Genomic DNA, 72,089 nt, shown 5'->3' with positions numbered 1-72,089 from the left:
TTTCCATATCCAGCCAGCCCTTGGTTTGTGTTTTCTTCATTGCCTCCATTTCAGTTTTCAAGTCTTGAACTGTTTCCATTATCTGTTTGATTGTTTTTTCTTGGTTTCCTAGGGTATCTTTTACGGGTTTACTCAATTCTTCATACTTTTGTTATTCTTCTCATCCATTTTTAAGGGAGTTTTTCATATCCTGTTTAAGAGGCTCTATCACTTTCATAAAGTCAGAGGACTTTCTATGTCATCAAAATCCTTTGATGGTTAAAGGTAACAACATATTTCACGGCTTCATTTTTATTACAAATGCTAACTATGCTCTTCATGGTATACTACTATCTTCGGGTTTCTATTGCTGTGACAAAACATCATGACCAAAAAGCAAGTTTGGGAGGAAAGGGTTTATTTGGCTTACACATTACTGTCCATCACTGAAGGAAGTCAAGGCAGGAACTCAAACAGGACAGGATCCTAGAGACAGGAGCTGATGCAGAGGCCATGGAGGAGAGCTGCTTACTGGCTTGCTTCCCATGACTCGTTAAACCCACCTTCTTTTAGAATCCAGGACCAACAGTTCAGGAATGGCAACACCCACCATGAATTTGGCCCTCTTACACTGATCACTAAATGAGAAAATGCTTTGCAGCTGGACCCTGTCATTGAGACATTTCCTCAACTGAGGCTCCTTCCTCTGAAGACTCTAGCTTGTATCAAGTTGACACAGAAATGCAGCCGGTACAACTAGTAAGTATAGCTTAAAAAAAGAAAAACTTAAAATAAAATATTTATCTGTAACTCAAACACACACACACCACACACACACACACACACGAGCACCCACGCATGCACAGACCATTTCTGCCTCTGTATATTTGAAGCTTGTTGCTCCTGTAGAACCCCACACTCTGTACTGATGGCAGCCCCCAGCATTCATTCTGTGGGGTTGGCCTTTGCCCAGCTGTGACCTGGGTTTGTTTTCAAGTTTTTCTCCCCCTTTGGAAGGGTGTTCTGAAATTATTCATCTGTTTCTAGGCAAACTGATTCTTAGACTGGAGAAAAAGCCCGACCAGGTTCAGGAACTTGAAATTTAGTTACCCAAGGGTTATATCAGTCCAAACTCCAGATAGCAAAGAGGGGCATCGTCTATGACCTATGACCCGATTCCTTTTGCAAAAGAACAGCATGGCAAAAGGACAGCAACTAATGTTTGGCATAGACCTTACATGGATCTCAAACAACCTACCTGTAAGGGATTCATTAGACAAACAAAATAAGTAGAGGGTCGCAGGGATGGTTCAGTAGAAAGAAGCCTGGAATCCTGAATTCAATCCCCAGGACTCACATGGTGAATGAGAAAACTGACTCCTACACGTTTTCCTCTGACCTCCATGACTGCCTCCTCTAAAGTTTAAAAGCAAGTGGAATGCTGGATATTTTATGATACAAGAAAATCATTATCATTACATATGATAGCAATATCGTTGTGTTAAAAAATCTTTACTTGCTACCAGTTAGTTTCAAGTCGCTTACAGATGACCTAATGCAACGTTTGAAATTTGCTTAATATACCTAGGATAAAAATTGGACAGGAGCAGAACAAATTTCACAGAATGTTTGAAGAAATGTGTTACGACATGTCAGTTCATCATATCTCTTTGCTAATCTTTATACATTTAAACTGTCAATGTTTTTAAAGGCCTCTTTTATATATAAAAAAAGGACTAATTTAGAAGCACCAAAGGAGGCCCAAACAAAATGAAGACATTTTAGTGTAAGGATAATTTAAAAGTAATAAAACAAATTACTTTTTTGTAATCCAGCTCAAATTCCATGATGCTCCAGGGTTCTGAAGTTAGCAAAGCTTGCTGAAAATCTTCCCAGGCTATAGATCTGGACTGTCAGAGAGTCGCAGGGGCCCTAGCTCTTCCTGTTGAGGTCAGAGGTTAGCATTTCCGGGCTGCTGGTTGGAGGCACATGTGCAGCCTGCGTGAGCTGCCTCCTCACTCATGGATCCGTTTTGGACATGGTCTGAACAGTGGAAACATTCTTCACATATTTAAGTAGATGATGCTGCCCGTGATGGACACTGGGAACAGCTAGCTGCTGGGGGAAGTCACTACGGCCCCAGGAATAGCTGCCTCCCAAAGCTCACGTGGCTTTGGCTTGTTCCTTTACTGTATTGCTAGAGGGTCTCCCCTGCCCCTCCTCCTGGCCGCCTGCCTGCACAGGATTTCTCTCCACTTAGAGGGCTCCTGGTGTTTCCTGCTAGCTGATGATTCATTTTTCTCCCTTGAATCTTCTCCATGGCTGGATCCTTGTTTCCCATATCCTTCCCATACCCTCAGAGAACAAAAGGTTGGTGTTTTGGCTGGAGTCTGAGCTGGAACATTTTACCCCACAAAGGATGAGACCTGAGGGCCCCTTCAGTTTGCTTAGATTTCCCTAAGCATTCCTAGATAAATACTAACCATAGGATACATTTGCTTTCTGCCCGACTGAAGTGATGTTTTATGTGATTCATTTGTTGCCTGAGATTTTTGGTTATAGTCATGAAATCTGGTCTCTGCCCTTGATACAAGTCCTTGTGTTTATTAAGATGTAACCTAAGAGGCCCATACATTTTCAGAACTCTAAAAATGCTTTCTCATGTCTGTAAACCCAGTAAGATAAATTTTGGCTTTTACATCATGTTTGAGAAGCAGTAACAACAGACATCAGTCAAAAGGAGTATTAAGTTCTAAGTCAAGAATTCCATCTTAGCCCTGTCATAAAACAACAACCAGATAATAAGGACCTTTGGCTGCGTCTGACTTTGCAAAACAGAATCCCATCATTTTGGGGAATTAGAAGGGTGAGGAGAACACTTACCCCACTGATGAACTGCTGGAGCAGGTGAAGGAGCAGGGTGGGGAGCCACACCCAGGATGGCCATGACTCTGGGCATCAGCAGGGTATCTGAGATCTCAGGGCTCATTACTGATAAAATAGCAGAAGCTACACCAGTGACTCATTGCACTGTTTGGATACTATGTGACACACCACAGCTCCCAATGCCACTACTGTAGATGACATATGATTGAGGGGCAGGGAAGATGCAGGAGCCAAGCGGTACATGTATGGCGGAACTGGAAGCTTGACCACTCTGACTGGTTGGAGTGAGAGAAGTCAGGGATTGATAGAGGGCAGGTTGTTGCCTAGAGGAGTTGGCGAGAAGGTTTTTTTTTTTTTTTGTGTGTGTGTGTGTTTTTCCTTTTCTTTTGTAGAGAAGGCTATAAGGGTGGAGAGTAGATACAGAAGGACTGGGAAATGAGTGGAATTATGGTGCATGATGATTCCCAAAGAATCAATAGTAGTAGTAGCAGTAGCAGTAGTAATTATACTAATAAAAGGGCGACTTAAACCATCCAGAGTTTTGCTTGCTGAAAATGAAGCATTCAGAATCACAGAGCATGAGGAGGCAAGGGTATTTGTTACCCAGTAGCAACTGTTTTTTCACAGTTGTTAAAGCAGAGATAGCGAACCCATGTTCCAAAATCTGGTACTAACCACATCAGCCTGGGGGTGTCTTTCTTACTGTTCCTAACCTAGTGTTCTCACTTCACTCCTGACTGCTGCCTTTGCCACAGCCCCTTCCGTAGCATGGCTTTGACCCACGTTCAGGTCTTACCCAGCTCAGAATTATTTTACGGCTCTCAGCGACACATGGGTAGAACACACTGTACTCAGATGCTTTGCACAGTCCACGCAGGAAGGAACCCACCTGTGTCTTCCCCATGTGGCTTTCATTGTCTGGATGACTTAACAAACAAGGTCCTCCTGCCATTTAGAGACAGGTCTAAGCTCCTTGGTTTGCAGCTGGCATCCCTTCTCCCTCCATCTCCCAGCACTGTGTGTGTGGATTTCCATTTGCCTGCCATGATACTGTAGCTGATTATGAACATTTTGCTTTTCTCTACTTCACCATAACCTTCTTTAACCCAGAGACCAAATCTGTAGGCAGGGTCTTATTTAGAGCTCCAGAAGTCACTCACTAAGACAATGTTGTTTTTTGTTTTTTGTTTTGTTTTTTTTTTTCCTGTTAAAACAGGTTGGACTTCACTGTTTTTGGAAATACAACAGGATTCAGACAGACAATTCTAAAGTGGTGAAATTTGCCATTTTCTGTTTCTCCTCTGCTATCTTTAGGTATACTCAAGGATATTTTTATCTCTACAGCATGCCGTAGATGAAAACAGGGAGGGTTCTCTTTTCCTGTTTCCTTACATTATGCTCTATGTAAAGCTCAAATAAATGTGTTTCCTAGGGAGCCTGTGTTGAGAAAACACTTTACTAGGTTGCTGCAGGGCCAGAGACAAGTGAAACGCTGGAGGGGAAACCATGACATGGCTGTAATGAAATAAGTTCCACAGTTATAGACGCGAGGGCCAGTCCCTCATATTAAATGTAACATTCGCCAAGCATCCCTGCCTGCGATGACAGAAAAGCTCAGGAATTAGCATTGATCAGGAGCACAAGACCTGGGCCTACTCTGGACCGTATCAGTTTCTGTCAATGCGATCCTGGAACCTGGCACCTCCTATTTATCTTTCTCAGCAGTGAAACAGAGCAGCCATTGAGGTGAGTTCTTCCACAGGCAGGGACGCCACCCATCCAGTTACAGGGTTACAAATTAGCAAACATGCTGTATGCGTTAACAGTCCGTCTTGGTCTCCTTACTGGTAGACATGCTGTATGTAGGTGTTAACAGTCCTTCTCGGTCTCCTTACTGGTAGACATGCTGTATGTAGGTGTTAACAGTCCTTCTCGGTCTCCTTACTGGTAGCATCTGTGGCTGAGAAGGCTCGCTCTCAGACCGCACACCAAAGCATCTAGCTCAGAAACTGACTCCTTGGACTGGAGTGCAGTAGCCTCTGCTATCTCCTCCTGCTCCTCCTCACACACAAAGTAGACCTGGTTCTGGGTCAGCTGGGTGGAGGATCCCTTCTCCAGTCCCTCCGCGTAGCAAATAAAACAATCCCGCTTGCCAAAGGCAGTGCAGGCCACTGCGCCTGCTCTGTTGGCTTCGCAGAAGTCTGAAGCTCCTAAAATATAATACTTCGGAATGTCTGTTGGAAACTGAGGGGGCCATTTGATTGTAAGTCCTGTTAAGGTCACCAAGTTTTTATAGAGACGTACCTAAGGGAAACAGGACAAAAGGCAGAGATTCTGCCGAAGATCTTATACATTACTCTTAAACCCTGGAGCATTGGGCAGCATCTATGTTTCTCCTTGTGATTTCGTTCTGTCTGTCTACTTCTACTTGAAATTAAGATGAGACTGAAATCAGCCATGTGAACCAGGTCTCCAGAAGCAGCAGCTGTTCTTCCTAGCGGTAACCTTCCCTAGCTGGCAGAAGACCTTTGGCGCCCTCTAGAGGTAGAACTTGGTCTCAAGTACCACAACTGCTTCTCCCGCCAGTGACTGGAAATACAGCATATGGTATACAACTTACTAATAACATTTCAAAAGGAAATTTACTTTAAAAACAATTATTTGGTATACATATAAAATTTTATCACTTGAGAAAGATGAAAGCAAATTTACTAAGTAATGATTTTTTTTATATAAAAAGTTAAATATTGGCTTATGATCTGTTACTGCAGGATGAAGAACTTCTGAAGAATTTCTGAGTTGATTGATATTTAGATCTTATATAACAGTGCTTCACCTAAATATGTAAAAATATGACAAAAATGTATTTGGGATCATTTTGGAAATTTTTATGTCCTAATCGTATCAAGCCTGAATTCACTTTAAAGAAGAAAGAGCCAGACATGGTGGCACATGCTTTTAATCCCAGCACTTGGGAGGTACAGGAAGGAAGGTGGATCTCTTTGAGTTCCAGGCCAACCTGACCTGTAAAGTGAGTTCTAGGACAGCCAGGGCTGTTACACAGAGAAACCCTGTCTCAAAAAACAAAGAAAAAAAAACAAAAATAACAAATAAAAAAGGCAAATACAAATATCAACACAGATAATTGGATCCCACATCTTGCATCAGTCAGAAAATAGTTTCCCTTCTGGGGTTCAAGGACCCCTGGAATATGAGAATTACATTTTGAAGACAAACCTCTAGACAACCTACTTTCTCAATGTTCACACTGTAATTTTCTGTAAAATGTCTTGTGAGAGAATGTTCTACAACCAACATAGATTGTAGCTGAAACAAGTCTGTCCTGCTCCCCTAGCCGTGGATAACCAATAGTACACTCCACAGCAGCGGGAGTATAAAGGAAAGTGGTTTCCTTGTGGAGCTGGCAGCCCTGCTGTCTTATAGCCACATTTCCTGCTTTCACACATGTTGGGTCTTTCAGTGACTAAAACACTGGAGAAAATTGTTTTTCACTGGTTTTCGTCTGCATCCGTTGCCCCCAAGGACTCCGCCAAGTGTTCCCTTCTAAGTTAGTTTTTTCTCGCCAGAAGATCCTGTTTTACATGTCCCTGTCTGCTAAAGGTATGGCCATGGTAGCCTGTCCTTAGTCCTAGGTCTTTTCTGCGAAACACTCCACACTGAAAACCCTGTGTGATCAGTCTCCCCCAGCTACTGAGTACCATGAGAAGAGCTTTGTCTGCACCCCTGGGCCCAGAGCGGCAAAAATCTCACCCCGGCTGATGCTGCATCACTTTAATACAGCGCCTCATGTTGGTGAGTCCCAATCATGAAATTATTTTTGTTGCTGCTTCATAACTGTAATTTCGATAGTACCTGATATGCAGATGGTCTTAGGTGACCCCTGTGAAAGGGTAGGTCGACCCTCCAAATGGTTGAGAATCACCATTCTAGAGTCAGCCTTGACTTGAACTTAGAGCTCTCTGTGCATCCTTCTCTGAGACATCCTTCTCATTCTTTGAGACAAAAGTCAGCTCTTTCTTTCCTCTGGTCCTTGTTGTTTTGCTATTTCCCTCCCCAGGAAGGCTTTGTCCTTCTTGAGTCTCTACAGACCACCTTTGTGTTGATAATAATACATACCTAACTATGGCTTGTAAGAAACTTAGTTGTATATAAATTTTCCCCATTGGAATTCAAGTCCTATTCCTTCGTTTATCTTAAGTGGAAGTCATTGTGCCTTAGTTTTGTGTTTTGTGGAAGGGAAACCAAAGTTTTGCTTTATTTTGTTTCATTTAGGTCCCTGTTCACGCCAGGCAAGCAAGCACTCTGCCACTGAAACTACATCCTTTTTCCTTTTCTCTTGAGACAGAGGCTCACTAAGTTGCCTAGGCTCGTCTTGAACTTGTAGCCTTCCTGTCTTGGTCTGCTGAGTAGCTGGGATTTCAAGACTATATCACTAGACCTGAGTTTCCTTCTTGAAGAGGACTTGAAGAGGACTAGTCAGGGGATGAGTAAAGAGGACTTAGAACTTTTAGGATAATTCTCTGAAAGGATCTGATCTTCACAAGACACTAAAAGTGAAATTTGCTAAATTTATCTTTTTATTTATTGACTTTTATCCTAATATCAGAGATACACTGAGATATAAAAAATTTAAAAGGTTTATTTTTATTTTATGTGTATGGCTGTTTGGCCTCCATTTATGTATGTATACTGTATGCCTGTGTGGACAGAAGGACATGCCTTCAGAGGACGGAAGATAATGCCACCATCTTAAATTGAACTTAGCTTCTTCTCAAGAGCAGCAAGTGCCTTTAACCACTGAGTTATCAGTCCAGCCTCTCAAAGTGGAGAGGTAAAATGATGGAGATGACTATCAGATTGTACAACTGGTCAAATATGATTTTTGAATCACATCCTGTTTTTTATCAGCTTGAACAAATCATCAAACTTCTGGCAGAAGGATTGGGGGTATGCACAGTTCCAATGAGAGCAGCAAGGAGATAAAAATATTCTGGAAATAATAAAATATGAAATCCATGTATACCATAATTTAAAGATATACTCAAGTAGCATTTACAACTGTTTCAGGAGTCTTTGCATGACAAAGATGAAAACTGAACTCAAACCAGCAAAAAGAGAGCTACTAAGTCATAAGTTGGAGACATCTGGAGTATGATGGGTTTCGGGCTCATCTGGATCCAGACATGCAGATGGCATTCTCAAACCACAGCTTATGCTTCATGCCTTGCATAAGCTTTTTACTTTTTAATTTTTTTGTTAATTTTATTGAGCTATACATTTTTCTTTGCTCCCCTCCCTTCTTCTCCCCTCCCCTTCTACCCTCTCCCAAGGTGGCCATGTTCCTATTTACTCAGGAGATCTTATCTTTTTCTACTTCCCATGTAGATTAGATCCATGTATGTCTCACTTAGGGTCCTCATTGTTGTCTAAATTCTCTGGGATTGTGAATTGTAGGCTGTTTTTTCTTTACTTTATGTCTAAAAGCCACTTATGTGTAAGTAAATATGATATTTGTCTGTATGGGTCTGGGTTACCTCACTCAATATGATCCATACATTTTATGATGTCATTTTTTTCTGCTATGTAGTGCTCCACTGTGTAAATGTACCACAATTTACTCATCCATTCTTTGGTACAGGAATATATTGGTTGTTTCCAGGTTCTGGCTATGGTAAACAATGCTACTGTGACCATCATTGAGGAAATGTCCTTGTGGTACAATTGAGGATCCTTTGGGTATATGCACAGAAGTGGTATTGCTGGGTCTTGAGGAAAGTTGTTTTCTAAATTTCTGAGACATAGCCATACTGATATCCAAAGGGGCTGTGCCCGTTTGCACTCCCACCTGCAATAAAGGAGTGTTCCCTTTATCCCACATCCTCTCCAGCATAAGTTGTAATCAGTGTTTTTGATCTTGGCCATTCTTAAAAGTGTAAGATGGAATCTCATAGTTGTTTTGATTTACATTTCTCTGATGGCTAAGGATGTTGAGCATTTCCTTAAGTGTTTTTCAGCCATTATAGATTCCTCTGTTGAGAATTCTCTGTTTAGGTCTGTATCCCATATTTATTTATTTATTTATTAAAAATTTCCGACTCCTCCCATCCCCCCATTTCCCTCCCACTCCTTCCCCCCCCTCCAGTCCTAAGAGAAGTCAGGGTGCCCTGCCCTGTGGGAAGTCCAAGGCCCTCCCCACTCCATCCAGGTCCAGGAAGGTATGCATCCAAACAGACTAGGCTCCCAAAAAGCCAGTACATGCAGTAGAATCAAAACCCGGTGTCATTATCATTGGCTGCTCAGTCCGCCCTCATTGTCAGCCACATTCAGAGAGTCTAGTTTGATCACATGCTCGTTCAGACCTAGTCCAGCTGGCCTTGGTGAGCTCCTATTAGATCAGTCACACCGTTTCCGTGGGTGGGCACACCCCTCATGGTCCTGACTTTCTTGCTCATCTTCTCCCTCCTTCTGCTCTCGATCTGGGCCTTGGAGTTCAGTCCAGTGCTCAGTCTGAGTCTCTGTCTCTATCTCCATCCATCACCACATGAAGGTTCTATGGTGATATGCAAGATATTCATCAGTGTGGCTATGGGAGAAGGCCAGTTCAGGCACCCTCTCCTCTGTTGCCCAAAGAACTAGCTGGGGAAATCCCCTCAGACACCTGGGAACCCCTCTAGAGCCAAGTCTCTTGCCAACCCTAAAATGGCTCCCCTAGTTAAGGTATCTTCTTCCCTGCTCCCATATCTGCCCTTCCTCCATCTTAACCATCCCATTCCCCCAAGCTCTCCCCAATCCTCCCCTTCGCCCTTCTCTCTTCCCATATCCCCTTCCCCCACTCCACCACCCCCGTGCTCCCAACTTTTGCCCAGAGATCTTGCTTACTTCCAATATCCAGGAAGATAAATATATGTTTTTCTTTGGGTTCACCTTCTTATTTAGCTTCTCTAGGATCACAAACTATAGGCTCAATGTCCTTTGTTTATGGCTAGAATCCACTTATGAGTGAGTACATAAGATATTTATCTTTTTGGGTCTGGGTTATTTCACTCAGTAAAGTGTTTTCTATTTCCATCCATTTGGATGCAAAATTCAAGATGTCATTGTTTTTTACCACCGAGTAAAACTCTAAAGTATATATGTGCCACACCTTCTTTATCCATTGTTTTTTACCGCTGAGTAGTATTCTAATATGAATATATTCCACACTTTCTTTATCCATTATTCCATTGAGGGGCACCTAGGTTGTTTCCAGGTTCTGGCTATTACAAATAGTGCTGCTATGAACATAGTTGAACAAATGCTTTTGTAGTATGATTGGGCATCTCTTGGATATCTTCCCAAGAGTAGAATTGCTGTATCTCTTAGTAGGCTGAGAATTATTATAAGATGGCACTGTGAAGGCAAATTTTTCTCTATCCTTTTCTTGTAAAGGTATAGTGAAGAAGCAATCCTTCAAATCAATAACTGTAAGAGGCCATCCTTTGGGTACCAGAGAAGGCAGAGGAATTCCAGACTGTAGAGGGCCCATAGGTTGAATTACCTTGTTGACAGCCCTTAGATCTGTCACCATTGTCCATTTACCAGATTTTTTTTTAAACAGAAAACACAGGAAAATTCCAAGGGCTAATTGACTCCTCAATATGTTGAACATCTAATTGCTCCTCTACCAATTGTTCTAAAGCCTGCAATTTATCTTAAGCTAGAATCCTTTGCTTAGCTCATATTGGCTTCTTAGTTAGCCATTTTAAAGGTAGGGCTGTTGGTACCTCTAAAGGTTTGTTTGTTAGTTGCTTTATGTTCTTGTACAGCCTGAATGGCTGGTGACCTATGTGCACAGTACCTTATTACATCCTTCCCAGAATTATGAGTTCCTGGGACTGCAGGAATGTTAATCTGGTATTTCACTGCTGTAGCAGGTCACAGCCCCATAAATTTATTGCAATATCAGCTACATATGGCCTTAGCTTTCCTCTTTGACCTTCTGGCCCAATACAGTTAACCCATCTCTTGCTTTGTTTAACTCAAGATATGGTTTCAGTTCCTAGTAATTGAACATCTGCCTCTTGAAGAGGCCAATTTGTATGCCAAATTCTGGAGTGAAGATACTCACCTCTGCTCCTGTGTCTATTAGGCCAACAATCACAATTCCATTTAGACAAACTCCCAGCATTGGTCTCTGATCATTTATAGAAGTTTGCCAAAATATACGCCCCTTATTTCCTATTTGAATTTCTGACTTATCCTCCAAATTTGAGCCATCATTTAGAACCTTATGGTCTTGCACAGAAGGTTCTTGAGTTTTTAATTTTCATGCGACACATCCTCCACGGTTACTGGGACCGACTGGGCCACTTTTGGCTTGGTTCTAGCTAGAGACCCCTCAAGGAGTTTCCCGATGTTATCGGTTTCCTTGTCTGTTGATCTGCATTCATTGGTCCATTGTCGCCCTTTACCACACCTCCTACATATACCTGAAGGCCAAGGTTTCCTATTTCTGTCATTCCCAGATGAAGTGTTATTCCTAGAAACTACTTGCCTGCAATCCCTTTTCAGGTATCCTAATTTATCACAATTAAAACATTTGGCATGTTGATGTTCCCTCATCGCTTTGGAAATCACTTTTCCTACCCAAGATTCATCTTTGTTGTTAAAGGTCTGAAAATTCATGGTATGCTGGATCCATTCATCCATAGGTGCTGATCTAGACCCTAAAGGCCCAATTATCTTTTTGCAGTCTAAGTTTGCATTTTCAAAAATCAGCGACTCAAGAAATAGTCATCTAGCTTATGGGTCTGTTACTCCTATGTTCAGAGCCTTAATTAATCTTTGCAAAAAGTCAGTATAGGGTTCTCCCTGTCCCTGCCTAACCCTGGTATATGACTCTAGATTTTTTTCTAGTTCAGGTATTCTTTCTCAGGCATTCAATGCTGCTTTGAGGCATAGGGACAATACTTCTTTATCATAAAGAACTTGGACCTGTGGATCAGCGTAAGTTCCTATGCTAAGAATTTGATCCTGCAAAACTTCCACACTTTTTGCTCTTCCTTGCTGTTCCATATGTTTGGATTCTTCTTCGAAATATACTCCAAACATCAAGAGAGGTCCATCTTCCAACACCACTGATGCTAACTGGGAGAAATCATGGGGCCTAGATCTGACATTAGAATCCCAAGTCCTTATCATTTCCATAACAAATGTAGAGTGCAAGCCATAAGTTTCCTTCAAATCATTCAGTCCTATTGGCATCCATCTACCTTCTTTGGCTCCCTTTGAGCCTTTAGAAGTTGGCCCTTTGTCAGAATTAATTACAGGGTATGTTGCTAAAACCCTAGGTAAACCAGTTCTGACAGCTCTAGGTGGCATTGTATCCTGCCCTTGTGTTTTCTCACCCAGTTCATCAGCTCCAATAATTTCCTCAATAATTTCAAATCTCTTAATCATTGTCTCATGTAAGGCCTGAATGTCCCGACCTGCAAAGGTTTCTAGTAATTTCCCTATGGTATTAATTTTCTGGTCCCCATTCTGCACTTGTGATTCCAAGGTCTTAATGTTTCCTTTCAAAGATAACATCTCCTCCTTGAACAGTCCCTGGATATCATGTAAGTTGCCATCCTGCAGGTATATTCTGTCTGTTACCTTATCAAAACTCTGTGATAACTTCTGAAAGTCAAATTCAACAGCCTGGACACTTTCAGGTAAGTTCCTAGTACCCTTAGATATGGAGTCAATTTTGCCCATCATGTTATTAATCCTATCAATTAATGTTATATACTTCCATAATGACATATTATGGGGAAGAAAACTGAAATTTAATAACCAGTAAATTGAGGTACCTCCAAGGTCATAGAGGCCTCATGGGATTTCAGCAAAAACCGTGGCTAGAGTCCCATTAAAAACAAAACCTGCCATTCTACCTATCAACCAGCAGATGGCACTATTTCCAAGTCTTGACCAGAATCAATGGAATGGTTTCAGGATAGATCCTGTGGTACTGGAGAGGTTATATTTACACAGAGGAAGAAAACACAGAGTCCAGGCACAAAAACAAAAATCCAGGGAGATTCCAGAGGCTGATAATCAGCAAGGCTCACCCCAAGTGCCTGCCCTGCAGTGATCTGATACCTGGGGTCATGACACAGCCTCTGTGAGAATGGCTGACTGCCCACCCAGTGTCGATATGCTGTTCTGCTGGGACAAAGGGTCACAGTGCAAATGCAAACGCTGTGGTGGGGATTTCAAACAGCGCTTTCTGCTGGATGTGGCAATGGCTTGCACTCTGACTTGAACTGCCCAAGTGTTGCACTTAAAACCTGCTCAGAAAAGATCAAACCAGGCAGGCAGAGACTGTCCTGGTCTGTGGATCTTAGGAGGTGTGGAGTTTTTAACTGCTGACTCCACACACAGGCTGCGGCTTAGGCAGGGCTCGTGCCAACCTGGCAGCAGGCATCTGAGCAGGGGGATGGGGTATGGAAAGGTGAGGGGGTGGATCTAAAACCAAATGTTGAGCACCAGATAAAGCATGAAACAATCCCACACCTGTTTGGACTTATTATTAAAAGGGTTATTTATTTGAGGGGAAAAAACTTACAAAACACTGTCTTACATGACAGCCAGGAAAGGAGTCTACTCACCGGAACTGGAGTCCAGAGAGAGAGCAGAGGGCTGCTGCTGCTTTTTAAAGAGAAAGAGACCATGCCCCAGTAGGCTGGTATCTCAAAGGCTATTGCCTGAAGGAGTGGAAGGAGCTCCGGCAGCACTGAAGGTCTTTCAAAGATTTGGAGAATACCTGTCTAACTGAAATATAGCTCTATATATCTAGAAAACCTAACATGACTACAAGCTTGACTATTATAGATCATTATTAAACTTTTTTTTTAAATTATATATTACATTTTTAAATGAGCTGTACAAAACAATACCTTAATCAAGAGTATACATACACACACACACACACACACACACACACACATATATATATATATATATATATCACAAAATTGATCTTAAATTTGGGCATCGTTCTCTCCAAACTGCTTCTTTCTTTTTGTAGGACAAAGTAATTTTTTTTTGTTTTTTTGTTTTTTTGTTTTTCGAGACAGGGTTTCTCTGTGGTTTTGGAGCCTGTCCTGGAACTAGCTCTTGTAGACCAGCCTGGTCTCAAACTCACAGAGATCCGCCTGCCTCTGCCTCCCGAGTGCTGGGATTAAAGGCGTGCGCCACCACGTCCCGGGTGGACAAAGTAATTTTTAGGGATGTACACAACAACCGTTCAGGGCATTTTGGTTCACCAAACAACATTAGTCTGGAAGAAATCCACAAGTTCTCATCTTCTGTGGAAACAAAAAAAGAATCTTTTTTCCAAAGTAACATATTCTTAGATTCATGTTTTGAAATCAAGATAACTTTAAGTTATATATGTTGTTGTTTTTGTTTTCTGTTAAAGGCTAGGCTCACAACCACAAATATATATGTTGGTTTAGCTTAGCAGCCCATACAATGAAGTGTCTCTCTGTCCTTAGCTCCTTAACAGTGAAAAAATTCAAAGAAAACACAATAATATACATAATTTAGACTGTGTATATTCTATCTTTACATGGATTTTATTTTCTTTACTCATTTAATCTATGACTGCTCATACTCTGTTTCTTTAAAGACTTTCTAAAGACCATTTACTTTTTTTTATAACTCTCTATACTCTTTTTCTTCTCTCTCCCAAGCCTACTTATAGTTTTTAAACACACAGTATCTCACTTATAAGTCTGTTATGTCTGACTGTGTCCTTACTGCATATCTTTATTCCTTTTCTGATCAGGACGGCTTCTTAAAATGCTAAGCTGCAATGGGACTAGGGTTAAGGCTGCTTTGCCTTTTGGCTCTGTGTAGCCTGACAAGTTGGAGAAGGTCTGTACATTGCCTCTGAGAGCCATACTATCCAGATCCAGGGTCAGGTCATAGCAGGTCTGTGTAGTCATTAAACAAGTTGTAGCACTCTGCTCACAAACCCCGTTTAAATGCTCCATGAACGTACCTCCAGAAAGTGTCAAATATCATGCTGGCAGCAGGGCCCAAGAAGCTGCTGTTTCAAAACCATGTGGCTTTTTTTTTCCCTACCACTGAATCAGGAAAACCCGTCTTAAAGGTTCTGCAACACATTGCCACACTGGGAAAAAATTTACAACTAAACTTTGGGGTTGTTATGTGTATCTAGAGTTCCTTTTCAAGTTTTTCTTAGGTTTTACATGGATATAGTCAACCACATTGGAGCACCAATTTGTTGTAAGGAAGCTGCTTTTTTGTTCCTGGCTGCTCAGATCTGAAATAATCACACAAAAACTGTATTAATTAAATCACTTCTTGGCCCATTAGCTCTAACTTCCTATTGGCTAACTCTTACATCTTAATTTAACCCATTTCTAGTAATCTGTGTATTGCCACGTGGCTGTGCCTTACTGGGTCAAGTTATGTCTGGCTCCAGAAGACTACGTGACTTCTGACTCTGCCTCCTTTCTTGCAGCATTCAGTTTAATTTTCTCCACCTTGCTGTATTCTACTCTGTCACAGTCTCAAGACATTTCTTTAATAGCACATTAAATATTCACAGCATACAAAGGGGAATCCCACATCACTCATCCACTTTGTTTCTATACTCTACTCCATCCTCTACCAGGCCCTGCTCCACAGCACCCACTCTTGTTTTAAAGCCTTGAGCTGGATTCCCATTCACAGAGAGACAACCTGATGAGGGAATTAATATGAGAGCTCTAGAGTCAGCAGAGCAAACCTGACTTTACTTTTGCCTCTGCATCCAATGGTGAGTGTAAGACCTGAGCAGACAGCTCAGTTGACTGGCCTGTGCTTCTCCAGACATTCCACACCCAGATGGTGCCAATTTATGCAGGGGAGAAATGAAATGTATTTGAAGAGAGTTAAAGAAAGGGAGAGACTCTGCCCAGCAGTGAACTGCAGGCATCCAGGAAAAACTTTCCAGAGGCAGGGGACTGGGAGACTCAGTTTGCAAGCTGACCTAAAAGAATTATTCCATAGCTGATCACAACGGGAGTGAGGGAAGAGCTGGACAAGTCTTTGCTCTGCACCTGGCTCCCAGAGCATCTCTGTCAGGCTAGGATTTATGGGATCATTGGGTTTACATTCAAACAGGCCTCATTCTTACAATTTGTTTGCCTTGTGGGAAATGGAATGAGGCTAGCTAAAGGGATGATTCTAAGTAGGAGGGAAAAGCTGCTACTAGTGAGGATTGGGCATCTGATGGGTGGAAACAATCTCTTGAGGTTCAGAGAAAAACCTCAAGGGTAGAAACTTTGGAATCTGACAGTTCAAGTTCAAGTTGCTTTAATTTGTTTGTTCAGTTGTGTTTTTAATCAGAATTTCTCCATGTATCCATGACTGTCTTGGAACTTGCTTGTAGGTCAGGTTGGGATAAAACACAGAGCTCTGCCTGCCTCTGCCTCCCTAGTTCTGGGAGTAAGGTATGTACAATCACCACCCTGCCAAATTCAAGGATATGACTTATGACAAGACGTTAACGTCTCTGAGACTGTTTCTTCATTGAAAAAAACCTGAGAAACAAAGACAAGTTAACTGTTGTGATATTCACCCCTAGGTGGGCCTAGACTCAGTGGAGAATAAATTTTAAATAGTACACCTCCTCACTCAAATTAACTTAGCTACTATGGGGAGCCTGTAATCTTTGCATTTGGGAGATTAAGGCAAGAGAATCTCAAATAGAAGTTTAGACCCAGCTTGATAGAGAGACCCTGTCTCAAAAACACACCAAAAATACAAAGAATTACTAGCATCGAGGGGCAAGGTGGGAGCAAATTTCTTGTACTTTTTTGGAGGAAGATAACAAAACCCAGCTATAGCTCCTTACTCTAAAACTCTATTCACCATAAGAAACAGACGGTGTGGGATTCTGCTCTGTATGCTGTGATATGCTTTATTGTCATTGATTAAAAAGGAAGCTGATTAACAACTTTACCTAACAGAGTAATGCCAGGTAACAACTCCAAACAGAGATATAAAGAGAAAGTAGGCAGAGTCAAGAAGAAGCCATGTAGCTACCCAGAGGAGAAAGATGCCTGTAACTTTACTGATAAACCATGAGCCTCATGGTTAAATATAAAATAATAGAAGTGGATTAATTTAACATGTAAGTTAGAAATACACTTAAGCTATCGGCCAAACAGTATTGCAAATAATGCAGTTTATGTGTGATCATTTTGGGTCTGGGTGGCAAGGAAATAAACAATCAGCCTCCACCAACAGACAGATCTGGTTCTATCATCTCACCCCATTTACCCAGGGCGTGAGGAAGGGCAGGGCCACGATATCTGTGGGTGCATGTGTATATGTGTTTATCAAACTATGTGTGCATGCACGTGTATGTATGTGTGTGTGTGTGTGTGAGAGAGAGAGAGAGAGAGAGAGAGACAGAGAGACAGAGAGAGAGAGAGAGAGAGAGAGAGAGAGAGAGAGACAAACTTAGTTCTCCTACCCATGGTCAGCATGTCTGGGGTTCTGTATCCAGTCCTAAATTAGACACTGTGGCCTATGAATAAAGTGACCCATCCTTATCAATTAAGTTGTCCAGTTATTCATCCTCACTTCTCACCAACTGCTCCATCCACTCGTTTCTCTGTAGCTTCCCACCAGATGTGTGCTTTCTCAACTCTGGCTGTTTGCAGGTCCTGCCTCTGTCTTTCTGGCTTACTTTGTCTTCACTGTTCATCTTAGAGTCTATAGTGCTGGCCCAATTCTGACACATAAGCCTTCTGTGTGCTCCAGTAGTTTCCTGTACTACACGTACATGCAATATGGCCAGTGTGGACATGCTGTCCACCTGATTTGGGAGGGTTATATCATATGGTTGCTGAATAGTGGATCTTTTCATGAGTCTACTGCTTGTCCTAGTACATGCTTGTTGACTAGATAACAATGGAAAGCTATCCAGCATTTAGCTAGATGATAAAAAGTCTGGGTGCAAACATAAGCATATTGCATTCTTCTCATTTTGTAATGTAGGGGTACTTACATAATTTTATTCTCAACTATGAGTGGTGCTCTCAATCTGCCCTACTGGTTTATGCTAACCTATTTCTTTTTTTTTTATTGAGAAAAGGAGAAAAAAAAACAAAAAAACAAGTTTCCACCTCCTCCCAGCCTCCCATTTCCCTCCCCCTCCTCCCACCCTACGCCCCCTCCTCCCACCTTTCTCCCCCTCCCCCTACTCCTTTCCCCCTCCCTCTCCAGTCCAAAGAGCAGTCAGGGTTTTCTGCCCTGTGGTAAGACCTAGGACCTCCCACCTCCGTCCATATCTAGGAAGGTGAACATCGAAACTGGCTAGGCTCCCACAAAGCCATCACATTACGTAGGATCAAACCCCCGTGCCATTGTCCTTTGCATCTCATCAGCCCTCATTGTTCGCCATGTTCAGAGAGTCCAGTTTTATCCCATGCTTTTTCAGTCACAGTCCAGCTGGTCTTGGTGAGCTCTCAATAGATCAGCTCCACTGTCTCAGTGGGTGGGTGCATCCCTCGTGGTCCCGACTTCTTTGCTCATGTTCTCCCTCCTTCTGCTCCTCATTGGGACCTTGGGAGCTCAATCCAGTGCTCCAATGTGGGTCTCTGTCTCTATCTCCATCCATCACCAGATGAAGGTTCTATGATGATATGCAAGGTATTCGTCAGTATTGCTCTAGGATAGGGTCATTTCAGGTTCCCTATCCTCAACTGCCCAAGGAACTAACTGGGGACCTCAGCTTGGGCACCTGGGAGCCCCTCTAGGGTCAGGTCTTTTGCCAACCCTAAAGTGGCTCCCTTAACTAAGAATTGTGGTTCTGTGCTCCCCTGTCCAACCTTCCTTTATCCCAATCCTCCTGTTTTCCCAAGGCCCGACCTCCTTACCTTCTAACTTTTCTCTCCCCATCTCCCCTTACCCCCATCCCACCCCACCCCCAAGATCCCAATTTTCTCCCTGGCAATTTTGTCTACTTCCCTTAGCCAAGAGGATAACTATATGTTTTTCCTTGGGTTCCCCTTCTTACTTAGCTTCTTTAGATTCACCTATTGTAGACTCCGTGACCCTTATTTATGGCTAGAAACCAATTATGAGTGAGTACATCCCATGTTCATCTTTTTGGGTCTGGGATACCTCACTCAGGATAGTGTTTTCTATTTCCATCCATTTGCATGCAAAATTCGAGAAGTCATTGTTTTTTACCGCAGCGTATTACTCTAGCGTGTATATATTCCATACTTTCTTCATCCATTCTTCCATTGAAGGGCATCTAGGTTGTTTCCAGGTTCTGGCTGTAACAAATAATACTGCTATGAACATAGTTGAACAAATGCTTTTGTCATATGATAGGGCATCTCTTGGGTATATTCCCAAGAGTGGTATTGCTGGGTCCAGGGGTAGGTTGATCCCGAATTTCCTGAGAAACCGAAACACTGACTTCCATAGTGGTTGCACAAGATTGCATTCCCACCAGCAATGGATGAGGGTACCCGTTCCTCCACAGCCTCTCCAGCAAAGGTTATCCTTGGTGTTTTTGACTTTAGCCATTCTGACAGGTGTAAGATGATATCTCAAAGTTGTTTTGATTTGCATTTCCCTGATTGCTAAGGAAGTTGAGCATGACCTTAAGTGTCTTTTGGCCATTTGAACTTCCTCTGCTGAGAATTCTCTGTTCAGATCAGTGCCCCATTTTTTAATTGGGTTAATTAGCATTTTAAAGTCTAGTTTCTTGAGTTCTCTATATATTTTGGAGATCAGACCTTTGTCTGTTGCGGGGTTGGTGAAGATCTTCTCCCAGTCAGTAGGTTGCCTTTGTGTCTTAGTGACAGTGTCCTTTGCTTTGCAGAAGCTTCTCAGTTTTAGTAGGTCCCATTTATTCAATGTTGCCCTTAATGTCTGTGCTTCTGGGGTTATACATAGGAAGCGATCTCCTGTGCCCATCTGTTGTAGGGTATTTCCCACTTTTTCTTCTATCAGGTTCGGTGTGTTCGGGCTGATATTGAGGTCTTTAATCCATTTGGACTTGAGTTTTGTGCACGGTGAAAGATGTGGGTCTAGTTTCATTCTTCTACAGGTTGACATCCAGTAGTGCCAGCACCATTTGTTGAAGATGCTTTCTTTCTTCCATTGTATACTTTTAGCTCCTTTATCAAAAATGAGGTGTTCATAGGTTTGTGGGTTAAAATCTGGGTCTTCTATACGATTCCATTGGTAGACTTCTCTGTTTTTATGCCAGTACCACACTGTTTTCATTACTGTAGCTCTGTAATAGAGTTTGAAGTCAGGGAAGGTAATGCCTCCAGAAGATCCTTTATTGTATAGGATTGTTTTGGCTATCCTGGGTTTTTGTTTTTCCATATAAAGTTGATTATTGTCCTCTCCAGATCTGTGAAGAATTTTGATGGGATCTTGATGGGGATTGCATTGAATCTATAAATTGCCTTAGTTAGAATTGCCATTTTTACTATGTTGATCCTCCCAATCCAAGAGCAAGGTAGGTCCATCCATTTTTTTGGTATCCTCTTTAATTTCTTTCTTCAATGCCTTAAAGTTCTTGTCAAATAGATCTTTCACTTCCTTGGTTAGATTTACCCCAAGATATTTTATGCTGTTTGTGGCTATCGTGAATGGTGCAGCTTCTCTGATTTCCCTCTCTGCTTCCCTATCCTTTGTGTATAAGAGGGCGACTGATTTTTTGGAGTTGATCTTGTATCCTGCCACATTACTAACGCTGTTTATCAGCTGTAAAAGTTCTTTGGTGGAGTTTTGGGGGTCGCTTAAGTACACTATCATATCATCTGCGAATAACGAAAGTTTAACTTCTTCCTTTCCAATTCGAATCCTCTTGATCCCATTATGTTGTCTTATTGCTATTGCTAGAACTTCAAGTACTATATTGAAGAGGTATGGCGAGAGTGGACATCCTTGTCGTGTTCCTGAGTTAGGCGGGATGGCTTTGAGTTTCTCTCCGTTTCATTTGATGTTAGCTGTCGGCTTGCTGTATATAGCTTTTATTATATTTAGGTATGACCCTTGTATCCCTAATCTCTCCAAGACTTTTAACATAAATGGATGTTGAATTTTGTCAAATGCTTTTTCAGCATCTAATGAGATGATCATATGGTTATTTTCTTTCAGTTTATTTATATGCTGGATTACATTGATAGATTTTCGTATGTTGAACCAGCCCTGCATCTCAGGAATGAAGCCTACTTGATCATAATGGATAGTATTTCGGGTGTGTTCTTGGATTCGGTTTGCCAGTATTTTGTTGAGGATTTTTGCGTCGATGTTCATGAGTGAGATTGGCCTGTAATTCTCTTTCCTGGTTGAGTCTGTGTGGTTTTGGTATCAGAGTAACTGTAGCTTCATAAAAGGAATTAGGTAATGACCCTTCTGTTTCTATATTGTGGAATACATTAAGGAGTATAGGTATTAGCTCTTCGTGGAAGTTCTGGTAGAATTCCGCATTGAAACCATCTGGTCCTGGGCTTTTTTTGGTAGGGAGGTTTTTGATAACAGCTTCTAATTCTTCACGACCAACAGGTCTGTTTAGATTGTTCACCTGGTCCTGGTGTAACTTTGGTATATGGTATTTATCTAAAAAAGTGTCCATTTCTTTTACATTTTCCAGTTTCGTGTTATACAGGCTTTTGTAATAAGATCTGATGATTCTCTGAATTTCCTCTGTGTTTGTGGTTATGTCCCCCTTTTCATTTCTGATCTTATTAATTTGCGTATTCTCTCTCTGCCGTTTGATTAGTTTGGATAGGGGTTTATCAATCTTGTTGATTTTCTCCAGGAACCAGCTTTTTGTTTCATTGATTCTTTGTATTGTTTTCTGTGTTTCTATTTTGTTGATTTCAGCCCTCAGTTTGATTATTTCCAATCTTCTACTCCTCCTAGGTGAGTCTGCATCTTTTTTTTCTAGAGCTTTCAGGTGGGCTGTTAAGTCTTCAATATGAGCTTTCTCTGTTTTCTTTAAGTGGGCACTTAGTGCTATGTACTTTCCTCTTAGGACTGCTTTCATAGTGTCCCATAAGTTAGAGTATGTTGTTTCTTTATTTTCATTGAATTCAAGGAAGACTTTAATTTCTTTCTTTATTTCTTCCTTAATCCAGGTATGGTTCAGTAGTTGACTGTTCAGTTTCCATGAGTTTGTAGGCTTTCTGGGGGTAGCATTGTTGTTGAATTCTAACTTTAATCCATGGTGATCTGATAAGACATAAGTGGTACTCATATTTTTTTGTAACTGTGTAAGTTAGCTTTGCTACCGAGTATGTGGTCAATTTTCGAGAAGGTTCCATGAGCTGCAGAGAAGAAGGTATATTCTTTCCTCTTCAGGTGGAATAATCTATAGATGTCTGTTAAGTCCATTTGCTTCATTACCTCCATTAATTCTCTAATTTCTCTGTTAGGTTTCTGTTTGATTGACCTGTCCATTGGTGAGAGAGGAGTGTTGATGTCTCCTACTATTAGTGTGTGTGGTTTGATGTCTGCCTTGAGTTTTAGTAATGTTTCTTTTACATACGTGGGCGCTTTTATATTAGGGGCATAGATATTCAGGATTGAGACTTCATCCTGATGAATTGTTCCTGTTATGAGTATAAAATGTCCCTCTCCATCTCTTCTGATTGATTTTAGTTTGTAGTCAACTTTGTTAGAAATTAGTATGGCCACACCTGCTTGTTTCTTAGGTCCATTTGCTTGATAAGCCTTTTCCCAGCCCTTTACTCTGAGTAGGTGCCTGTCTTTCTGGTTGAGGTGTGTTTCTTGTAGACAGCATAATGTTGGATCCTTTTTTCGTATCCAATCCCTTATCCTGTGCCTTTTTATAGGTGAGTTGAGCCCATTGACATTAAGTGATATTAATGACCAGTGGTTGTTAACTCCAGTCACTTTTTTAGTAGTAGGGTTTGTGTGTTTCCCTTCTTTGAGTTGCGCTGGTGAAAGGACTCTAGATGACTGAGTTATTGTGTGCATTGTTGGACTCCTTGGTTAGTGATTTTCCTTCTATAATTTTCTGTAAGGCTGGATTTGTGGCTACGCATTGTTTAAATTTGTTTTTATCTTGGAAAATTTTGTTTTCTCCATTTATAGTGAACGAAAGCTTGGCTGGATATAGTAGTCTGGGCTTGCATCCATGATCTCTTAGTTTTTGCAGTACATCTATCCAGGACCTTCTGGCTTTCATGGTTTCCATAGAGAAGTCAGGTGTAAGTCTGTTAGTTTTACCTTTATAAGTAACTTGGCCTTTTTCCTTTGCGGCTCTTAATATTCTTTCTTTATTCTGTATATTTTGTGTTTTGATTATTATTTGGCGAGGGGATGTTTTTTTTTTTTTTTTGATCCAGCCTATTTGGTGTTCTGTATGCTTCTTGAACCTTCATAGGTACCTCTTTCTTCAGGTTGGGAAAGTTTTCTTCTATAATTTTATTAAGTATATTTTCTGGACCGTTGAGCTGCACTTCTTCTCCTTCTTCTACTCCAATTATTCTTAGGTTTGGTCTTTTTATTGTGTCCCAAATTACCTGAATGTTTTGTGATCAGAATTGTTGGTTTTGCTGTTTTCTTTGATCAGTGTGTTTATTTTCTCTATGGTATCTTCAGTGTCTGATTTTCTCTTTTCTATCTCTTGTAATCTGTTGTTAGTACTTGTCTCTGTCATTCCTGTTCATTTACCCAGATTTTCCATCTCCATTCTTCCCTCGGTTTGTGCTTTCTTCATTGCTTCCATTTCATTCTTCATGTCTTGAACCGCTTCCCTAACCTGTTTGATTGCTTTTTCTTGTTTCTCTTTTTTTTCTTGCGTGTCTTTGAGCGATTTATTCATTTCCTCTACCTTTTTGTTTGTAATCTCTAATTGTTTATGGCAGTTTTTCACCTCCTGTTTAAGGTCCTCTATTATTTTCATATAGTTCACTTTTGAGTCGATTTCTTCTATTTCTTCAAGAGTAGGGTGTACAATTCTTCTTATTACGGGATCCCTGGTTTCTGGTGGTGTCATGTTGCCTTTCAGGTTGTTGGAGGAATTCTTGTATTGGCGCCTTCCCATCTCTTCCTTCAAATGGAGCCAGGAGAGGCCTGGTCTCTTGGTCCAGTCTTTGCTGTGATTGACTCTCTGGGTATATCTCTTCAGTGTAGAAGCAGGAACCGTTCCTGTCCCAATGGGATTCCTCAGCAACTAAACAGGGCCGCCGGTAGCCCAATGATCCAGGGCCAACAGGATGAATGGAGCAAGGGGGGTGGGTGGTATCCAGGAGCGCACAGGAAGCCTGGCGCCAGAGCTTAAGGTGCCCGGCTCCCTTACAGGGGACCCTGAGGCCTGCCCGGTAGGCAGGCACTCACCGCTCTGGGTGGGTCGCCTTAGTTTAGGAGCTTGAACTGTACTTGAGCACTGGTCCTAGCATACAGCAGGGCAGGGTTGGGGAGGGGTGCTGGGGAGGCTTGGTCGTGCGAAAGAAAGACAGCCCTGCAGAAGGAGCTGGGGGAGGGAGTTTGTGCTCTCTTCCGGGACAGTCCACCCCTGGATAGCACACACTCACCCGTCCTGATGGGATTCCTCAGCAACTAAACAGGGCCGCAGGTAGCCCAATGATCCAGGGCCAACAGCGCTAACCTATTTCTAAAACCTTTGAGATTGAGCATATTACTCTTGCTTTTCTGTCTAGGTTCTGCTCAAGTACATCCTTTTTCCTTGTAAGCTCCTCCTTCAGGATCAGTATGCTGACATTCACAATCTATGTCAGGAAGAATGAAAAACCTATAGAAATTTTAAAGAAAAGCATTTTCTGAATGCTGACAAAAATTTACTAAAGTGTTTGCATATTTAAGAGTTTTCTATTAAAATACATTAATTAGAAATCATTCATTTAAAACACTTTATGACATCAGTAGCTTTTTGGTGGATTTTTAAGGTAGCAACCAGTCCTTCTGCCCAAGTGCTACCCCCTTAAATATTATTCATATCACTAAATATTTTGGTAGAGAGAAAAAACAGTTGATTAATGGTTTACCTGCATTTTTCTCCTCTGTAAAAATTTTATGCTGATCCCTCACCTACCCTCCATTAACTTCTCATAGTTCCTCATAGAGGGATGGGACCTTATGAGCCTTTCTCAATGAATGATGGAGTGGTGAAGCCCCAGTATTATATAGCTCTGCTTCAGGAAAACATGGCTGCATGGAATTCCTGAGTGCAGTCATTGTGTCCTCTCCTGAAGACCCAGTTTCCAGCAATTCTCCCCCAACTCTGACTTTTACACCCTTTCTTGTTCCCTCTTCTACAGTAACACCAGAGCCTTGGGTGCTGCTGTGGTGGTTAATTTTTGCCAGTTTGACACAAACCTAGACATAATGTGGGAAGAAGGAGGGAAATTCTCTGTCACATTTTCCTGTAGGCAAGTCATTGGAGACATTTTCTTGATTAATGATTGATGTAGGAAGGTCCAGCTTACTATGGGTAGCAGCAATCTGTACAGATGGTCCTCATCCCCATAAGAAAGCAGGCTGAGAAAGCCATAGGGAACAGGCCAATAAGCAGTGATCCTCCTTGGTGCCCTCCTTTCTCTCTCTCTCTCTCTCTCTCTCTCTCTCTCTCTCTCTGTCTCTCTCTCTCTCTCTCTCTCTCTCTCTCTCTGTATGTGTGAGAGAGAGAGAGACAAGGTAGATATGTGGAGGTCAGAGGACACCATCTGGGAGTTGGTTTAATTCTCCTATCATGGATTCCAGGAATGGAATTCAGGTTATCAGGCTTGTACGGAATATGGTCTTAGGTGCTGAGCCATTTCAATGGCCCTTTTCCCGTGTTTTCTTTCCATTAAAAATTAAAAACAGAAGTGTTTCTTATATTTCTCTCCCTCCCTAAATAAGCAAATGCTTGTAAAATGCTAGCTAGTAAGGAAAACATAGGGCTGTGCATGAGCTTGGGGGTAGTGTGAGCTTGCCTCATATATGGGTCCAGAAGAAATCATTATATATCCCCTGCTCTTTGATTTATTCTCATGTGTTGTATATAACCATATATAGGCCTATAGGGAATTTTCTTCAGAATTTAAGATTTCTTATAACTCAACACTAGAATGACAGCCCAGTGACATAGAGGGCAATAAATGGATCTGAAGAGAAATTTTGTTAGTGTTCAGGCACACCCTCACACAGCACCTCACACCATTTGCCTGGCTGTATAGCAAATGGTATCCTGTCCCTTTAAGAGACCCTCCGTTCACTCTCAGTCTCTCTAGTGCTCTCCCTCCCTTCCCCCTCTCTCTTTTTCTCTTTTTCCCCCACTGAGGCAAGCAGGTCTCAGCCTCTTTTCCTTCTCCCTCCTCCCTCTCTCTCTGTTTCTCTTTCTCTCTGTCCCTTCCTCCCATCCCTTCCTCCTCACTACACCTCCCCTTTTAATAAAACTTTGCACTCAATCTTCATCTACATGGCATATTTGTCTGTCCCTTACCAGCCACGGGTTGAACCTCACCCACATGCCGTGGGACCTGGAAAGATTTCCAAATGTCCCACCGGCACACTGGAAGATGTTCAACACCATCAGCTGTCATTAAGATGGTGAAAATACAAAAGATAAGTCAATCCTGATGGCACAGTTCTACAATTCCAGCACTTGGTAGAGGAGTGTGTGTGTGTGTGTGTGTGTGTGTGTGTGTGTGTGTGTGTGTATCACATATGAGTTTGAAGCTGGACAGCAAAATATGGTCTAAAAATTGAAAAGTACATGTTGCATGCTAGGGTATAAGTCACAGGGAAAGCACTTGTCTAGCATGCACAGGTGCTGGGACATATGTGAGAGTGTAAACATACCAGAGAACAGGAACCTGCTACATTACTGCTGGAATGTAGATTAAAATGGTGCGGCCACCAGCACCTGAGCATTTATATAAGAAAAAAGGGAGATACCCCAATTACCTACTGCTTGATGAGTAGGAAAACAAAGGGTGGTGTGTTAATACAGTGGTCTAGTTTCTAGTCGTGGAAAGGGGTAGAGAAAAGATACATCCTATAACATGAATAAATATCACAAACATTTAGTTGAAAGTAGCCAAAGGACTGAAAAGTGGGACACTTCTTTATTAGATGATTTGATTTCTCTTTAATACCCAGAATGAGACACTTGAAACAGAAAGTTAGATTGGTAACTAATAGGTGGTGGGGGTCTGGAGAAATGAAGAGTAATTGCTAATGAATAAAGGGTTTTTTCTCAAATGACAAAATTATTTTAAAAGTAAATAGAATAGTGGTTGCGTAATTTTAAGAACATAGTAAAAAATACCTACTGGGTTATATACTTTAAAAGAGTGAACTTACTACGTAAATGTATTACTTCTCAATATCTACAGATCACATTTCATGTCCATGTATGTTTTGTCTGCATATATGTATGTTCACTGTGTGCATGTCTGGTGCAAAGAGACAAGAGGGTGTTGGATCCCCTAGATATAAATATCTGTGAGCTTCCTTCCATTTGGGTGTGGTTGTAGGTTGAAGGGTTTGTGCTGAGAGGTATTGAGGACTACTTTTCTCCTCCAGGGGCATGTAGAGTACCTTCCAGTACAGTGAACTGTGGTTAGTAGGTGAATAATGTAGTTAGACACCAGCTCAACGTCTCCATATTCAGTGATAGAAGTGTTCCCTCCAGAAACAAGACCTTAACATCAGCTTGTGTGAGCAACCAAGAGCCTTGGCAATAGCCTGTGCTATTTGGTGGTTTCCATGGGTCCCTTTGGTGAATGACTCAACAGGCTGTAACCTGTTCCTGGCACTGGAGGTTTAATTTGGTGGCACAAGATATCTAGTTGAAGTCTTCTCTCCCCTGTTGTTTTTTGTCTCCCTGTGGGTTCCTTTCATATATGTAAAGGAAGATTCTAGGATAGTCAGTGTCCATATAGTTTTTCAAAGGACCTTTAGTATTGGTTGTCCCTCTCCATTTTCCTTCCTTTACCTTTCTGTCCCATCCCCCTTTCATTAAACCATCCAATTCTAGTTTTCCTTAATAGCTAAATAACACTATAGACTTTTTTCTTTCCTTTCCTCTCCTTCCTCCTGGTCCCTTACTAGGTTCCATACCTCTGTGGGTATTCAGATTGAAGTTCCCATATCAGAACCATAACATCCTTAAAAGAGAAAACATACAATATTTGTCTACATGTACTGAGCACTGTATGCTTTTGTCGCTGGAGTCTGACATGGGCACGCACAGAACACAACCTCGGTGCACAGCTGCTGAGTACCATTGTGAGCTCATAGCGCACCACTATGCCCCTAGAACTGTGTTGCTAAGTGTGAATCAGAATTCAGCTCACACTGAACCAAGGATCTGCCCAAGCAGGACGCTTATTTGGTTCAGTGGGGAATTTTAACCAGATTTTGAACGTTTACTACTGGGTTTGGGAGGGTGGGGGTGGTTAAAGGGGAAGGAAGGGAGGGGCAGTAGGCCCGGGAGGGCCAGGAGGGCCAGGAGGGCCGGGAGGGCAAGGAGGGCTGGGAGGGGGGGCGGGGTTGTCGGGAGGGCCAGGAGGGCCTGTAGAGTCTTAACATGCAGGAGGATATGGAGTATGATGCCCTAACCATTCGGGCCCCTCAGCGGTCTCCCTGGTATACCCACCTGTGGCCCGCATGCCTGGGTCGTGGGTGCTTGGGTAGAAGACAGCAGCGATTTCCTTTGTACCTAATTGGGTACGATCCCGTGGGCCGATTACAAAGGGCGGCCAGTGTGGGTGATGTCAAATTAGTCGAGAGATTGATCAATGCCAGTGAACACCGTGTTAACGAGTGCGACAGAAGGAGCAGGTAATGGGGCCTGAGGAGGGGCGAGGGGCAGGAGGTGCAGAAACTGTTGGGGACAGTCAGGGTCTACCAGGGAGAAACATACCTTCCAGATCTGCAGCCTGTGGGAGGGCAGATGTCATGCTTAAGGCTCTTCTTTCATGGAGACTTCTGGGTTTGTACCTGCTTTAAGCTCCTAGGCACCTGAAACCTGCACACCTTGGAAGGGCAGCTCCGAGGCTTTCTTTAAGAGAAGCAAAACAAAGAACTTCAGTTAGTTTACAAATCCCTTTACATTGTCTCTTTTAGAGCACTTTACTGAGGGCTTTAAAGGAATTTAGCTAAGGAAACTACATACATCTTTTTATGTGTACACTTATAATGTTTTAGGTTTGAGTGTTTTGGCTGCATGTATTTTCAGTGTACCACACAAGCATAGGAAGAGGGTGTTGGATCTCCTGGAACTGGGGTCATGGACAGTTGTGATCTGCTGTGTGGGTGCTAGGAATCAAACCCAGGTCCTCTGCAGGAAAAACTAGAGCTTGTAAATGCCAAGCCATCTCTCCAGCCCTTTAATGTATATGTTTTAATGCTATGTTATATGCAACACAGAAAATTGTATCATAAGATAAATTTTCACATAAAAAGCCAACTCAAAGCCAAAAAAACCCAAAGAATTAACAAGAAATCTTATGTCTGTTTTATGCTTGCTGAGGGATTTCATAAGGAAATTTTCAACTTGAACTATAACTCTGTCCCCCGGCCCCTTATATACATGTTGTGTGTGTTTTGGTAAATACTAGAAGGCTAATGGTTGACATTCTCTTTGAAAAATTCTTTTCATCTCATTAAAAAAAATGATATGTGTGTATGCACCTGTGCCTCACACATGCCAAGCAAGTGTGTGAAGGTCCGAAGAGAACTATCGACAGCTGTGTTCTGCCACGTTGTGGATTCTGGGGATTGAACATAGGCCATTGGCTCTGCCAGTAGGTGCCCTCACCTAATGAACCACCCTGTGGTTTCTCCACCTCAGCTTTTTAGACAGATTCTCTCACCCAAATCCCTGCTGTGTTTGACTGATTGTCTTGGAGTATACTGATTGACCTAGACTTGCTCGCAAAATAGATTTGGGGATCCTCCTGTATCCACATCTCCAGCACTAGTTTCTCAAGGTGCTGGGGATTCTGAAGTTGGGGTCTCAGGCTTGCAGGGTGAGTGATTTTCCAACTGAGTTGTAACAATCACTGCAGCCCTCTTTCCTAGTCCTTGTTTCCTCTTTCTCACTAGATTATAGGCAGGAAACAATGACCCTCAACAGTAGATTCTCCATAGCTCACATGCTTCTTGATCATGTCTGTAGTTGTGAGGTTATTTAGTCTATAGTTATTCAGTCTTCCAAATTAGAGCTTCATACAAATAATAGAACAGTGAATTATTGTTTCAAAGTATTTTTGCTTAATATGTGTATTCTTTAGAAACACTGAATTTTCCAGCTGTATTTATCCATTCTGCCAATCCACTTATTCCCTGCACATAACTTAGATATCTACTGTACAGCATACAAATCTACTAGATCTCAAAACCCTCTCATTCATAAGATATTACATTTCTCTGTTCAGTCAGCTTTCCTGATGTTCTATAAATTTAAATATTGAAAACAATGAATGATGCTCAATTGAATCCCTAGTAATTTTTGTCTTTAAACTTTTTGAAAATCAAAGCAAGGGAGCTATGATACCATGGGTTATCTCCTTCTGGATAGATTTGCTCAGTTTTGGTGCTAATTCATGGAGGTATAAGGCAAAGTCATTTGCTACCACCTGGTGTCTATATTAACATGGACATTCTGTCTATTGACTGAGGACTATGCTGTGTCCCTGTTGGCAGCAAATATAGAAACATTAATTCTGGGCAAAGAGAAATGAAAAAAAGTTTAAGTATTGATGACTGAAATTTTAGATTTTTGTTTGTTGTTATTGCTATTCTAAATAGTTTACATTTCATAGTCTTAAGAGCAGAAATTTACATAGATACATGTGACCTTTAGAAGTGTCATGGGCCTGTGGATTGTGTCATATTTCATTGGATGTCAGACACAATGGACTGCATGGTGACCTTTATTTTGTATGGTAGCAAAGTAAAAAACATTGCCAATTATTGTCATAAAATATCATGAATTATAAGTGGCAGACATCAGCAATGCTAAAGTGTGAAATAAAGAGTAAGGTGGGTGCAGTGGAACTGCCTGCATTCCTACCTACTGGGAGGATTACCAAATTCAAGGCCAGCTTCGGGAATATAGTTTTAAAATATTGTAAAGATACTTGAGTAAAAACTTTCACATCTGCAGTAGGCATAATTCTGCTATTTCTCTTCATTGAAATATTGTGTTTGTTACCATTAGGAACAAATTGTAATTGTATCCAGCAACACTGAGCTGTCAGGTGCTGGAAGCATTTGTACATGCTCTTGAAGATGTGAGTTGAAGCGTCACAGCAGCACTGTGTAAGAGAGCTGCAGTGTTGAATTCCCATTCTACAGATGGAGAGATTGATTTGTGGAGCTCATAGGAGGTCTATGTTGTAACTAGTAACACTCGGTGATTAGAGTAGGATTCAAATCCAATCTGAGTTCAATCTACTGGGCATTCTCCTGTTATCCAGAGAGGCTGCTCTGAGGAAGGGTGAAGCTTGTGATAGAGCACTCGCCTTGAATGGGACAGCCATGCACTATATACCTGGCACAGAAAATGAACACCTGAGTAGAGAAATAAGTAAATAAGAAAATTTTAGTTTCTTCTTTTACATCAGAAGGAAATGTACATTGGTGTCTACTTGAGTGTGCCTTTACATAATAATCTGTAATTTCCTAAAATGTCCTCTCAATTTGTAGGAGTTCACTGCACTACGCCTCTGCCCATAATCATCCTAATGTAGTAACATTGCTATTATCCAACGACTGTACCGATATTAATATGAAGGATGATGAAGGTTGCACTCCCCTAATTAAGGTAACTATCGCGAAACACTTTTGGTACAAAATGGATTAGAAATTATCCTTGTTTGGTTTTTGTTGCTGTGATGAAACACTGGCCAAAACCATCTCAGGAAAGGAAAGGTTTATTGGCTTACAGTTCCACATCACAGTCAGCCATGAAGGGAAACCAGGTCAGGAGTTCAATCAGGACCTGAGGCAGGAAATGAAGCAGAGGTCATGGGGGAATGATGCTTTCCCGTGGCTTTTTCCAAGGCTTGCTCAGATATCTTATACTACTCAGAATAACCTTCCCAGTCATGCCACCACCCCTAGGAAGCTGTGCCCTCCCAGATCAACCTCAATCAAGAAAATGCTATACACGCTTCTCAGAGTCCAGTCTGGTGGAGCCAGTTCTTCAAGTGAGATTCTTTTTTTCCAGGTGTCTTCAACCTGTGTCAAGTTATCAAAACAAGCAAATGAACAAGCAACCTCCCCCACTACAAAAATAGCCAAACGGTGCTAGTGAAATGCTTTAATATCTAGGTGTGGTGGCACACCTCTGAAACTCTACCACTTGGAAAACTTTGGTGGAGAGGTTATGAATTTAGGAAAGTCTGGGTACTTGAGAGGGATAATATACATGACCTAAACAATTGGTCTGATCCAAGGGTAACTAGTCAATGGAATTGTTGGAATGCTTATTAAAGTTCTTGATTTCAGTGTCTCTTTCTTTATCCAATACCCACAGGCCGCCCAGCGGGATAATGTAGAATGCATCTCTATTCTCCTCATGCACGGGGCTGATCCCCACATTGTAGATGCCAATGGCGATGCTGCCCTCCACCACGCCATTTGCAGAGGGAACATACCAGTTGTCAGCAAACTGCTGGAGTATAATGTAGATATTAAAGCCAAAACAGAGGTAAGAATCATTCAACTTCATTCACAATGTACTTCTAGCAATGACACTCAGATCACTTTCCACATTCTGAAGCTCAAGCAGTCTCACTGAATCTGTTCAGAGTAAAGCATTTTTTTCCAAATCTGTTTTTCGTAGTTTTGTAGGTAACTTAAAGGAACTCAGCACAGCACAGTTTGTTTCAGATTTGGGCTTTCCTTTAAAATTCAACAAGTAAAGGACTTGGGCCCACACATACTTCACATACACACAAACAATAGAAAAAAATAATTTTAAGATAAATGTCTGTAGAAAAAAACAGAAATCTGTTGCAATTAAGAAGTTACTGATGTGACTTGTCTCTCAGAGATGAGGCTAGAGTGGGAAGGTCACAGGCACACAGGTAAATGTGGAAATTTGATCATTGAAGAAAACATGCTGAGAAGACATTTTCACTTAACTTTTTCAGATGTTACATGTACATAACAAAGGGGCCAAAATGGGACTCTATCTTAGACAAGGAGCAACTCCATTGTAATTAATGACCTAAGCCTGAATCCAGGACGTTCCCCAGTCAAGTTTAGCCAATTGGCTAAACAGTTCCAAACCTGGCCTTATAAGGCTGGAAGACCAGAGTTGCAGGATCTGGCTGCTACTGACTATTATGTGTCAGAAAAATCCCACAATGGATGAAACTGTTACTAATTCTGTCCAATCAACATGCCCCCCATGTAACTGCTCCCTGACTGCCCAATTATTGAAAAAATATTTAAAAGATTAAAAAGATAGAATTCTCCACGTCCACTTTAAAAGGGCCTGTATGTCTTTGTCCGTGGTCCTCATTATCACTTTATATGGGTGATGGACTGTTGCATGCTGGCTATTTCTGAAGAATAAGCACTCTTTGTGTTTACATACCATTTGAGTCTGAGGTCTTCCTCCAGCATCTTTTGGACCACTACAACAGGAAACGATGTTTGGTTTGGGAGAAAATTTTTAGGTTAGGGAAAATAGTTTTGAAAAACAGGTTGAGAAACTGCTCCAGAGATGCCACTTGGGTTCACTCATTCAACAGGGGCATACCAAATCTATCTCCATGTTTTAGGATTGGGGCAATGGAGGCACATCTCCATGGAGCTAAGAAACTGGGAACCAGCAAGCGGTTGTGGGAAATTCTGGAAATACTGGTGTTCACGGGCATTGTTGGACAGGGAAAGATGTTTCAAAGGAAAAGGAAGCCCTGTGTGTGTGAATCTGCAGCAAGGGCTGAAGGAAAATCTATCCTTTTGTGATTCATTTTGTTTTCAAAATCTGTGATACATTTTTCATTTGAGAAGCATGTCAATTTATTTTCCTTTACAATACGGGTTGACACCCTATAAACTCGCTTTGTTTGAAAATCAACTTAAAATGGCGGAGTTTTTAATTGAAAACGGTGCAGATGCACCTTCGGAGCTTACACCAAATAGGTACCGTTTCTTTTTTACAATCTTAGTGCTGTTCTTGAGGGTGTCATTGCTTAAGTAATGAACACTAAAATGGTAGAGGGAAATGGCTTCAACTCATAAGCATATATTGAGAAAGACTAGCTCACAGGGAGTGTGAGCTGGAAAAGAGACTGTTCCAACATAAACAAAGGAACAGTGTGTACCAGGGCTCAGCTTCCCATTTAAAAACAAGTTATCATTTCTAATCTGATTTGATTGGCAATTTTCTACTTGTTAAGGCAACTTCACATTAATGTTGTTTACTTTGAAAAGTGTCAACTTTATTATCAACACTGAAATGTATAATTTTATTATTTTTAGCCTGTTCCTTATATATTTTCTTCTTATATATGTTCAACTTAATTATTTTTTTTGAAATCATGTTGTCTCTTTGATCATTCACTTTGCTTTAAGTAAATTTGAATAAGCAAATAGTTTAGGGTATCCATCAATTAGATGATATTACCAGATGCTATTATTTTCCCCTGTCCTGTCTGAACTATCTTGACACTGTGTTAGTCAGATGTGAATCTGTACATACACCCAAACTCCTGAAACAGCTAATCTGGATAGGGACACTTGTCCAAAATGAGTACAAAGAACTAAGACTCCATTGAGAAAATGCCTCCATAAGATCTGGTTGTAAGGCATTTTCTTAATTAGTGATTGATGGATAAGGGCCCAACACATCATGGGAGGTGCTGTTCCAGGGCTCATGGCCCAGAGTTCTATAAGAAAGCAGAATGAGCAAGCCAGTAAGCAGCTCTCTTCCATGGCCTCTGTAAGCTCCTGCCTCCAGCTTCCTTCCCTGTTTGAGTTCCTGCCCTATCTTCCTTTAATGATGGACTATGGTGCAGACATATAAACCAAATGAATCCTTTGGTCCCCAAGTTCATTTTGGTCATGGTGTTTTATCACAGAAATAGCAGCTCTAAAATGGACACTTGGTATTTAAGATGATTTCAGCATTAAAAATTAAATGATTACCTTTTTTGTTCATACATGCAAGTTTAAACTCAGATGAATTAAAAAGTAAAGCCTGTGTGTTGTGTATGTTTTTATTGAAAATACACTTTGGACATACCATATATTCTAAACATGGTTTAGCATCCCTCATCTTCATGTACTTGTTTTTGTGTCAGAGGACATGCATGCACTGATATTCCCAACCAAGACACAGTATAACACTGTGTGATGGCTTTGTCTTCCATCTTTTTTGAGGCATTTTTTAAATTTTTATTTGGCACTTGGCCACTTACTCCAGGTAAGCAGGCTGGGAAGCCTCTTTGGTGTCTTACTACCTCCACTTCCTTTGTACTATAAAAGTGCTGGGATTATAGATACATTGCACAGTGTCTGACTTTTTGTTGAATTCCAGGTATTCAAATTCTTGGCTACTGTGACAATTATGTATACCCACTGAGCCATCTATCTGGCTGTAAAACACTCAATTTTTAAAAGAAGACTTTGTGTCTAAATTAAGAGGTGGCTATAAGTGTATTGCTATTAATTATGGAACTAAGGCTTGTGAGTGCAGAGCACTTTCAATTAATCCTCTAATCCAGTTAGAGGGCCTGTGTTTCCCTCTAAGAAGAACCATTTGAGGTCATTTATTCTTCCTTTAATACAAAATAGACAGAAATTTGTAATGCTGGTACTTTTGAAGCAAATAAAGTGTGCCTGTGACTTTGACAGGGAATAGCACAGTTTTAGGAATTCATGACTAGGAACATGTCTCAGGAATAAAGTACTTATCACACAAACCCAAGATTTCAGGGTTCAACTCCTCAGAACACCTAAAGGGCCTCATGTGCTGTGTGCATATTAATCTCAGGGAACCTTGAGGGACATGGGAGATGGAGAGAGGAGACTGTCTGGAAAGTTATACTTTAGATAGTCTTGCTTTTTACAGCTGTTAACAACAAGAAACTCTGCCTCAAAACTAAGTTAGGAGGCAAGGACTGCCAGTCAAGGATGTCCTCTGACCTAAAAAACATGCACTAGGATCAACAGACACAAATGCATACACAGATGTGAACAGGAATGCATATCAAATATGAAGATGAAAAAGTAAGTTTAGGTTGTTGATCTAGTAAGACTGGGGATCATTATCTGCTAAAAAGACATTGGAAATAGTGGTCAAGGTTGAAGGTTTTCTTAGTTTTCTGGAGATCACTTCAGCAGCGGTGCTATTTTGGACTAGGTTCACACCGCAGATGAAAAGTCCCCATGACAAGTTCTAAGACTGTGATGACAGCCACAGCAGAAACTAGGAAAATAAAGCTGCTGGTCCAGAGTATCCTAGCAATAGGCCCTGAAGTATAGCAGTCTTAGCTGTGACCTGGGAAGAATATAGCTGACAAAAGAGTGTTGCTTTCCTTGAGTATGGAAGCTGGTTATGAGTTACAAAGACTCAGGATTACATAAAAAGGCTTATGAACAAAGAAACAGCCAGGCGGTGGTTTCAGCATTCACACATGAAAGAACTGTTAAAACAATTTGAAGGTACCACAACTGTCATGGCTTCTAAGAATGCAGGCAGAAGGATGCTTAGAAGCAAAAAAAAAAAATACTTTTTCATATACTGACCACTGAGAGCATAGTAATCAACAAAATACCTCCAAAGAGTTCTGACAGATAGGACTGTGGGGCCTTAGGGACAAGCAGGCAGATGAGTGGAACAGGAACACTGACTCCACGAGCATATAAATACAAGGTTACTGGAGCATTCAAAGCAAATCTATGGAAAAAGCACTGATATCATTCGTGTGTGTGTGTGCGAGAGAGAGAGAGAGAGAGAGAGAGAGAGAGAGACAGAGTGTGTATGTGTGTTTTAATCAAGGGATAAATTTTCTCTGTTTCTTCTCTATGAGGGAAGGTGGGAAGGACAGCAGTCGTTAATCATCACCAACTGTTGAAGAATTAGTTTAGAGTTATTAGGCTGGGCCTTGTTGCCCATGCCTTTAATCCCAGAACTTGGAAAACAGGAGGCACACAGATCTCTTTAATTTCAAGACCAACATGATGCATATAGTGGCTTTAAAGTCAGCTGGACTGCATAATGAAATCCTACTTCAAGAAATTATTTGTAAATATATGATGTAAGATATATTAGGGACTCAAAAATAAAGAATTTAGAAAACATGCTAAGTATTTTTATATGAATAGTTAAATGATGTTCACTTTTAAACGTATGTCACAGTGGAGGAGCAGCTGCAGTAGAATCAGAACAAGCAATGAAAACGTGTGCCAACTCCAACAAAGGTAAGAATGACTCCAACTGCTCCTACCTTCCCTAAAGAAAATAAGGAAGAGTGAAGATTTTAGATCCCCAAAAAGGAGTTAAGGAAATCCAGTATAAATGCAGTTCTGTGGTTTTCAAATATTCTGAAAAGTCAGAATTAATTAAGAAATTATTTCAAAGAACTTTTAACTGTGAAAATATATTGTCAAAAACATTGCTTATTTTATATTAATGCTGATATCTGTACTGCCTTTGAATAAAGGAGAAATCAACTTTACACACATGTGTCCTCCATAGTCACATTGCAGCAAATAGGATTATTAGAAATACATATTCTCCTGAGTTTTATGACAAAAGTCTTGTATTTTGTGCTGCATAACAGTACACAGGTAGGTGTCACTAGAATGTAATTATGTCACAAACCAACCTCAGTAATCAATAACTTTCATTAAATAATTTCTTACCTTATGATATAATTAAAATCTTCTGACCTCTTTAATGTCTGAGCAATTTATCAATTTGGACAGTTTTGTCCTACTGTATAATTGTTTTCTTTAGAAATCTCCCATTTTAGGGTGAAAGCTTTGTTCCGTAATGAATGTATTGAGTTTATGAAGACATATCAATCCTGACATGTTTTCCTTTTCTTTTTCTTTTCTTTCTTTCCTTCCTTTCTTCCTTCCTTTCTTCTCTTCTTTCCTTCCTTTTTGTTTTGGTTTGGTTTTCTGAAGAGCTAGACATTGAGCACAGGCTTTGGGAGCATTCTAGGCAAGCACCCTACCCATTATCCCTACTTTTCTCTTTAGTTTTTCTTATAAAACATGGTAAGGGTGAATATCATTTCCATGCTGCAAAGCGTGATTCAGGAATACATATTGGAACAAAAAGCAGAGTGTAGAAAATGACATCATTCTGTATTTCAAAGAATTGTCTGCTTCTCCATTGAGTCTGGAGAGACTTTGTGGCAGTGGCAGGAGCACCACGTAGTATTTACTTTCATCGGCTGTCATCACAGTGTCTTTTATACCTTACGTTGTCAGTGGCAACCACACTAAGTAGAGAATGCAAAACCCTCTTCCCTCAAGAGGTAAGATGAAGAGAGTCAATATTAATGTAATGGAGACAGCTTTGTGTCACTGTATTATGAAGTTTGCTGTTCATGGCATTTGTGGTGGTGAGAACTGACTGAGGCCTCCTGCATAATAAGCATAGGCTTTCCTACTGAGCCGCAATCCCAGTCCACTAGTTGGTGGTTCCAATGACCTTCCTGAGTCATGAGGAATGCTTAAAAGCACATTAAGTTTCTCTGACTTTAATCAAGACAAAAAAATAAATGAAGGTTTCATTTCATTTTTGTTTTCTTATGTTTATTTTGGTTTTGTGAGACAGGGTATTGCTGTGTGTTGACTTTGAGCCTAACCTGAAATTCATTCTGTAGACAAGGCTAGGCTTGAAATTACAGAGATCTGCATGTCTCTGGTACCAAGTGCTGGGATTAAAGGAGTGTACCATCACTGCCCAACTCAAACGTTTATTTCTAAAAGCAAGCTGCAAGTGTCTAGGAAGGATTGAGTGAGTTTATTGTTTACATATGTAAACTTGTACAATGATCCTATGTCAGAAGGAAGCCCATGGAATTTGCTGCTGCAGTCTCACAGCTTCTTCTCTGCTGATCTCTCACCTGAGGTGGAGCTCGGGGTTATTACTACCAAGGGAGGGATCTTTCCAATAATTCTTTTCAGGGGAGATGATGCCTGTTTTCATGAGCATCCTTTAAGCTGCATATAAGGCTGGGAACACAGATAAAACTAAGGAACTTCTTCCCTCAACAGGGATGAGGAGAGGAATCCTGTTGCACTCCCTTGAGCTGTTAGGTAAAAGTCTTTGCCCCTCTTCTCTTTCTTTCTGTTAGCTTATACGCTGATACAAAAGACAAAAGCCATACATGTAGTCCCAGTGGTAGCATTTAGTACCATAAAATGAACAATTTTAACTAAAAAGCTGAACAAGATTCTTTGTTTCCCTGAAGAACAAAAATGTGTATAGGATCATGGATTTTTTTTCCATTTTGAATCTGTTGTTTTGTTTGTGAGACACCATCTCATTGTTAGGTAGTTCTGGCTGTCTTGGGAATCACAGGGATCGACCTCTCTTTGCCACCCATGTGCTGGGATTAAAGTTGTGTGCCACCATCCAGACTCTAGAATTTTTCTCAAGTGTCATTATCCCAAAGTCAAACAAGAACCACAGAAGCTATTTTGTGACACAGTCAATTGATGCTTATACTGGTAAGGATGCTACTCTCCATCTGTCTGAGAGAGATCATTTAGGATCATCTCAATTGTTTATGGGTGGGTGTTTACCTTTAGGTATTATGCTTGTTAATTTAAGTCTTCTTTTATTTGAAATATTAAGAAAATGAATGAATTCCCCATGAGGAAATTTCTTACAAAGGAGTATTTACTCTAGATTCATCTCAAAAATTATAATATTTGTCTAATAATTTTATATGTTATATTTCTCTAGCATTGTAATGAATTAATTTTGATTTTTTAGAAGAAAATTTCAGCACTGATATAAAGCCTTCTTGCAGGTAAGGTCTAACAATATATAAAGAATAAGGAAATTCACAGATAACAAGCTAATTATTGGTTGTATTCTCAGATAGATACCGATTTATACACTCAATTTTTGTGTTGTCTTACAACCCCACAGTTTTTTCAATGTATTTTTAGACTGAAAATTTATTGTTTTTAGATCATGGGCATGAGGTTTTTACTCAACCATCACTTCCCCTGTATCAATTTGGTGTTTTGGAAAATGAGCTTCCTAATGTTTACCACACACACTATGTCCATTTGATACTCCTTGCCTTTTCAAAACTTCCTGAAATCAGCTAGTGAACTAGATCTTCATTGCATTTGTCTTTCTGAAAGCTGACAGAACTTGGGATCATTCTGCATTATCACATAGTGTTACAAGAAATCAACAAATTGTTTACCTCTTTTGACACCATCTCCACATGCAGAGGCCCTTTTGTTCTGTGTAGCACCCTTTCATAGTTGGTAGAAGATCCCGTGCCTTCCTCCTACCACAGTGCTCCATCCATCACTTTTCCATTCCTTTGAGCTGTTTTCTACAGTAATGAAGTCTCTGGATCTCAGTAGATTATCTGGATGTAGAGAGCCAAACTGTGGCATGTTTACTCTTTATGTGTCTATAAAAGGGGCTTTGTCTTCCCCATCAGTAGGACATGAACATAGAGTAAAAGGCCCCTTCTCTTAGTGATCTGCTATCTCAGACACTGATTTGGCAGAAAATTAAAGGTGGTATGTCAAGCTAGTTCTGTGCTCATCTTAATTGATTACTTCCATAATAGAGGACAATTGTGTTATCATTTGTGGGAACATGTATCATAAAGAATTCGATACACATTAGTAAATTGCTTATTTCTTATTATTTATTAATAAATTACTCCAAGTTAAAAGGTCCAAAATGCATCACAGTTAATATCCAAAGTGCAGATTCATAAATTACAGTAGCTACAACTGTTCAAAGACACACCTTGTAAAAACCATGTTCTCTTCTACTAAGAGTTCTAAACTGTCTCAAGCTGAAATTATCCACTGAGTTTTATTGTTGTTTGTTCATATTTTTATCTCGTTAAGTGAATAGCAATGCTCATTTGGCATAGGAACAGGCAGATTGTAGTTTCAAGTCCACTCATGAATGGACTACTAAGGGACAGCTTGAGCATATCCTAGGCCATGGTATCTTGTCAGAGTGTTAGCAGAAGCAGGAATCTATTCTATGGTCCACAAACAAACCTTGTGAGAGATAGCATCACATGCATTGAGAGCCCACAATGTAACCTGAGAGAGAGGGGTTCTGTGATGCTCTAGGAGCAGATGATGACATGACAAGTGGACTTGGGGTACTAATTACATTGAGCACAAGAGTGACCATCAGTTACTACAGCATTAAAAAAGTTCTGTGGAGAAACTAGTGTCTTTCATCGTGTGTGTGTGTGTGTGTGTGTGTGTGTGTGTGTGTCTTTCTATGTTTTTAGTGGACTAAATTCTTTTTTCACATGAGAAAAAGTGTTAAGGAAACTGTCACCAAACCTAATCAACTGATTGAAGGACAACTTAATGGCTAATGGTAAATCTCTAATGTATTTTAGGAAAACATTTGGTAAATTTTTTATATGAATATTAAAATATTACTTTTTAAAATATGCCACAGTGCAGTAAGACCAGCAAGACAGCTAAAATCCCTATTGAAGAAGTCTTTCCTGATTAAGAGAGGTAAGAGTAATGGTGAATACTTGACTACCAACTCCCTATTTCAAAAACAGCTTGGTTTTTTCAAAATATGAACAGAGGAAATAATATAGAAATGTTATTCTATCTTCTTTTGATCTGCCTTCAAATGGGTTTGGATTCAGAATTATTTAAGAAGTAGTTTCTGAGAAATTTTCAGTCTCAAACTTTATCATCTGAAACATGTTTGTTTATTTAATGTGAGCTTCTGATGTACACGGTATCTTTGTATAAATAAAAAGATCTCTAACTATTCCACAGTATGTGTCCTCTATGGTCATGTAACCATAAATTGGCTTGTTATAAATAGATTTTTTATTAAAACCACATTGTGTTTATGCTACATATTATTATATACATCAATGTCAATAAGATGATCATGTTAAAAAACAAAAAAAAGGATTCAATTATTTTAAGTTTTTTGAGAACTAAATGCTAATAAGTTTTTCTGGATTTTGCTCCTTCTATAATTTCTCAATTTAGACATAGTAGACAATTCACATATGGTGTTATGTTTATCTTTAATTATCTGTTATTTAATCTGAATATATCTTGACAAAAATCTTATCCTAAGAAATAATAGGCTTGCCCAAAATTTAAAGAAATAAATGGACTTTCAGTCCTGTAGGCAGTTCGGAGGATTGAACACTGCTCTTATAAACATTCTCCGGTAGCGCACGCCCTATTGACTATATTGCCAGCACATTTTTCCTTTGGTTTTCTTAGTTAGTTTAAGATATGATGATACTTGGTTTATATGATGATAGACATAATTTCCAGAGCAATTTGCCACAAAGGAAGGCTGAGAAAGTGCATCATTCTACAGTCGACAGCACTAATTGGTGCATTGAGTATATGGTTTCTATCTAAAAAATTGTTCATTTCTTTTACATTTTCCAATATTGTGTAGTACAGGTTTTGTAGTATGACCTAATGATTCTCTGAATTTCCTCAATGTCTGTTGTTATGTCCTTTTCATTTCTGATTTTGTTCATTTGAATGATCTCTCTCCATCATTTGATTAGTTTGTATAATGGTTTGTCAATCTTGTTGATTTTGTTTCAAAGAACCAGCTCTTTGTGTCATTGATTCTTTGTATTGTTTTCTGTGTTTCTATTTTGTTGATTTCAGCCCTCTGTTTGATTATTTCCTGTCTTCTACTCCTTCTGAGTCAGTTCTTTTTTTTGGGGGGGGGTGCAGTGTTGTTTAGATATCTGTTAAGTCCATGTGATTCTTTACATCTGTTAGTTCTCTTATTTCTCTCTTAAGTTTCTGTCTGGTTAAACTGTCCATTGGATAGAGAGGAGTATTGAAATCTCCTACTATTAGTATGTGTGGTTTGATGTATGATTTAAGTTTTAGTAATGTTTCTTTTACTGCGAAACATTCTTTTAGTAAGATTTCTGTGGTGTTGTGGGTGTATTTAGCTTCCTTGGGTGGAAGTTTTCCTACTAGTACTTTCTGTAAGGCTGAGTTTTTGGATATGTACTGTTTAAATCTGCTTTTGTCATGGAGTATCTTGCTTTATCCATAGATGGTAAGTGAAAGCTTTGCTGAGTATAGTAGCCTGGGCTTGTATCCATAGTTTCTTAGTGTCTGCAACACATCTATCCAGGACCTTCTGGCTTTCATGGTTTCCATTGAGAAGTCAGGCATAATTCTGATGGGTTTGCCTTATATATTACTTGACCATTTTCCTTTTCACCTTTTAATATTCTTTCATTATTCTGTATGTTCTTTGTTTTGATTATTATATGGCTAGGGGATGCTATTCTTTTGATCCAGTCTATTTGGTGTTCTGTAAGCTTCTTGTGTCTTCATAGGGATATTATTCTTTAGGATGGGAAAGTTTTCTTCTATAATTTTGTTGAATATGTTTTTTTGTGCCTTTGATCTGGAGTTCTTATTCTTCTACTCCTATTATTCTTAGTGTTGGCCTTTACATGGTGGCTCAGATTTCCTGAATGTTTTGTGTTAAGAATTTGTTGGATTTAATGTTTTTTGACCAATGAGTATTTTCTTTATAGTATGTTCAGCACCTGAGATTCTTTCTTCTATCTCTTATATTCCGTTGGTTATACTTGTCTCTGTAGCTCCTGTTCATTTACCCAGATTTTCCATATCCACAATTCCCTTGGTTTGTATTTTCTTTATTACATGTATTTCAGTCTTCAAGTCTTCAACTCTTTCTTTCACTTGTTTGATTGTTTTATCGTGGGTATTTTTTGGGGTTTCTTTGAGGGATTTATTCATTTCTTCCAACTTTGTCTTCTCTTCAATTTCTTGAAGGGAGTTTTTCACTTCCTCTTTAAAGGTATTCGTCATTTTCATAAAGTTATGTTCAAAGTCGTTTTCTTCTACTTTTGGGTTAGAATGGTCAAGTCTTCCTTTTGTGTGTCTACTGGATTCTCATGTTACCATGCTGTGTTTTAGGATATTGGAGGAATTTTTGCATAGGCACCTACCATCTCTTCCTTCAAATGAGGCCAGCAGTGTCTTGGCATCTTGGTCCAATTTTTGCTGTGGCTGTCTCATAGGTCTCCTCAGTATTGGAGCAAGCTGTGTTTCAGAATTCCACGGAGCTCACAGGCTCTTGGGGCCCCTCAGTGTTGGAACAAAGTGTGTTTTAGGGTTCCACAGAGCTTGCAGGTGAACAGGCACTACCTTGGATTTTCATTGTGGTAAAGAGGGTTGATGGAGGTCTCCCACATGCTAAGCCTCATTGGCAGTCCATTTGTTGGTGGGACCAACACTCTGCTTCAGCCATAGGCAATGCCAAGGAAGTTATATTACAGTTTATATACTGTTAATAAAATAAACAAGAATTTGCTTTATTCCTTTTCAGAGGGTGGGCTTTTAGCATGCAGTAGGAGCTTGATACATTGTCTGTGGGAACTCTGATGTTTCCTGTAAGGTACTACTACCATGGAATTGCTGCTTGGTCCCCATGTTTTTCCATGCTTCTCGCCCTAGAGATACAGTTCAGGGTGCATAGCTACTGCAGGGGGCTTTGCAATAGCTCTTACCATGGGAGGTGATAGCTACTAATGCTGAACTTCTTTGCACTGCCCATTAGTTAAGGACCAGAAGCTAGAACTGAGGGGCTTCTGCAGCTTCCTCAGAAGCACTTGAGGAGAGTACACACCTTGACCCCTCTCTGGAGCTTTGCCAACCTGTCAGTTTGAAATTCTTTGCAGGGGCCATTGTCCTTGGTCTGCTTGTGGTTTTGTTTTGTTTTGTTTTAATTTTGCTATGTTGCAAAGGGCAGTCACCATAGATTTAGCTTTCTTTTGTCTGGAATTTTCATCTTCAATGGAATAAGGTCAACTCAAACCTTAGAGAAACTCTTTTCACTTCCATACAAGATGAGTATTCTCCTACCACCACTAGTCCAGAGACGAAAGCAACAGCAGCAACACTGTGCTACTGCTTTAACACTTCAGCTTGTGATATTGATTCTGGTTAAGATGTCTTATAGTGCTCAAGATCATAGGTGTTTTGTACACCAATTTATTATAAGTAGTAACTTTTGATAAGTTTGTCTCTATTTGAAACATACAAAGAAGTCTCAATTAAGAGTTATCTATATTTGTTGTCTATAAATCAATATTCACTTTAAATTTTAGCCTCATTTGGGGACAAAGTATATGTAGTAAAAAAAATTGGCCTTGGCATTTAATGCTCTTATATTTTACAATTGATTATAACATATTTTGTTTTTCTACTTTATAGGTAGTCGAAGACTAAAAGACGAGGTCTCACTCAGGTAAGAAGGTCTGGATTTTAAAATACACTGAGCATGTAGCGAATATAAAGTTTAGAAGCTGCCACCATGTTTTTCTCTGTGTAAGGCAGTTTCAGCTTCTTGATTACATGCTAATCAAAGCTGAATATTTATCTATGGAGAAGCATATAGTTTTAAATAACTGATTATTCCTCTGATACAGCATGAAATGCTATTAGGACTCCCTGTCTGTGGAGGTGATTCAGTGGGTAAAGTGCTGGCTGTGTATATGGGAAAATGGGAGACAGATTCCCAGGGTCTATATGAGGCCTGTTGGTCTTGTGTGCTTCTAAAATTCTGGTGAGGTTATGATGAGATTGCACGTGGACAGAGAACATCCCCTGACATTTTCTGGATTGCTTGCCTGAGGTTTACATTCATGAGTGAGAGACCCAGCTAGTAAACTAATGCTTAAGGTTAGGGTCAACTCCCAAGTCTATATTCCAATCACCATGCCTACACACTGGCATGTATTTATCTTAAATCATACATACATAGAAATACACAGCATATAACATATTTTGCACATATATGTAAAGGGATCCATTTTCAAGTCATTAATCTTTTTCACTAATTTGTTTGTTTGAGTTGTCTGTGGGAAGAGTGTGAATAATATGGCAAGGTTCAAAACTCTCCAAGGCTTTGCTAAAGATTACCTCAGAATGGCCTTATAGACATGCTTCTGTCCAGCAGGTTAATAGCTCCCTTAATGAGTTACCCAACTGTGGTGACTCACAAGGTAGGTGAAGTTAGAAAAACAAACTGGTTGGTCCAGAGTTTACCAACCAGAAGCCCTGAAATTTGGAGCTCTTAGCTGTAGTTCGGATGGAGTAGAGCTGAGAGTACTGTATTGCTCTGCAGTGCCCTGTAAATACTCAAGACTTGTGCAGGAAGTACTGGCCATTGCGTATAAAGAGGATCCTCATAGATCAAGGTGGTTTTGGTGCATGCTTTTAATCCTAGCACTCAGGAAAGCAGAGGCAGGCGGATCTGTGAGTTCAAGGCAAGCCTGGTTTACAAGAACCAGTTCCAGGACAGGCTTCAAAACTACAGAGAAACTCTGTCTCAAAAAACCAATAAAAAAAAAAAAGAATTTCATCATGTACTTGCGCACAGACTACCAATAAAGCAGCTTCAAATCACCAAAATATGGTGAATTCTGATATTGTTGGCAGCTTGATGTTTAGATGTTTAAATTTTTAGATGTTTGATGTTTAGATCAAGATGTTGCTCCCAAAGCAATTTCTTGGGAGAGAGTGAGTGACTAAATGTAATGCCTAAAAAGTTTCTTGACAGAAAACAGGACAAGGTGCTTTAGGTTTAGGGGAAGAAATGAAATAGGAGCATTAAGTACTTAGAGCACAAAACAGTCAGTTACTTGCAACCATCAGAACAAAGTGTGTGGAAAAACCGCCATTCCCCTGTCTTGTGTGCTTGGATGTGTGTGTGTGTGTGTGTGTGTGTGTGTGTGTGTGTTTTAATCAAGAGATAAATTGTCTGTGTTCTTCTTTATGAGGAAAGGTGGAAAGGAGAGCAGTCATTAATCATCACCAACTGTTGAAGAATGAATTCAAAATTATGTGGCTCGGCCTCTTTGCCCATGCCTTTAATCCCAGAATGTGGGAGGCAGGAGGCATAGATCTCTTTGATTTCAAGACAAACATGAAACAATAGTGTATTAAAAGTTAGCTGGAATACATAATGAGATCCTGTTTCAAAAAATGTTTTTGAACATATGTAATGTAAGATTTATTAGGGACTCAAAAATAAAGAATTTATAAACATGCTAAGTGTTTTTATATGGATAATTAAATGATGATCACTTTCAACATATGTCACAGTGAAGGAACAATGACAAGAGAGCCAGAGCAGAGAAAGAAAAAGTGTGTCACCTTCAACAAAGGTAAGAATTACTCCATCTGTCCTACCTTCCCTGAAGAAGGAATAAGGAAGAGTAAAGATTTTAGATCCCGAAAAGGAGTTAAGGAAAACAAGTATACATCAAGCACTTTCAAGTGTGAAGTATTTTTGTCAAAACATTGCTTATTTCACTTTAATGCTGATATCTGTACAGCCTTTGAATAAATGAGAAAACATCTTTACACAGCACATGTCTTCCATAGTCACAATGCAGCAAATAGGATTGTCAGAAATACAGATTCTTCTTGAGTTTATGACAAATGCCTTGTATTTTGCACTGCATATCGCTAACACATCTCACTGCCACTAAAATGAAATTAAGTCACAAAAACCTTAATCAATTATTTTCATTAACTAATTTCCTACCTTATGATGTTATTAAATCATCTGAGTTCTTAAATGTCTGTGCAAGTTCTCAGTTTGGAAAGTTTTGGCATACTGTATAATTGTTTTCTTTAGAAATCTCCTACTTTAGGGTGGAAGTGTTTCTTTCACAGTGAATGCATTGATTTTAGGAAGACTTAACAATCCTTATATGTTTTCCTTTTCTTTCTTTTCCTTCTTCCTTTTTCTTGGTCCCTGCCTCCCCTCATTCCTTCCACCCATCCCTAAATCCCTCCCTCCCTCCCTTCTTTCTTTCTTTTTTTCTTTCTTTCTTTTCTCTGAAGTGCTAGAGGTTGAACATAAGGCTTTGGGAGCATTGTAGGCAAGCACCCTACCCATTATCTCTGCCTTCTGTTTTTGTTATTTTTTTTTGTGCCTTTGGATGCTCTTTTATTATTATTTAATTTTTTTTATTGAGAAAAGAAGAAAAAAAACATAAACAAAAAACAAGTTTCCACCTCCTCCCAGCCTCCCATTTCCCTCCCCCTCCTCCCACCCTTCTCCCCCTCTCCCCACTCCTCTCCCCCTCCCTCTCCAGTTCACAGAGCAGTCCGGGTTCCCTGCCCTGTGGTAAGTCCTAGGTCCTCCACCCTCCGTCCATATCTAGGAAGGTGAACATCCAAACTGGCTAGGCTCCCACAAAGCCAGCACATTAAGTAGGATTAAAACCCCGTGCCATTGTCCTTGGCGTCTCATCAGCCCTCATTGTTCGCCATGTTCAGAGAGTCCGGTTTTATCCCATGCTTTTTCGGTCACAGTCCAGCTGGCCTTGGTGAGCTCCCAGTAGATCAGCTCCACTGTCTCAGTGGGTGGGTGCACGCCTCGTGGTCCCGACTTCTTTGCTCATGTTTTTCCTCCTTCTGCTCCTCATTGGGACCTTGGGAGCTCAGTCCAGTGCTCCTGTGTGAGTCTCTGTCTCTATCTCTATCCATCACCAGATGAAGGTTCTATGATGATATGCAAGATATTCGTCAGTATTGCTCTAGGATAGGGTCATTTCAGGTTCCCAATCCTCAGCTGCCCAAGGAACTAACTGGGAACCTCATCTTGGGCACTTGGGAGCCCCTCTAGGGTCAAGTTTCTTGCCCACCCTAAAGTGGCTCCCTAAACTAAGAATTGTGGTTCCGTGCTCCCCTATCCACCTTTCCTTTATCCCAATTCTCCTGTTTCCCCAAGTCCCCCCTCCTTCCCTTCTACCTTTTCTCTCCCCATCTCCTCTTACCCCCACCCTACCCCACCCCCAAGATCCCAATTTTCTCCCTGGCAATTTGGTCTACTTCCCTTAGCCAAGAGGATAACTGTATGTTTTTCCTTGGGTTCACCTTCTTACTTAGCTTCTTTAGGTTCACCTATTGTAGACTCCGTGGTCCTTATTTATGGCTAGAAACCAATTATGAGCGAGTACATCCCATGTTCATCTTTTTGGGTCTGGGACACCTCACTCAGGATAGTGTTTTCTATTTCCATCCATTTGCATGCAAAATTTGAGAAGTCATTGTTTTTTACCGCAGCGTAGTACTCTAGCGTGTATATATTCCATACTTTCTTCATCCATTCCTCCATTGGAGGGCATCGAGGTTGTTTCCAGGTTCTGGCTATTACAAATAATACTGCTATAAACATAGTTGAACAAATGCTTTTGTAATATGATAGAGCATCTCTTGGGTATATTCCCAGGAGTGGTATTGCTGGGTCCAGGGGTAAGTTGATCCCGAATTTCCTGAGAAACCGAAACACTGACTTCCACAGTGGTTGCACAAGATTGCATTCCCACCAGCAATGGATGAGGGTACCCGTTCCTCCACAGCCTCTCCAGCAAAGGTTATCCTTGGTGTTTTTGACTTTAGCCATTCTGACAGGTGTAAGATGATATCTCAAAGTTGTTTTGATTTGCATTTCCCTGATTGCTAAGGAAGTTGAGCACGACCTTAAGTGTCTTTTGGCCATTTGAACTTCTTCTGTTGAGAATTCTCTGTTCAGATCAGTGCCCCATTTTTTAATTGGGTTAATTAGCATTTTAAAGTCTAGTTTCTTGAGTTCTCTATATATTTTGGAGATCAGACCTTTGTCTGTTGCGGGGTTGGTGAAGATCTTCTCCCAGTCAGTAGGTTGCCTTTTTGTCTTGGTGACAATGTCCTTTGCTTTACAGAAGCTTCTCAGTTTAAGTAGGTCCCATTTATTCAATGTCGCCCTTAATGTCTGTGCTTCTGGGGTTATACATAGGAAGCGATCTCCTGTGCCCATCTGTTGTAGGGTATTTCCCACTTTCTCTTCTATCAGGTTCAGTGTGTTCGGGCTGATATTGAGGTCTTTAATCCATTTGGACTTGAGTTGTGTGCACGGTGATAGATATGGGTCAATTTTCATTCTTCTACAGGTTGACATCCAGTTGTGCCAGCACCATTTGTTGAAGATGCTTTCTTTCTTCCATTGTATACTTTTAGCTCCTTTATCGAAAATGAGGTGTTCATAGGTTTGTGGGATAAAATCCGGGTCTTCTATGTGTTTCCATTGGTCGACTTCTCTGTTTTTATGCCAGTACCACACTGTTTTCATTACTGTAGCTCTGTAATAGAGTTTGAAGTCAGGGAAGGTAATGCCTCCAGAAGATCCTTTATTGTATAGGATTGTTTTGGCTATCCTGGGTTTTTTGTTTTTCCATATAAAGTTGATTATTGTCTTCTCCAGATCTGTGAAGAATTTTGATGGGATCTTGATGGGGATTGCATTGAATCTATAAATTGCCTTAGGTAGAATTGCCATTTTTACTATGTTGATCCTCCCAATCCAAGAGCAAGGGAGGTCCATCCATTTTTTGGTATCCTCTTCAATGTCTTTCTTCAATGCCTTAAAGTTCTTGTCAAATAGATCTTTCACTTCCTTGGTTAGATTTACCCCAAGATATTTTATGCTGTTTGTGGCTATCGTGAATAGTGCAGCTTCTCTGATTTCCCTCTCTGCTTCCCTATCCTTTGTGTATAAGAGGGCGACTGATTTTTTGGAGTTGATCTTGTATCCTGCCACATTACTAAAGCTGTTTATCAGCTGTAAAAGTTCTTTGGTGGAGTTTTGGGGGTCGCTTAAGTACACTATCATATCATCTGCAAATAACGAAAGTTTCACTTCTTCCTTTCCAATTCAAATCCCCTTGATCCCATTATGTTGTCTTATTGCTATTGCTAGAACTTCAAGCACTATATTGAAGAGGTATGGCGAGAGTGGACAGCCTTGTCGTGTTCCTGAGTTAAGTGGGATGGCTTTGAGTTTCTCTCCGTTTAGTTTGATGTTAGCTGTTGGCTTGCAGACCTGTCAGTCGTGAAGAATTAGAAGCTGTTATCAAAAACCTCCCTACCAAAAAAAGCCCAGGACCAGATGGTTTCAATGCAGAATTCTACCAGAACTTCCAAGAAGACCTAATACCTATACTTCTTAATGTATTCCACAATATAGAAACAGAAGAGTCAATCCCAAATTCCTTTTATGAAGCCACAATTACTCTGATACCAAAACCACTCAAAGACTCAACCAGGAAAGAGAACTATAGGCCAATCTCACTCATGAATATCGACGCAAAAATCCTCAACAAAATACTGGCAAATCGAATCCAAGAACACATCCGAAAAATTATCCATTATGATCAAGTATTCTTCATTCCTGAGATGCAGGGCTGGTTCAACATACGAAAATCTATCAATGTAATCCAGCATATAAATAAACTGAAAGAAAAAAAACATATGATCATTTCATTAGATGCTGAAAAAGCATTTGACAAAATTCAACATCCATTTCTGTTAAAAGTCTTGGAGAGATTAGGGATACAAGGGTCATACCTAAATATAATAAATGCCTTCTGTTTTTGTTAAATAGAACATGGTAAGGGTGTATATCATTTCCATGCTGCAAAGCATGATTCAAGAATAAAAACTGAAACAAGGAGCTGGAGAGATGGCTCAGAGGTGAAGAGCACTGGCAGCTCTTCCAGAGGTCCTGAGTTCAATTCCCAGCAACCACATGGTGGCTCACAATCATCTGTAATGAGATCTGGTGCCCTCTTCTGGCCTGCAGGAATATATGCAGACAAAACACTGTAGATATAATAAATCTTTAAAAAATTGAAACAAAAAGCAAAGTGAAGAAAATGACATCATTCTGTATTTCAAATAATTATCTGCTTCTCCGTTGAGTCTGGAGAGACTTCGTGGCAGTGGCAGGAGCACCACGTAGTATTTACTTTCACCAACTGACATCACAGTGTCTTTTATACCTAAGCTGCCAGTGGCAACCACACTAAGTAGAGAATGCAAAACCCTCTTTTCTCAAGAGGTAAGATGAAGAAAGTCAATATTATTGTAATGGAGACAGCTTTGTGTCACTTTATTATGAAGTTTGCCATTCATGGCATTTGTGGTGGTGAGAACTGACTGAGGCCTCCTGCATAATAAGCATAGGCTTTCCTACTGAGCCTCAATCCCAGTACACTAGTTGGTGTCTCAAATGGCTGTCCTGAGACATGGGGGAATGCTGAAAAGGCACACTAAGTTTCCTTGACTTTAAACAAGACAAAAATGAATGATTTCATTTCTTTTTTTGGTTTGTTTATGTTTATTTTAGGGTTTTTTTTTTGAGTCAGGGTTTTTCTGTATGTATATTTGGAGCCTGCCCTTTAATGTATTTTCTACACAAGCTTGCCTTGAACTCCCATAGAGCCTCCTTCCTCTGTTTCCAAGCACTGGGATTAAAGGTGTGAGCCACCACTGCCAGCCTCCAATGTTTCATTTCTAAAAGCAAACTGCAAGTGAACAGTGAAGGATTGAGTGAGTTTATTGTTTACATATGTAAACTTGTACAATGATCCTATGTCAGAAGGAAGCCCATGGAATTTGCTGCTCCAGTCTCACAGCTGCGTCTCTGATGCTCTTGCACTTGAGGTCGAACTTGGGGCTATTACTCTCAAGGTAGAGATCTTTCCAGTAATTCATTTCAGGGGAGATGATGCCTGCTATCATGAGCATCCTTTAAGCTGCATATAAGTCTGGGAACACAGATGGAACTAAGGATATTCTTTCCCCATAGGGGATGAGGAGAGGAAGCTTGATGCCTGCCCTCCCTTGAGCTGTTATGTAAAAGTCTCTGTCCCTCTTCTCTTTCTTTCTGCCAGGTTTTATCCTGATACAAAAGACAGAAACAATACATATAGTCCCAGTGGTAGGAATTTGCCTGATAAAATGAACAATTTTAACTAAAAGGCTCAACAAGCTTCTTTGTTTCCTTGAAGAACAAAAATATGTATAGGCCCATGGATCTTGTTTTCCATTTTGAATCTGTTGTTTTGTTTGTGAGACACAGTTTTATTGTTATGTAGTTCTGGCTGTCTTGGGAATCACAGGGTGATTGTTTATTTTTAGGTATTGTGCTTGATAAATTTAAGTCTTGTTTGATTTGAAATAAACAAAATGGATTAATTCTCCATGAACAAATTTCCTAAAAAAGAGTATTTACTCTAGAATAGTCTAGATTAGTCTCAAAAATGGATACTATGTATCTAATCATTTTATATGTTCTATTTCTCTAGCATTGTAACAAATTCATTTTGATTTTTTTTTTTTTAGAAATACATTACAATACTGATAAGAAGCCTTTTTGCAGGTAAGGTCTAAGAATAAAGTAATCCTAAGGAAATTCCAAGATAACAAGCCAATTATTAGTTGTATTCTCAGATAGATACTGATTTTTACACTCAATTTTTGCTTTGTCTTACAATCCCCATAGTATTATCAATGTATTTTAGCCAGAAATACTGTTGTTTTTAGATCATGGACATGAAGTGTATACTCAACCATCATTTCCCCTGTACCAATTCTGCGTTTTGGAAAATGAGCCTACTGATGATAACCACACTCACTATGTCCATCTGACACTCCTTGCCTTTTCAATTTTTTTCTGAACTCAGCTAGTGAACTAGATCTTCATCGCATTTGTCTTTCTGAGAGCTGACAGGATTTGGGATCTCTCTGCATTATCACACAGTATTACAAGAAGCCAACAAATTATTTTCTTCCTTTGACACCATCTCCACATGCAGAGGCCCTTTTGTTCTGCGTAGGACCCTTTTATAGATGGTGGAAGATCCCATGCCTTCCTCCTACCACAGTGCTCCATCCGTCACTTTTCCATTCCTGTGAGCTGTTTTCTACAGTAATGAAGTCTCTGGATCTCAGTAGATTATCTGGATATAGAGAGCCAAACTGTGGCATGGTTACTCTTTATGTGTCTATAAAAGGGGCTTTGTCTTCCCCATCAGTAGGACATGAACATAGACTAGAGGCCCCTTCTGTCAGTGATCTGCTATCTCAGACACTGATTTGGCAGAAAATTAAAGGTGGTATGTCGAGCTAGTTCTGTGCTCATCTTAATTGATTACTTTCGTAATAGAGGACAATTGTGTTATCATTTGTGGGAACATGTATCATAAAACATTCGATACACATTAGTAAATTGCTTATTACTAATGATTTATTAATAAATCACTCCAAGTTAAAAGGTCCAAAATGCATCACAGTTAATGTCCAAAGTGCAGATTCATAATTTACAGTAGCTACAACTGTTCAAAGACACACCTCTTAAAAACCATGTTCCTTTCTACTAGGAATTCTAAACTGTCTCAAGCTAATAACCTGAAATTATCCACTGAGTTTATATTGCTGTTTGTTCATATTTTTATCTCGTTAAATTAATAGCAATGCTCATTTGGCATAGATTGTGGTTTCAAGATTCACTCATGAATGGACTACTAAGGGGCAGCTTGAGCATATCCTAGGCCATGGTATCTCGTCAGAGTGCTAGCAGAAGCAGGAATCTATTCTATGGTCCACAAAGAACCTTGTGAGAGATAGCATCACGTGCATTGAGAGCCCACAAAGTAACCTGAGAGAGAGGGGTTCTGTGATGCTCTAGGAGCAGATGATGACATGACAAGTGGAATCGGGGTACTAATTACATTGAGCACAAGAGTGACTATCAGTTACTACAGCATTAAAAAATGTGCTGGAGAAAAACTAGTGTCTTTTTTTTAAAATTTTTTTTGAGAAAAAAAAAGTTTCTGCCTCCTCCCAGCCTCCCATTTCCCTCCCCCTCCTCCCACTCCTCTCCTCCTCCCCCCACTCTTCTCCCCCTCCCTCTCCAGTCCAAAGAGCAGTCAGGGTTCCCTGCCCTGTGGGAAGTCCAAGGTCCTCCCCCCCCCCCCTCCGTCCAGGTCTAGGAAGGTCAACATCCAAACTGGCTAGGCTCCCACAAAGCCAGAACATGAAGTAGGATCAAAACCCCATGCCATTGTCCTTGGCTTCTCATCAGCCCTCATTGTTCACCATGTTCAGAGAGTCCGGTTTTATCCCATGCTTTTTCAGTCACAGTCCAGCTGGCCTTGGTGAGCTCTTAATCGATCAGCCCCTGTCTCAGTGGGTGGGTGCACCCCTCGTGGTCCTGACTTCCTTGCTCATGTTCTCCCTTCTTCTGCTCCTCATTGGGACCTTGGGAGCTCAGTCCGGTGCTCCAGTGTGGATCTCTGTCTCTATTTCCATCCATCACCAGATGAAGGTTCTATGGTGATATGCAAGACATTCATCAGTATGGCTATAGGATAGGGTCATTTCAGATTCTCTATCCTCAGCTGCCCAAGGAACTAACTGGGGACATCGCCTTGGGCACCTGGGAGCCACTCTAGATTCAAGTCTCTTGCCAGTTCTAAGGTGGCTCCCTTAACTAAGATATGTGCTTCCCTGCTCCCCTATCCAGCCTTCCATTATCCCAATCATCCCGTTTCCCCAAGTTTTCCCAATCCTCCCCTTCTCACTGTTCTCTCCCCATCTCCCCTTATCCCCATTCCACTCCACCCCCAAAACTAGTGTCTTTGGTGTTCTCTCTCTCTCTTTATCTCTCTCTCTGTCTCTCTGTCTCTCTTTCTCTCTCTATCTCTCTATCTATCTCTGTCTCTCTCCCTCTCTCTCCCTTGTGTGTTTCTATGCTTTTGGTGGACTAATTTCTGTGGACTAAATTCTTTCCTTTCTTTCACATGGGAAAAGCTTTAAAAAGTGTCACCAAACCTAATCAACTGAAGGACAAGTTTTTGCTTGACTGTAAATCTCTAATGTATGTTAGGAAATCAAACAACAAATAATCAAAGCATTCGGTAAATGTTCTTGTATGAATATTAAAATATTACTTTTTAAAATATGCCACAGCGGCGTACGACCATCTGGAGAGCTGAAATCAATACTTAAGAAGTCTCTTCAGATCAGTGGAGGTAAGAGTAATCATGAATACTTGCTGCTACTTCTCTAGTTTCAATAGCAACTTAATTCATTCAAAAAAGGAACAAAGTAAATAAGATATAAACGCAATTTCATTTTTTAAAATTTGCCTCCTAATGTTCTTCACATTCAAAATTACTTAAGAAATGATTTTCTGAGAAATTTCAGTATCAAACTATATTATCTGAACCATGTTTGTTTATTTAACATGAGCCTCTGATGCACACAGTATCTTTGTATAAATATAAGGACCTCTAACTAGTCCACAGTATGTGTCCTCTAGAGTTATGTGACAGCAATTTTGAATTTTTCTTTCATTTTTATAATAAATATATTTATGCTGCATATATTAGTGTCAATAAAAGGTGATCATGTAAAAAACAGAAATACAGTATTCAATTACTTTCATTAAGGATTTTGAGAACTAAATTAACTACATTTTTATGGGTTTTGTTCCTTTCTGTAATTTCTCTACTTAGACATATTAGGAAATTCACATATGGTTTTATGTTTATCTTTAATTATCTGCTATTTAATCTGACTATGTCTTGGCATAAGAAATAATAGGCTTGGTCAACTTTTTAAAATATGGACTTTGAGTCCTGTAGGCAGTGCTGCGGATTGAACATTGCCATTCTAAGCACTCTAGACTAGCGCTCGCCCTAATGGCTATACCGCCAGCACCTTTTTCTTTGGTTTTATTAGTGTAAGATATGGTGATACTTGGTTTATATGCTGATAGACATAATTTCCAGAACAATTTGCCACAGTAGGAGGAAGGCTGAGAAAAGAGTATCATTCTGCAGGGGACAGCACTGACTGGTCCACTGAGTCTGGATAAGATTCTAAGAGTGGGAGGAACACTACAGAATTTGGGCTCTCAGCCGTCACCACAGTGTCTTTCACACCTACCTTGCCTATTGAGAGCACAGCATCAAGTGAATAGGAGTCCGTGGAGTGTAGAGGAATCTGAAAGACTTTATTGAAAAGAGTCAGCATTATTGTAATGTGGGTGACTGTTGTTTACATTATTTCCACACTAAATTTCCTTTGTGGTGACGATGGTTGATGGAGGTCTCCCACATGCCAAGCCTCACTGGCAGTTCATTTGTTGTGGGACTAATGCTCTGCCTGAGCCATAGGCAATGCCAAGGAGGTTATACTGCAGTTCCCATACTGTGAATGAAATAAGCAAATATTTGCTTTATTCCTTTGTAGAGGGCGGGCTGTTAGCATGCAGTAAAAGCTGCTCACTGAAGCTGTGTATGTGTAGACACAAACGTTTCCTGTGAGGTACTACTCCCATGGAATTGCTGCTTGGTCCCCACGTTTCTTCCATCCTTCTCACCCTAGAAATACAGTTCAGGGTGCATAGCTACTGCAGGGGGCTTTCCCATAGCTCTTACCATGGGAGGTGATAGCAGCTAGTGCTGAGCTTCTTTGCACTGCCCATTAGCAAGGGACCAGAAGCTGGAACTGAGGGGCTTCTGCAGCCTCCTCAGAAGCACTTGAGGAGAGTACACACAATGCCCTCTCTCTCTGTGTAGCTTTGCCACCCTGGCATCTGGAAATTCTTTGCCCTTGGTCTACCTGTGTGTCTTAAGTTTTGCTATGCTGCAAGGAGCAGTCCTCGTAGACTTAGCTTCCTTGTGTCTGGAATTTTCATCTTCAACGAAATAAATTCAACTTAATCTTCAGAGAGGCTCTTTTCACTTCCATGCAAGATGAGTATGCTCACTTGCAATTCTCCTAACACCACTAGTCCAGAGACAAATCCAGCAGCAGCAACACTGTGCTACTACTGTAACACTTCAGCTTGTGATATTGATTCTGGTTAAGATGTCAGTTTCTCTGTTTGATAATGCTCATGATCATAGGTGTTTTGTACACCAATTTATTGTTAGTATTGACTTTTGGTAAAATTGTTTCTGTATTTTAAACATACAAAGAAATGTAAATTGAGTTATCCTTGTATTTATTGTCTATATATCAGTATCCACCTTAAAGTCTACACATATTCAAAGTATATGTAGTAACGAAGCATTGGCCTTGGCATTCAATGCTCTTTTTTCTACAGTTGCTTATAACATATTTTGCCTTTCTACTCTGTAGATAATGGAAGAAATCAAGACCAGATCTCACTCGGGTAAGAATGTCTAGCTTTTAAATACAATGAGTATGTAGAGAATATAAAGTTTAGAAGCTGGCACCATGTTTTCCTCTGTGTAAGACAATTTTAGCTTCTTGATTATTTGCTAATGAAAGCTGAATTATGCCTTAGATACAGCGTGCAATGCTGTTAGGACTCCCTGTCTGTGGTGGTGATTCAGCAGATAAAGTGCTGGCTGTGTAAATGGGAGAATGGGAGATGGATGCTTAGGGTCCACATGAGGCCTGTTGGTCTTGTGCACTTCTAAAATCCTGGCAAGCTTTGGTGAGACTGCAGGTGGAGACAGAGCATCCCCTCACATTTTCTGGATGGCTTGCCTGGATTGCTAACCTGGGGCTTGCATTCATGAATGAGATTCACCCATATAACTGAGGGTGAGGGTCAACACCCAAGTCTGTACTCCAATCACCACACCTACACACTGGCACGTATGTATGTGAAATCACACATACTTACATAACATGCCATGTACATATATGTAAAAATATTAGTTTTCAGGCTATTAATCCTGTTTACTAGTATGTTTGGGGCAAGTTGTCTGCTGGGAAGAGTGTGGGCAAAACTCTCCCAGACTTTGCTGAGAAAATCACCTCAGAATGGCCTTATAGACATGCTTCTGTTCAGCAGGTTTATTTCCGTCTTAATGAGTTCCACCTCTGTGGTGAATCCCAAGGAAGTTAGAAAAAGAAAGTGTTTGTTCCAGAGTTTGCCAATCAGAAACCCTGAAATTTGGAACTTTTAGCTGTAGTTCAGATGAAGCAAAGCTGAGGGGACAATGTTGCTCTCCAGTGTCCTATAAAATGACTCAGAAATACCCTTGAGTATAAAGAGTTCCAACATATGCATGTGGACATACTATCAAAACATTGCTTCAAGGCCCCAAAATATGGTGACTCTTGAGACTGATGGCAACTTAATGCTTAGACATAGAGTACATTTCATGTTTTTCCACAGCAACTCCTTGGGAGAGAGTGCTATGACATGAAATGCCTAATTTTTTTTAACAAAAAAATAGGCTATGGTGTTTTAGGTTTAGGGGAACAAATGAAATAGGAGCATTAAGTGCGCAAAACAATCAGTTACTGCAAGCATCATAACAAGTATGTGCAAAACTCGCCATTTCCCCTTCTTATGTGATTGGATGTGTGTGTGTGTGTGTGTGTGTGTGTGTGTTGCATGTGTGCATGTGCCTGTGCCTGTTGCATGCTTTGCATATTTCTCTGTGCAGACATGAAGGAAAGAGGAGGATATTGGTGTCTTGCATCATTCACTAACTTATCCACTTGACATAAGATCTCTGACTGACCCTGGAGCTGGTCTGGCAGCCAACAAGCCCAAATGGTAGCCTCTCTTCCACCCACAGTACTGGGTTACATGTGCATGTGTCCATGCCCAGTTTTTTATGTGGATGCTGAGGATTCAAACTCAGGTTGATCTGTGTTGGCAGCAAACATTCTTATTGACTGAGCCATCTCCCAAACCACTGGCTTTTTCAATTTTCATTTTTAAATAGAACTATGAGTGAGTCTTTAGTGAATGTTACATAGATTGAGACAAGTTGAAACTGCCAAAGCAAAAACTTTTTAAAACGGGGGTCAACATTGAATTACATAAATGCAAAAATGTCACTTAGTGCACAGATAACAAATTTCTCAAGAGAGATGCTCTAAGGACCAAACTCACCCCTCACTGCATGTTTTTATTCTAAAGGCTCTCTGAAAACCCTCATGTTACAACAGAGGACAAGGCCACCAACACTACTAAGGTAAAATTCTCCTTTGTGAAATTTGTTTCCTTATGAATTTTGTTAAAATGCAGCTTTAGTCTACCTATCACAGTTTTATATGGAAATTTGGTCAGAGAAAAGTGTTTGGTATCAGTGAACCATCCTTTCTATAAATTCCAGTGAGCAGTAAGTCCTTGCAGATAGCTGTGGCCCAATAAGAGAATGAACTGGAACCACAGGGAGTGGAAGATTGAGTGCAGTTCTCATATATTAGAAGGTGTGTAGTAATACGAGCAGCAGGGCTGCATCCCCTGCACCCTAGCCACCTGGCTAGCTTATGCCCCGAAATAACAACACACAATTGTATTCTTTTAAACACTGCTTGACCCATTATATCTAGCTTCTTCTCCGCTAACTCTCGCACCTGGACTAGCCCACTTCTTATAATCTGTGTAGCCCACAAGGAGGGTTACCAGGGAGATTCTAGCCTACGTCCATCCTGGGTCGGAGCTTCATCGCATGCGACTGGCCGGGCGAGAGGAGCATGGCGTCTCTGAGCTCACTTCCTCTTCCTCCCAGCATTCTGTTCTGTTTACTCCTCCCACCTATGTTTTAACCTATCAGGGCCAAGCAGTTTCTTTATTGCTTAACCAATGAAATCAACAAATTGATATATGACACTCCCACATCAATGGTGCCTGGTGCTTGATCAAGGATGGTTTGCAGAAATAGATACACATTAGACTGATTATAAAAACAACTCTGGTAATACATCTGAATACATTTTAAAGGGTCCAGTTATTGTAGTGGTCCAGGCATCACCCAAATGCCTTTTCTCTCAGCATAATGGCAGGTAGGTTTTCTCTTCCTTTGGATATTCCTATTTCAGGATCACAGATAAGAGCATCTCCTCTGTTTGTCTCTTTTCTTCTGTATTTACATTAGCAAGAAATTTAGCTATTTGTAATCTGTTCAACCGAGTTTTCATTATGAAGAGATTACAGTGTGTTTTCTATTTGATTCCACTAGGAGGATATTGACAACTCTTCCTCCAGGTACACAGTAAGTATTTTTCCCCAATTAACCAGCAGTTGTAGATGTGAAGATTCAATTACCATATAGTAGCACTTTGGTTTCTGGATATTTGCTCTGTATTTGACAATAATATACACTCTGATTCTTTGTATCATGTTAACCTATTTAAAATATTTTAGTGTTATGCTTAGCATTTATGTGTTCATAGTAAAATGACCTCATCACTGTGAGCTGCTGGAGGTTAGGAATCCTGTTTGTAACCTGGAGCCTTAGAGTAAGGGTTGTGTGACTCAGAAGTTGAATATTAATGACTTTTGAATGAGACTCAGCAGAAAAATGGGTTTCTATAAAGCAGTTTCACAGATCCTATGATATGGAGGACACTAGTGAGAGTTTATTTATAAGTGAAAAATAATATGAATTTTGCCTCCCAAACATAGAAGAGAAACACTGATGAAAGGGGGGCTATTAAAATTAATAATCATCTCATATAACATTCAGAAATTTTAAAATATAGTGAGTTCAGTTTAGTCTGAATCACAGGGAAAGGCCAAGTTTCTTAGTTCATGATTTTCTCAATCTAGCTAGTAAGGAATAAAGTAGCTTTGATATTGTGCACCCCAAATCAAGAGTTCATTTCCTAATCAAACTAGGAAAATTGATCCTCTGTCTTTTCATTGCAGATCATACAGAAACAAATTTTGTATTCCAAGAAGATCGCTGCAATGAAGAAGCGGGACCAAGAAGGTCTTAGCAAATCAGTAATGGACCTAAATAGTCTGGGAGAGGCACTGCCTGAATTCTCTAGAAAGAAATCATGCTTGATGGTAATTCCTATTAATTTAATAAGTAACATATTTGCATGTGAGAAGAATGTTGACTTTATGTTTCTATGTCTGTATAGTTGCAAATCATGTCAGAGAAGACAAAGCCTTGAACATATCTTTCACCTCCATCATACTCTCATTCCTATGAATACCCATGCTAGTCTGTCCCCTTCTAAGACAGTAGTTCTCAATATTCCTTATACTGTGAACATTTAACACATTTCCTCATGTGGTGATCCTAACAGTAAAATGATTTTTGCTGCTCCTTCATAACTGTAATTTTGCTAATGTGATGAATCATAATGTCGATATCTATGTTTCCAGAAGGCCTTAGATGATCTCTGTAAAAAGGTCCTATAATCCCCAAATGGGTTCACAGGTTGAGAATCCCTGTTCTAAGGTTTAAGTGATAGCAAATTAGACTATGGAAACAAAAATCAGAAAGTGAGTAACTTTTATCACAGTTGTGGAGGATTCATGAAATATAGAGAATAAAAAATAAAGACTCCTGGAGTCATAACTGTCAACATGAGTGCACATAACATACATACAATGTTTTAAACTGATTTATTTTATGTGTATAAATATTTTGCATGCATTCTCTCCATTCACCTTGTGTGTGTGCTGCCCACAGACACCCAAGACAGCATTCGATCTCCTGGAATTGGTGTTCCAGATGGTTGTCAGCATATGTGTGGGTGCTGGAATCTAGTCCAGGTCTCTGCAAGAGGAACAAGTGTCATAAACTACCTAGCCATCTTTCCAGTCCCCAGAATGAATACGTTTGATACACAAATAGAGTAGATGATCAGTGGAAATGAGTAGTCAGTCTCAGGATGTTTGCTAACTTCCTAGCCCTAGGCCACTTTGACACATTGAAGTCCAGAGAACACAGAGGCAGCACAAAGAGCAATAGGAGGCTGGGCATGTTGGTGCAGACCTTTAATCCCTGTAATCACGAAGCAGAGGCTGGCTGTTCTCTGTCAGTCCAAGGACACCCTGGTCTCTATTTATTTGAAGGATGGGGGAGGCAAGGAACAAGTGCACCAAGCAGAAGTGTGGCGGTCAAAGGATAATGTATATAGGGGTAAGTTTTCTCATTTTAGGCTCAGGTATCATTTTCAAGTTATCAGTCATGCTGGCAAGTGCCTTCATCCATTTAGCCATCACACTGGCTCTCTGATTTACACTTGGACTGAAATTTTGTAGCACTCACACACACCACCACCACCACCAGCACCACCACCACCAAACAAGAGAAAAAGAGTGACACAGAGAGAAGGGATATCATGTGTTTGAATACACTGTTACCTTTTAGGAGATTGGTTAACCTTTGGGATGGGATATGGTCTGGTTAGCAGAAGGCTGTCTGTGGTGCGTCTTAATGGTTATCACTACTTCTGGAATCAGTTCAGATTTGTCTTCTTCCCTGTCTACCAGCATGTGAGAAGCAATAGACCATTGCCACAGACAAAGCTTCCCTGTTTGCTTTCCCTACTTCAACTGCTGCAGGGAAAGTCAGTCAGTTAGAGCAGGGAAGGCAAACTAGTTCCCTGTAGCCCTGAGCCTTCCTCCCTTGATTAAATAATCTCTGTCAGATATTTTGTCACAGCAACTATAAAAGTAATAGCCTTTTTTGTTTTTTATTTATTTATTTTACTTTTTCTTTTATTCTTTAAGAGATCTTTTTTTTTATTTTACATACCAATTCCAGTTCCCTCCCCCTCCCTTCCGCCTGCTCTCCCAACTGCCCACCGCCCCACTCCCCACTCCCCCACTCCCCATTCATTCCTCATAGAGGATGAGGTCTCCCACGGGGAGTCAACAAAGTCTGTCATATCCCTTGAGGCAGGACTAAGGCCATCCTCCCTGTATCTAGGCTGAGCAAAGTATCCCTCCATTGGGAATGGATTCCAAACAGCCAGTTCACACACTAGGGGTAAATAAATCCTGGACCCACTGCCAGTGGACTAACAAAACTGACCAAACCATATGACTGTCACCCATATTCAGAGGGCCTAGCTTGGTCCTGTGCCAGTTCCCTAGTTGTCAGTCAGGAGCCAGTGAGCTCCCACAACCTTGGGTCAGCTGTTTCTGCAGGGTTTTTTTCTATAATCAACCTCATATTTGATCACAAGCAAATCTCAACAGATAAAGAAAGTGGAAATGACCCCGTGTCTTATTGGATCACCTATGGGATAAAGTTAGAATTCAGCAACACTAATGGCAAAACTCCCACATACTGATGGAAACTGAACAGTTTTCAACAGAATTACCCCTGGATCAAGGAAAAATAAAGGAAGTCTTCCTAGAATTTAATGGAAATGAATGCATGACATACCCAATTCTTTGGGATACTTTGAAAGCAGTACTAACAGGAAAGTTCACAGCACTCAGTGCCTACATAAAGAACCTGGAGAAATCTCACACTAGCATCTTAACAGCACACCTGAAAGCTCTAGAACAAAAAGGAGTCTCACCCAGGAGGAGTAGATACCAGGAAATTATCAATTTGAGGACTAAAATCAATAAAATAGAAACAAAGTAAATGAAACAAAGAGTCAATGGGACAAAGAGATGGGTTTTTGAGAAAATCAGCAAGATAGACAAACCCTTATTCAAACTAATCAAAAGAAAGAGAGACAAAATCCAAATTAACAAAATCAGAAATGAAAAGGGGGACATAACATCAGACACTGAGGAAATCCAGAGAATTATCAGGTCATATTTCAAAAATATGTATTCGAAAAAAGTGGAAAATGTAAAGGAAATGGACAATTTTCTTTTGTGTTTTAAACCTTCAGAAGGTATAAAGCAAGCAGCAGAGCTCGCTCTGTTTGTATCCCCTACTTAACCAATTGCCAGTTTCCATTACAAATGGCTAACAACTAGCTAGTTACCTTGAACCATCTAAATTCAGCATTAGGAGAGACAGGGGCAGACTTGACATAATTATTACACTTAATTAATAAAACCATTAGTAACTGTAATTTTAACATTGTCAGAACCAAACTCAAATGCTCTTTCTTTTAAGCCTAATCCAACTTGGTTTCTAAATTAATATTAGCTATTATGTATGCTCAAAGTGAGTCATTGGTCAAGGGAGGTCTTAGCAGGGAGACAGATCTCAAGTGATTTTAATAAACAGACATTCAGTTGCCAGACATCTTCCAAGATTTCAGTGAAAATCATTAGCATATAAATTGACATGATTAATTTAGACTAATGTCGAAATTTTAGGTTGATACAGAAAGTAAATGGTAATGTGATGAGTGTGGCAACCATGGAGTGTTCCCCTTGGCATGAAGGGACCAACATCTTGGATATGCAAAGGATTAGAATACAAACCACAATATACAAACCACAATATCACTAACAGAAATGAGATCTTAGCATATTCTTGAGTCAAATAAAGTGAAAGGGCAGTTGTTTCTATGCTTCAAAGATGTGACTGAAATAAAAACAGATATCACTTTTACGACATTAGATTTGCATAAAACCATATTAACACACGAGTTTTCCAGAACCCATTGCCTGGTGATTGCAGTGTAACGAGTATGAAATCACCACCTGATCTAGATAATGTTAGTTCCCCATGCTAACAGAATACTAAGCAGAAGTCTTCATGAAGAGCTACAGTCAGACACGCTGATAAATGACACAGGCTTCAAAGGCACAAAGATGATGCTTAGCTTAGGAGAAAGAAAAAGCTCACATCACAATGAGTTTTTCTCCATCTTCATTCTGAACTGATAAAAACCAATCTCTACCTCTATCTCTGTTTTTTCTCCTCTCTCTCTCTCTCTCTCTCTCTCTCTCTCTCTCTCTCTCTCTCACACACACACACACACACACACTTCTTTTCATTGAAAAGCTAGAACACACACAGAGACACACACACACATATGCCAGCAGTTCAGAGCCCTTACATTGCAATCCTATTGATCTGAGTTCATCCCAGAGAACACAACAAACAACAAGTGTCTCACATACGTAATCTCAACACTCCTAAATCCTGATTGGAGGCTGAGAGAGTAGAACAGCTCTGAAACCTACACAGCAGCCAGACTGGAACACACAGAGGCACAGAAACATTGAGAGACCCTGTCTCACCCAGTGAAAGCAGAGAGCCGCCTCCTGAAAGTTATCCTCTGCCCTTCACACACACACACACACATGCATGCATGCATGCATGTACGTATACACACACGCACTAGCATAGCACAAACAGGCATATTAATTCAAGCACACAAGCAAACACACACTCCAACAGTATTTTTCAGGATGATACAATATTGATTATTCAGATAATAAATGGTGTCTATATATTCATTGGCATTCCTGTTGTGTAACTAACATATAAGGAAAATATTTTCAGGGTCTCTCAGTCATCTTCAGTGTTTCTAATTTCCATGTGACATGTGTCCTGGAAAACCATACTTGTACCATGTGGCCCTTTCATTTCCTTTATATAACTGGCTTAAGCATATTTAGTTAATGATGAAGCAATGAGTGAAACATATGGCGTGTGAAAATGTGTCTAAGGCTTTCAAATCTCGAACTTTGATGTGTTCATGCTCATCATTCTCAAGGAAACCAATGAACTGAACATTTTCACATGATGCCCTTGAGCAGTTTGGACACACATGTAGTATGTGTACTTCCTCATCTGTTTTCCTTTACAAACAATGCTTCTCAAGCTATTTAGTTTACCATCTCCACGTTACATTGTTTGATCATGTTGGGTAAGCTCTGGAACGTTTGAGTTTTCACAGAAGTAGCACAAATCCTCCTCCAACCTGGTACAGAAAGGTAAACATAGACTGCTAAGTTAGGAGTCTCCCTGAGATGTCATGAATGATTAAGGGCTAGCATCATTATTGGTAATTGGAATAAAAGTTGGGGAGGCTCCCCTTCTGACAAACAGCATCAAATGCATTTTCAAAACTGGCACTTCCAAAATGTATCTGATTAAATAAGGTGGTGTTCTTTGTAACCGATCTAAGAAAACATTATGGAATTGTCTCAACTCTTTTGGCATAATCCACTGCGAAATACCCCTTCATCCCTTCAAATGCATCCTTCAGGCTCTGTCCATGTCATTGGATGATGGTTAGATTATTTTCTATTGCTGTAATAAAACACCATGCCCCAAGCAACATCTAGAAGGAAGGGTTTATACAGAGTGTGGCACATGGTTCCAATGGGATACATACAATTTTATCACCATCATGATTCAGGCCGGCAGGCATGGTGCTTTAGCAGCAGCTGAGAGTTACATTTAAATCTATACAAGGAACCAAGAGCTCACTAGAAATGGCACCAGTCTTCTGAAACCCAAGACCACACAACTCCTCCAACAAGGCCACACCACCTATCCTTCCCCCCAAATAGTTCCACTACCTGGAAACCAACATTCAAATATACGAGCCCATGAGTCTGTTCTCATTCAAGCCAGCACAGAGATGCTGGAACAGGCCATCGCATTCATCAGCCGTATATAAAAACAGTCATAGCTAAGGAGTAAGAGTTTGGATGGCATCTCCCAGAACCCTTCCTTCAGCCCCATAGTTTCCATGTGCTGTGGGAAGTGGCACACTTTATTCATGCATTTCAAAAGTCACCCTCACTATTCTGTTATCCCGGGAACCTAATGGGCAATTGTGAAAGCCATGGGGAAAGCAGTAGTGTGGTGCAGAAGAGCGAGGTTCTTTTTGTTTCCAAAGCCCCCGATTGTCACATTCTCTTAATCTGGATGGAATGTAAAATCCTTGTCATAAAGACAGGAGAGGACACGTTGTGTCTTTTTCCCCCATCTTTCCATTATAGAGAGGTAGCAAAGAACAGTAGAAAAGAAGGCATAAAGCTGAATCCCCTTTTAAGATTCTCAAACTCTGGGCCTTTGACTAAACCAATGGAAGCAAAAGTTTCAGGATATCAGTGGTTATAGTGATAAAATTAGCCTGAGAAAACAAACATTTGGGGACTCTAAATCAAGACCCTGACATTAACAGATAAGTTCTAAAATGAACAAAAAATAAGTGAAATTTTCAATGAAATCTAACATCTCAAAATTTCCTTAAAGGTTGAAACAAAGAAGGGAGAAGGTTTCCTTCCTCCACCTATTATGCCCCAGCCTCCTGCCCATGCCGATGCCACATCAACTTCTCATGTTAGTGAAACAGGTGACAATCGTCAGTCATCTGAGGAAACTACTGTTAACACCACCACCGTTAGTGAAAGAGGTGACAATCTTCAGTCTTCTGAGGAGACTACTGTTAACAACACCAGCGTGGATCACACACCTTCTCTAGGTACTTATACTGGGCATGCAAGGGGGAGAACACATGCTGTCCCTGAGCTTGCTCCTGGTAGCCACACTGGTGACACCATGGACCCTGTGCAACATTCTGACCCTGTTCTTGATACTTGCTTAGAAGAGAACACAGTGTCTTAGCTTCACTACTGACCAGAAATCTGCTCTTGTTTGTATCCCAGGTGACACGTTGGACCCTCAGAATGCTCATATGCGGGTTCTTGCTTCAAGTCCTGCTCACGGCACCAGCTATGCAGCGAATACTCCCGTCATGGTTTTTCCACTTTGGGCAGCAACCACATCCTTGCTCCTCCTAACATCGTCAATGTGGTTGCTGCAGTTGGTGGCTTTGACGATGCCGTGGATATGGAACCTAATTTAGAAATCCTGCACAGTTAAAGTTAAAGGAGCTTAACAAGGTAAGTTAGACCACACCAATGGCTTAAAATAGATAAATATTTCTGTGCGGGAAATCCAATTCTCTTTGGCTCTAATATGCATGATGATAAATAAATTTCATACTTTGTATAGGACTCTTTAGATATTACCTATAACTAGAAAAAATGATTATCTTTTCTAGTCATATTGAAAATGCATCACATAAAATTAACAAAATCAATTTAGTCCAACCAAACTGATCAAGTAAAGTTGGTAAGCACACAGTTGCCTCCCATGCTGGAATGAGGAAATGATTTTCACTCTTAATGTGAAACTTGTATTTTCTGAATGGCTAAGCAGGGAAATGTAACTGTTAGATATTAGTTTTTATTTTTCTGTGTCCATTCACTGTGACTTATGTGGACAGCATTATTTTGGAACAAACACCCCAAAAGAAACAACCTCTGAGAATAAAACCAATGAAACAAGACTCCACATTCTCACCATTCTCAAATACAATGATACTCATTGTGACATGACACTACATAGGATTCTACGGGTGATGCCTCTGTTACTGCTTATCTTGACGATGCTGCCAATGATGTTCTTGATACTACTGATAATTCTTGCTTTTCTTTTTAGTTTCTGCTGAACAACCTATGAGGAGCTCCTGTCATCAAGTGTCAGAAATATTTTTTGAGGTTTTTTTTCATTTTATTGTTTGAAGAATATTTTCAGTTTACTCTTTGACATTTTAATGTATGTAATTCAGATCATCCATGTTGCTCATATCTTCCCCATCCCTGTCCTCTGCCTCCATCCCATCCCCTAACTTGTCCTCATCCCATTTTTGTGTCATTTATCTTAAGGAGTAAGACTTCCAGTAGGATCCCCCACAGCCAAGTGCATGTGGACATTATCAGTTGGACTAAGTGAGTTATTAAAAAAGGGAGGGAGACATAACATCCATCTTTCACCACTTTTGCAGATAAATTACATATAGTGTTTTGTTCCTTGAATTACTGGCCAGACATTAAAACATTAAATCTTATCTAATTCTATAGACCTTATTATGCTTTCAGTACATGTAAAGCTTGCTAAACTTTCATTCACCTTTTTAAACATGTACTGTACATGCATCCCCAGAGAGAGAACACAACTCAAGGGGATACACAATTCAATAGGAATTTGACTTTATCTAGTGGAACATACTGATAAATTCTGAAAGATAAACAAAAACACTTTGCTACTTGGACTTTCTCTCTTAATCCTTGATCAGAAGCCTCCTAGTTGTGTGGAATTCTAAGGAGGTTAAGGAACTGTAATGGAGAGTTGAAAGTAGCAAAGGGTCAAAAGTATTTCCATGAGGTCAATAAATTAATCATTCTGCCATCCGATAAAATATTGAAATCAATTTCTGCATAGAATGAATTTCATGAGATTTCCAGAAATTGAGTGGAGATGTTCATTTGTAACAAAAGATAACAAATATTAGATGCCGAGTTTGCCACATCTTTATGAATACAAATATAGATATGTATGGGTTCCTTGGCACCCTATTGTTCAACATTCAGGAATGAAAAATTCCACTGAGAATTGATGATGCTAAGAGGCTCAGCTAGGGTTAGAATATAAAAATCAACATGGCATATGTGTGTGGGGTTTATGTATGTATATATGTACAATTAAAATACCTGGTCCTTTAAATGAGCTCAATTGTATTCAGAATGCATGATTTTAAAACTGTGTTTTTAAGGAAGCATGTGGAATATACTTCAGGGGAAGAAAGAATACTATCAAAATATATCATAAAATAAATTATAATGTATTTCTGGTAGCATATAGTAATCTAGTTCCTTCTTAATTCACCTCCTTTTGTAGTAGTCTAAAAAACCTATTAACCTGTTGTACGGTATTTTGAAAAAATTAAAGATATTAGACACCTTTAAAAATGATGTTTTTATGATGTTATTACATTGGCTTTCAAGTGACAATCTGTCAGAAATATTTTATAAAATTTAGAAATTTTCCTCATTTATACCTTGGGAGCTCAGTCCAGTGCTCTAATGTGGGTCTCTGTCTCTATCTCCATCCACTGCCAGATGAAGGTTCTATGGTGATATGCAAGATATTCATCAGTGTGGCTATAGGATAGGGCCAGTTCAGGCGCCCTCTCCTCAGCTGCTCAAGGAACAAGCTGGGGACATCTCCTTGGATACCTAGGAACTTCTCTAGAGTCCAGTCTCTTGCCAACCCTAAAATGGCTCCTTAATTAAGATATATACTTCCCTGCTCCCATATCCACTCTTCCTCCATCCCAACCGTCCCATCCCCCCAAGTTCTCCCCATCCTTCCCTTCTCACTTCTCTCTCTCCCTCTCCCCTTACCCCCACCTCACCCCCACCCCCAAGCTCTCAATTTTTGCCTGGCTATCTTGTCTACTTCCAATATCCAGGAGGATAACTACATGTTTTTCTTTGGGTTCACCTTCCTATTTAGCTTCTCTAGGATCATGAAGTATAGGCTCAATGTCTTTTGTTTATGGCTAGAATCCACTAATGAGTGAGTACATAACATATTCATCTTTTTGGGTCTGGGTTACCTCACTTAAGATAGTGTGTTCTATTTCCATTCATTTGGATGGAAAATTCAAGATGTCATTGTTTTTTACCACTGAGGAGAGAGAACATGAGCAAGGAAGTCAGGGCCACGAGGGGTACGCCCACGCACTGTGACAGTGGGGCTGATCTAATGGGAGCTCACCAAGGCCAGCAGGACTGGGACTGATGGAGCATGTGATCAAACCGGACTCTCTGAACATGGCTGACAAGGAGGATTGACTGAGAAGCCAAGGACAATGGCACTGGGCTTTGATTCTACTGCATGTACTAGCTTTGTGGGAGCCTAGTCTGTTTGGATGTTCACCTTCCTAGACCTGGATGGAGGAGGGAGGACCTTGGACTTCCCACAGGACAGAGAATCCTGACTGCTCTTTGGACTGGAGAGGGAGGGGGAGGGGGAATGAGGGCAGAGGGAGGGAAATAGGAGGGGAGGAGGTGAAAATTTTTAATAATAATAATAATAATAATTAATAAAATAAAATTCGTACTTACTCTCAGAAAAAAATTAGAAATTTTAATGTTAAATATTTCTCTGAAAATTGATAGAGTATATATTGAATTTTGTATATAAGTTTTTAGTAGCTTTTCCTTAAAATGTACTATGAAAATATTTTAAACTCTTTCCTTGTATTGTACAAGCTGATGGCATGACCTCTTGGTGACATGTTTAAGGAGAAAGCTTCTATTATAGTTATCAGAGATAGAACAGACAGCGGCATATCAAATCACCCAGAGCAGAAATAGATGTTGGCTGAACATAGTCAACTGCACCTGCCTATGATAGAAGCAGAAGCAGAGCAGAGAGGCAGATGGAGAGAGACAGAAGAGGAGACACAGAGAGAGGGAGAGGAACATAGAGACAGGGGGAGACAGAGAGATAGGTTTAGAAAGAGAATGAGAAGCTGGGAGAGGGATGCTTCTGAACTAGAGGGAGTTTAGGGTAGGGAGCAGGGTAGAAGACCTAGAACACGAGCATGGACTCTGACATGTCCAGTGG

At 40.3% G+C, this 72,089-nt stretch overlaps 1 protein-coding gene across 1 annotated transcript; it reads left to right on the top strand.

Moving 5' to 3' along the window:
- The first annotated feature begins 28,465 nt into the window (after positions 1-28,465).
- On the top strand, positions 28,466-68,492 carry LOC121438572 (inversin-like). The gene is made up of 14 exons (XM_041638819.1): positions 28,466-28,719; positions 31,591-31,708; positions 32,423-32,594; positions 33,933-34,041; positions 37,262-37,323; positions 45,358-45,391; positions 47,251-47,312; positions 53,323-53,359; positions 55,951-56,012; positions 58,132-58,165; positions 59,900-59,954; positions 60,945-60,977; positions 61,634-61,777; positions 68,325-68,492. Exons 1-14 carry the CDS (start codon positions 28,466-28,468, stop codon positions 68,490-68,492), a joined length of 1,344 nt encoding a protein of 447 aa, XP_041494753.1.
- Positions 68,493-72,089: the final 3,597 nt, after the last annotated feature.

Source organism: Microtus oregoni, unplaced genomic scaffold (assembly GCF_018167655.1).
Source record: "Microtus oregoni isolate MIOR12 unplaced genomic scaffold, Mior012 000056F_ref0000123, whole genome shotgun sequence".
NCBI classification, from domain to species: domain Eukaryota; kingdom Metazoa; phylum Chordata; class Mammalia; order Rodentia; family Cricetidae; genus Microtus; species Microtus oregoni.
The sequence above is the reverse complement of the archived record's forward strand: the minus strand, read 5'-3'. Positions and strand labels throughout refer to the sequence as shown.

Bases quoted from the DNA above. Each gene is read 5' to 3' on its own strand.
- LOC121438572 (XM_041638819.1), top strand. From the start codon at position 28,466: ATGCAGGAGGATATGGAGTATGATGCCCTAACCATTCGGGCCCCTCAG. The intron at 56,013-58,131 runs GTAAGAGTAATC...TCTACTCTGTAG, and splicing joins GTCTCTTCAGATCAGTGGAG to ATAATGGAAGAAATCAAGAC. The intron at 58,166-59,899 runs GTAAGAATGTCT...TTTATTCTAAAG, and splicing joins CAAGACCAGATCTCACTCGG to GCTCTCTGAAAACCCTCATG.